Here is a 72,089-nt window from a genome sequence, read left to right on the forward strand (position 1 = left end):
CACTGAGGGGACTCCATACATCAACACATCTGCCTGTCTGAATGAAATGAGAGGCCAGAACAACTGTTGCAAATCAATCAGGGGGGCAACAGAAACTAGGCCAGTCAAAGATCAATGACAAGTCACAATTATTCACTGATATTCATGAGAGAGAGAGAGAGAGAGAGAGAGAGAGAGAGAGAGAGAGAGAGAGAGAGAGAGAGAGAGAGAGAGAGAGAGAGAGAGAGAGAGAGAGAGAGAGAGAGCGAGAGAGAGAGAGAGAGAGAGAGAGAGAGAGAGATTATTTGCCAACATGCCACCAATACAGCCAGTCAGCCACCCTCTCACAATGAAATGAAATGAAATGAAATGAGGGCATATTGTAATGATGGTGCTATGATGGTTCCTATGCCTCATATTGTTCTTATTATTTAGCTTGTTGCAGCATAAGTGAGTATCTCGTATTCCTTATATAATCTCACCTTGATAACGGAATTACGTGTATGTGGGGGCGGGTACATGTATGTGGGGAGAGATTTACCTTTCCGGTTCATTCATTGTGATTGTGACGCTTGCTGGTTTTGGTGTGGACCTACGTTCCTCTGCACCGAAGCTAGAGCGCACTGAAAAGCCTGTAATAATTACTGCCATTCTGATACATAAAGAAGTTAATGTGTTATTCCTCGTCCTGGACATTCCTTCCTCCTGCACGTAGACACTGAAGTTACCCCTTGTTGACGTCTCGCAACACTGGTGTCAGAATCGGGACCTCCGTGTCAGGAAGTGATTTATGACCGGAGAGCAGCATCGCCACGTCGGATGAATCAGTCCAGCAGGACGAAGGTAAAGGGATTCGTTGAAAAGAAGTCAAAGCAACAAACTGTACAACCAAATACTGACAGACTGCATGCTTGTGGCTAACAGTAGATGCGACGCTATCCAACTAACGTGTGCACTCACGTCAGCCTGTGGAATGTTACACTGTGCAACAACAACTTCAAAGTGAGACTGCATTGCACTGTAACAAAAAGTTTGACTAATTACAACCCAACATTGTTTGCTAAAAGCTGGAACAATAACAAGGGACATTGAATCAACAAAAAGCTTATTGTGAAATGGATAAATCGATTGCCAACTGCTGTTAAAAAAATAAAAAAATAAAAATAACATGGAAAACAACGATGAGGTTTTGGGAGCTGCAGCAACACCAGCGGATCCGGGGCCACCAGTGTGGCTGAAATCATTATTGGATCACCAGGCACAACAGTTTCAGCAGCTTCTATCACCCATTCTACAGCATGTGACGGCAGAGAAAAGGGGAACAACTACAGAAATGTCTGCCGGGGCAAGCAAAGTCCAAACAGAACCACCCAGCATAAGCCCATTCGCAGCAGAATTAGAGGTGATTCATCAGAGGTCACGCAATGCAGGGCCTCCTAATACCTCAAGCATACATGACCCAGCTGTGCGACACAGAGATGAGCGAATGCCTCAACGTTCTGCCACAGCACACATGGCCCCACATGAATCATATGGCATGCATGACAATGGGCATCGACGTGACCTGGGGCAACAACAACTACCCCATCAACGTGCCCTGGGGCAACAAGCACCCCATGGATCTCCGAGAGTCAAGCTGGCAACCTATGATGGCAAAGAGGACTGGGATGCATTTCTGTTCCCCTTTGAGCGGCATGCACGCAAATATGGATGGACTGGGGCAGAACGAGTTGACGGCCTTCATGACTGCCTTCGTGGAGTTGCTATTCGTTACGTCTGCTCCCTGCCAGAACACGTCCGTGAAGATTATACCCTCCTTAAAGAACACCTCACACAACGGTTTGGAGTAAAAGACCCCCCTACCACTGTCCGCAGGAAGCTGGGAGAACTGCGTCAGGAAAAAGAATCTTCTGCAGAGTTTGCTGAGGAGGTGGTACGCCTTGTGAGCCTGGCTTATCCTGGAACAGACCTGAACCTGCAGGACCAGCTGGCTACGGATGCCTTTTTAAAAGGATTGAAGAACCAGAAAGTAGCCTATGAGGTGATGAATCGTGACCCGCAATCACTGGCTGAGGCGCAGAAGCTGGCTGAAGCCCACGAGCATAACTTCAAGGCAACTCTGGGCCGTGATGCCGAGATGAGGATGGGAAGGGCCAGACGTATCTCTTGGGCAGATGAAGGTGACTTCTCCGAAGAGCTGTCCCTTACAACCAGACGTATTCATTGCCCCAAGTATGTCACTGAAGACCAATTCGAGAAGGTGCTGGAAAAAGTGGAGCAGCTGCACCTGAAATTGGAGCACCTGCAGCCTGTGGCCAAAAGTGGGGGAGTGGGGTCCATGGATCAGGAGAGGGGAAGGGGACTGAGGATGCGTTCACCCAGTCCAAGTAAATTCACCTGTTTCAGTTGTGGAGAAATAGGGCACCTCATGAGAGAGTGTTCAAGGTCACCTGGACCAGATCACGGCAAGTACAACCCCATGAAAAGTAAGCCAGAGTCTTTCACCCCGCAGATAGGACGCCTGACCAAAACAGGTCCCAGCTTGCAAATTGAAATGACAGTGAATGGCCTACCGGTGCAGGCAGTTGTGGATACTGGTGCAGAAGCCACAGTGATATCTGAAGAGGTTTACAACAAGCTCCCCATAGCAGCACAGAAACCTCTCAGTGAGACCTCTCTCAATAATGTTGGAGTTGGAAGCAGTATGTCTGCTCTGGGTGAATTGGAGGTGACCCTGGAGATAGGGAGCCAGAAACTAAACAGGAAGGTCTTTGTTGGCCAGATCCATGACTCTCTTCTCCTGGGCCTTGATGCAATGCAAGTTGCTGATGTGACAATTGTCGCTGGTCGGCAGGTGTTTATTGGCAAAGAGCCAGTGCCTTCCCAGGTTGTCGGAGGCGATGGGAAGAAGATCTCAGTGGCACACGTGCTCATGGAAAAGACTTATAGCCCCCACGCCGCTCAAGATGGATGGAAGACAACACACAACCTACGAGCTCAGATCCTGACTCCATGTGGATGGAAAGGCATGCACCATGATCAGCTGAAGCACCCAGTCAGACCACCTGAACAACCCCCCAATGCACCACAGCCATGTCAACTGGATTGGATCCTCACGCAGACAGACCGCCCTAAAAACACCCAAAGGCCACCTACAAGAAAGACTCTAAAGGGCTGAGAGATGCAGACCTCAGCTTGGTGTCAGGAAAGTTAAATGACTGACTGTAAAGTTTCAATTTTGATTTTGTAACTGATTATTCAATTGTGGTGTTTATTCAGATTTTGCAAGTTTGGATGTTCAGTGCTGATTTAATGCTGATGTTATTGTTGATTATTAAGTTGGAGCCGAAGGGACTCGGCATGCTTGAAAAAGGGGGGCAGTGTAATGATGGTGCTATGATGGTTCCTATGCCTCATATTGTTCTTATTATTTAGCTTGTTGCAGCATAAGTGAGTATCTCGTATTCCTTATATAATCTCACCTTGATAACGGAATTACGTGTATGTGGGGGCGGGTACATGTATGTGGGGAGAGATTTACCTTTCCGGTTCATTCATTGTGATTGTGACGCTTGCTGGTTTTGGTGTGGACCTACGTTCCTCTGCACCGAAGCTAGAGCGCACTGAAAAGCCTGTAATAATTACTGCCATTCTGATACATAAAGAAGTTAATGTGTTATTCCTCGTCCTGGACATTCCTTCCTCCTGCACGTAGACACTGAAGTTACCCCTTGTTGACGTCTCGCAACAATATTTACCCAGGGTATCTGGGCTAAGCTCAAGAACTTGTTTCCAGCCAGGCCCTGCTCATAGAACACATTTCATCGTAGTGGTTGATGCCTTGTTCAAGGGCATTTCAGCGGTGGTAATTTTTAACGTGTCGGACGGCTGGTTCGAACAGGGAACCTTCCGGTATCTAGACCGCGCCGCTATCCGTTCGGCCACCGCTGCCACAATGACTCACAACGAACCTCAGCAAACACAACACAACACAACACAACACAACACAACACAACACAACACACAAAACCAACTGTTTTGAAAATTAACATTTGTAATTGATGGCTGTGGCCGTTTATGTCAAAGCCCAAAACCTCTAGCTCGAACCAAAAGGAAATAGCAAATTCACTCATAGGATTCTTGAAGCGATCAAGAGCCACATACATACTGTGTTCCCTGTTATAACTCACATACCTTCAACAGCAGATACAACACAATATACAAACTGTAGATTCACATCAGATTCAGCATTCAATTCCAGAGGCAGAAACGGAACATGTTTCACTGAAACCCAGTCATTGGGTCCCAAAATGACAGTACTAGTACACCAGCTTGAATCATACACACAGCATACAACACAAGCAGCATCAGCAGCAAAGAAGCAAGAAAAACGAAGTTGCTACCTTGAGCCTCCGGCTCTCTCTCTCTAGGTCATGACATCTGGCTAGCTGGCCAGTACTCTCCTCCCAGTATCAATGGCAACCGACCAGCCTCATTCTCCTGGCTGCCATCTTCTCACTCAGCCTTGGATGTTTAGTAGGCTACTGCACACAGCATTTTGGTGTAGTGCAGTGGTCAGGGATTTAGGGCAAGCTGGGTCTGGGGTCATCACCCTGGCTTGTGTACCTGTGGAGCAGGTTGAGAGAGACACCATACGTTTGAGTATAAGTTAGTAAGTAAGGTAGAAACTAGAAAGTGAGCTGACCAAGAGCCACATACTGTACAATACACTGTACCCTGTCAACTCACTATAGCAACAGCAGATAAACATACACACAGCCTGTATCCGTAGGCTATAGCCTACTCACCCTACTGCATACACATGGTTCACATGGCACGCACACTTTCACCCACTTCTACATCTGCAAACTTCATACCTGTGATGTGACAAATAACCTCGACTCTGATTTTGCATTGAGTCCAGGGAGCCTCCCAAAGGGGCTTGAGGTGCAGTATATGACCAGCCTGGCTCCAGCCCTGAATCGCTAGCCACGCGAAATAAAAACATGTTGTGGCGATTCAGTTGAATAATTAAGTGAAACGAAATGAAAATTCAGGCTGAGTGTCAGGCCATATTTATATGACCAGTTTCTGTCTCTCAACAGGTGACATCATCAGCAACAGGCCTGCCCTGTACTCTATTCATTGAGAGCGTTGGCTGGGCCGGGGATGACGGAGGATCCCTTTAGGCACGGTCTACGAATTACTGCTGCCAACTGCACGGTGCATGCCTTGAGCACAAATTAGTGCTCAAGGCACATTAGGTTCTCATGCACCCATCCCTACAAATGCCGAATTAATGAATGAATTAATGTTTTTACAATCTTTACACTTGGTTTTAGTTTAGCTATTTTTAGGTACCATTTACGGTAAGTACTTTTTATTCTGTTGTAAATTTACAAATTTCATTTGTAATTTTTTTAAATTTAAATAAAGGTTATGAATGATAATGATGAATAAATAAATAAAAATAAGTTAAATTAATACTCTATACTCTATCATATTCGAACTTCTTATTCTGAAAACATCCAACATGTAAACAGACCTTTTTAGACAAGTGACAAAAAGCCCCACAGATTCTCACACTCCAAACAAAAGCGTTTTTCTTATTATGTAAATCCAGAGTGGGACAGACAGGGCAGTGAGTGCACTAATGTTGTTTCAGAGCAGACAGATGATGGCCTACATTCTGGCGCCGCTCCGTGGTTTGATGATGGAAAAACTCCTTTCTCATCGCACGCCATTGTTATTGGTTCAAAATGTCATCCACGTTTCCTTGACCAATGGATATCATTTGTTTTCTTTTCTCACGTATCTGTTTTACATACAGACTCCTCCCTGTATTACCCCCCCACACACACACACACCCCACCCCCTCTGTGTGTGATGCTGGACATACACACTACACAGACAGCATGCATGTCTTTTGAGGTGGATATATTAGTCTGTCATTAAGTTTGCACGATCCTCATTAAATTATGTATTATTCTACTTGACACGGACGCAGCGATGCACGACGAGGGTAAGGATCCTAACATGTAACATAATGTAAGTTAGCGCTCTTAATAATACTAATAATATACGCTACATTATTTCACGTTAGCCTATGTGGCGCTAGAGCTCGCGCCATTTATAGGACACAAATGTTAATCAAAAAAATATTGTCACGTTATTATCATTGGTAAGCTTTTGCGAAATGTACTTGATATTCTCCCTCCCTGTTCATGTGTGGTGTGGCTGCGCTGCACCCAGAACAGAACAGACCTATTGAATGAATGCAAACGCCTGGGGAGGAATTATGATGAACGACGATACACCAGCAGAGATAGAAATCTGAGTGGACATAATCCATCTGATGGTGGTGATGATGATGATGGCTTCGTCTCGAACGACGGCATTTATTCTCCTACAATCATGGGGTGAGTGAGTATATACCTGTTAACCACTTAAACCATCTATTCTTCAGTGAAACGGACCTGAGTTGCAACTGACTGTACTGTGCTGTTGGCGAATCGCTTCGCCAGAAATAGCAGATATACAAGCTCACAACGCATGGTGTTGCGATGCGCTGTGAGCTTGTAGATCTGCTATTGTTTTGGCTCGCGTTTTCCAATATGGATGCTGGGGTTCAAGTGATATTTATTAATACAGTCTGCTCTAGTCAGTAAACCATGTCCACATCTGTCTCACAACACGAGTACCAATACCTTTGCATGATTGTTTGTTGCACATAGTATTTCAAGCAATGCATACAATTCTCATTATTTCTCCTCTTGTCTGTAGTAAATAGTCTACATTTAATAGGACTTGGGTTGACATAATTATGCTGATGCCCACTGGACCATATTCCCCACATCCCTTCTGGAGATCATTGCCTACATTACATCTGCCAACGTGACTGATGGCACAGGCGACTCCTTCCCTGGCTGCATCCAGCACACAATACTTTTTATACTATAGTTAATGGTTGCAATGATGCTAATACAATCCGGTCTGAGAGAACATTGTATAGGCCCACTATCCCAGACAGAGCTGAACATTGTCCCATAATTATGTCAACACTGGGTCCCGTGGTTCTCAAAGTGGGGTCCGGGGACCCCCAGCGGTTCTTGAGGGTCTGTAACCCAGTGTATGAATGGAGTGTACAAATGGAACCAAAATACCAAATGGATTTGCTTCCATTTGTTTGCTCTCAGAGTTAGGATAATATAGTGTAGATCAGGGTCCCACAGAATAGATTCTGTCAACTGGGGGTCTGTGGCCTAAATGCATATCATTAAACTGGCCAGGGGGTCATTGGAATGAAAAAGCTTGAGAACCACTCTCTAGGAGTCGCACTCCCAATGAATGGACCATTTATGGGTCTGTAACTCTTGAGTGTACAAATTACAAATTGTTACAGTGTCAGAGAGTTTGATTTTCACTGAACGATTTTACAGTGCAGATTGGGGGTCCCAGAGATCGCAAATTTAAGTAGCCTGATGCATATCAAACTGGTGGTCCTTGAAATTAAAACGCTTGAGAATCACTGCGGTTTAGTCCCCAACCCTCTAGTGTTAATAAGGTCTTTATCCTCTTAAGACTTCCACAAGTGTGCCATGTTATTATCTTTGGGCGTGTTGCTATCAAGCCACAGCATGGTCTGTGTATCATCACCACTTCGTTCCAGGGAGTGTCAAACACACCTGTCTAGTATTTCTAGTTGTTCAGGTGGCAAACATGTTGAGGGGAATTAAGAGTCGTGTTGCGTACGCAGTAAATGCCGAAACCTGCTTTTAGGGTGGGCGTATTGTCATAGCATGGTTGCATAGCATCTCATCTGCATCATCATCAGGAGAGTTTTCATTCAGCTATTTTTGACAGATCAGAATTACTTTGTGGGCAGTCTCATTTTATGGATTCACAAGTCCAGGTGTGCCAGAGAAACAGCACATTATTATTGCAGTATAAATGTAACTATACAAAAAGTTATTAATTGTAAAAGTTTACTTTATCAGTACTTGTGTCCACATTTGTTCTCAGTACAGAGTCATATTTTATACTGTACATTATCTTTTAAACTTTTTATTTGGCATTAGTCAATACAAATAAGCATTGATTTTTCAGAGTGACAACACGTCAGAATTTGTGAATTTGACTATAAGTTAATTTAGAAGTTGGAAATAAAAGATTTGGAGATTCTGAGCAGTGGAATCTGACTGGCCTACTGTATAGCCTGGAGTTGCACCATTCACTGTGAATAGGAATTCTGCACACTACAGTGCATGTGATATGATCAATTACCATGTGTACCAGAGCTGAACTAATTAACAGATTAGACTTGGTTCTCTTCTATCTTACCATTAATTCCATATCTGGATCGAACCATTTAAGAATCTCCTTGCAAGCAATACTATTTTCTTTTGAAAATGTAGTTTCCTTTGAAAAAGTAGGATCCCAATATGCTTACTTAAGCATAAGAATGCATTCTGGGGGACACGGTGGCACAGTTGGTAGTGCTGTCGCCTCACAGCTAGAAGGTCCTGGGTTCGATACCCGCTCGGGGCGCTGTGGGTGCTGGCGGCGTGTTTCCTCCTTCACGTCATCAGTGCCCATACCCGAGGCGGGGTTGGCGAAAGGGCCTTTCTGTGTGGAGTTTGCATGTTCTCCCCGAGTCCCCTAGGGTAAGTACCCTCACAAAAAACATGCAGTAATCCTGGTCTCTAAACTGCCTCCCCCTGGCCAGCCGGGGCGCCTGATGGAGGGGAAAGGAACTGGTTGGAATAACGTGTTCCTTCCACGCGCTACGTCCAACCAGGGAAACTCCCCCCTGTCAGGTGTAAAGGAGCAACTTGGACACTCAGGCATGAAGGAAGCATGAGTTCAAGTCCGTTGCTCTCCCCATGTCCCCCATATATGGGGACTAGGTTGGCGGAGGGTGTGTAGAGCCCAGGATCACATTAGATAATTGACACAGGGGTGAAGAAAAATGGGTTACAAAATCATGGGATAAAAAATTATTTAAAAAAAGAATGCATTCTGTGGCGATACAAAACAGAAAGGTATATAGAAACGTAGGACACAATGCCCCTTTATGCTCCCCTAGGTACAGGCTATGTTCTCTTGACCCAGTACCAGGATAATTGAAGACCTCTTGAAAGAGGGAAGACTCTAATCAGAACTAGAATAGGATGAGAAGTTTCAGTTCCTGAGGCTATAAATAAAATGTGGTTTCTGTGCAGAAATCCTCAACTATTTGAGGGTTTGAGGAAGTAGTAGGTATGCATTCAGACAATACAATCCGTTTCAGACATTTGAACCAGTTGTCTAGACTCACCCCTGGGGCATTGGTTGAAACTTGGCCCCATTTAGAATACTGGGTTGAGTCAGTGGGTTCTTCTATAAGTGGCACTGGTTGTATAACTGACTATATGCAGTAAACCTAATAAACTAAATAAGTCTTTTGTGGAAATCAGGCTTTCCTCTGAAAGCGCTCTCCCTATTACTCATTAAACATCATTTGAGTGCATGTGCAGGGTCACCCAGAACTGGCCTAGTCCCACTTTTCTTTCCACAACTGGTGTGATAATGTATTGACTTGACTTCCGGTTGCCCTGCCATCGGCCCACATTATTGATTGGTCCGATGTGTTGAACAACGCCTTTTATGGAAGACTGAGAGTCACAACTCAATCGGACCATTAATTTACCACCTTTGCCGTCCTTTCGATCTCTGTGTCCATTTCTCTCCCTCTCTCATATCCAGATATAGTACCTCACTCTGTTATCCCACAATTTATTGTGTGTGTGTGTGTGTGTGTGTGTGTGTGTGTGTGTGTGTGTGTGTGTGTGTGTGTGTGTGTGTGTGTGTGTGTGTGTGTGTGTGTGTGTGTGTGTGTGTGTGTGTGTGTGTGTGTGTGTGTGTGTGTGTGTGTGTGTGTGTGTGTGTGTGTGTACTGTATCTCACTGTACTCTCTCGTTTTCCCCCTCCACAGTGCTACAGTATGTCCTGTGTCGCGACGTCAGTCTTCCCACTGGGCCCGTGTACCGCGTGGCAGGGTTCCCCCTCTCTCTGCCATGTGCAGTGACGGGGTATCAAGGCTCGCGTACCCAGGACTTTGAGTGGTTCCTGTACAGGGACGACGCCGGAGGCAGGCAGATGGGAGTGGTGTCCACCAGGGACCAGGGCTTTCCCTACGCTCCGTTCCAACAGCGGGTGCTGTCGGGGGAGGTGAGGGTGGAGAGGGACTCCGGGGACACGGCCAGGCTGGTGGTGCAGCGGCTGCGGCCTGACGACCAGGGCAAGTACGAGTGCTACACCCCCAGCACGGACAGCACCTACCAGGGGAATTACAGCGCGTCGGTTGTTGTCAAAGGTGAGAGAGGCGTCTCTTTGGTCGTGGCAGAATCAGATGTATCACTTGAGTTTTGTTTTGAGGGGATGTAGCCCGTTGCCGGCATTTTCCAGTTCAGTGATGAAGTTTCAATATATTACAACTGTTGCAACTAACGAATTTCTCAATTATTAGATTACAACTTACAAGATGCCTGTTTTTCCTAAAATTAATATATAATTTCTATCAACGAATCGACACAAAATCATTCTAATAGTCTATTGTTTTTATAATCAACTAAATCAATTAGTCTAATGAACCCTATTTTATACTTTGTTCGAACAACGGTGTCACAACAATGACTTTGTTGAACATGGTACTGCTGTCCGCTAGATGCGTGACATGTTTCAGGCTGGCGAATGTCAATTAAATACTGGCACTCGTCTCGTCACCTGTACTGTCATTATCGATCCCAGTTTCTGTTTGGCTCTCACATGCTCTTCATATGCAAAACTGTCCTGCTTTGCCTCGAATGCCCGCTTCTGCATCACAACAAACACTTTTAAAAAGCAATCATGTTGAATTATTCACGTTGACCATTTTTCCTTTTTCAATTGCTTTAGCATCACAGTCTAACTCTATGCTGTTCCTGCAGCTAAAGAATGAATATCACCGTAACAGCCAACTAATCCCCCCCCCCCCCCCCCCCCCCCCACACACACACACACAAACATTTGTGGCTAAAGCATCCTTTAGATGGGCTCACTTTCAACTGCCCCAGTTTCATAATTCTCTCGGGTGTTTCTAAACATAGAAAGAACAGTGTGTCGCAGTTTGGCAATAGAATTTCAATTTGCCATATTTTGTGTCCATCTGGCTCTTTCTGCAGACGTACTTACTCTCTAACATTATTGCCTGTCTGCTTCCCTTCTGCTCTCCCACAGTGATCCCAGACACGCTTCAGATCAGCTACACCCGTTCGCTGACGGGCCAGCCCATGCCAGAGGGGGCGGGGCTGACGCTGAAGTGCTCGGCCAGCGTCCAATCCGCGCAGCACACGCACGTGTCGGTCACGTTCGGGAGGCGTGGCGTCGAAGGTTTTGGCGGCGGGGCAGGTGGAGAGGTCAGCATGGTCAGAGAAATCATCAGCGTGGACCGGCTACTGGGGATCGTCCCCGGACCCGGCGGGACTTACAAGAAACGCTATGACGAAGGAGAGATCACGTTGGAGAAACGGGCGGGAGTGCGTGGACAGGACCAGTACGTGATGAGGATGCGGGCGGTGGAACCGCAGGATTCTGGGTCGTATTTCTGTGAGGCCTCTCAGTGGATTCTGGATCCTGATGGCACATGGCAGAAGATTGCACAAAGAACGCTGGACATTGGCAACCTGACTGTTCAGCCACTAGGTCAGTGTAACTATACAGTAACTAATATGGCAATAGGGCTATCATGGCAATTAACCGAAAAGATATACTGTGTATATATACTGATATTTAGAACCCAAAAACGACTTAATCTTGCTCATGTTGATAGAATAATCAAGAATCAGTTATTTTTGTGTGATCATTTTATTTATTATATATCAGTTAATCAACTTTCTTTTTTAATGGTTAATGTGGTTAAACGCTAACGTGACATGGATGCGTTCCAGGTCTCAATGGATTAAACAAATAATCGATTAGTGTGATTAACCACTTACGCCCTGTATTATACTCCGTTGCACAATGGTGGCATACAAAGATAACGTACAAAGAATAGTGAAGATAGCGGATCTGCAAGCTCATCAACACGTCACTTTCCTCACTGGAATTATAATAGTTCATTGATCATAATCGAGGCAAAGGTTTGAAATAATCATATTTTTTGAAGAAATACGGTAACCTGACCGACGTCCGTCCAGTGACTACTGAGGTCAGTGTAACTAACCAGAAAATGCACAAATGTCTCTGTGCATATAATAGGCTACATAATTGCGTTAGCTCTAGTTTCAGAAACACCCCTGATCTTAACCTGACGTCGAACAAAAAAAAAAGTCTTCTGATAGAATATATATTCAAAGATTTGTGCCGCATTTTCTACAAGTGGCGCGCTACGAGCTTGTAGATCTGCTATTTTTCAATAGCTAAAGCATAACATAATGCTTAGTTAAAACACCAAAAGGGGTTCCCGCCCAGAATGGGTTAACAAAATGTAATTACAATAAACAGAGGCGAAATTGTCTGAACTCCCTGAACACACACAGGTTAGGCCAAGGATCCAAAGGCTTGGGTCTTCTTGAGAGACGACTGTGGTTTGCTCTCTGCTTGTCAAGTTTATAGCACTGGATTATTAGGTTGTCAAGGAAATGATAACAATGGGTTTGGTCTTGTAGTTGTGGGTTCATTGGTCTCTTTCCAAAATCTAGACAAGCCCTGACTGGTATGGGCGGTTTATTGCTTGGGTAAGTGATCGACTGGCCGGAAGCCTTGTTTGCTTGCTGATTAACCAACTGGATGGTTGGATGGATGGTTGGCAGACTGGATTGCTGGCTTAACCAATTTATCTGGCTGGTGGTGTGAGAATAAACAGATGCACTAAAATGACTGGAAGGTTTACACTTGGGGCTCCATTTTCGTCATCGCTAAACCCCTTATCCCTAAACTTCTTTGCCTTTTTTACTATTTCGAATTTTTTTTGAATAGTTCAACTAGCCAATCTACATTGACACGTTGTGAGCTTGTAGACTGGCCATTTTAACTATTCAAAAATGTTTTGCAAAATAGTAAAAACAGGCAAAGACGTTTAGGGATAAGGGGTTTAGCGGTAACGAAAATGGAGCCCATAGTCTTCAAGACTGCCCGACTGACCAGCTTTACTGTCTTGCGGAATATATCCAGATGTGGCTTTGATACTTGAATGTATAGCTGGCCTAAAGCTGGGTAGCTAGCACCTTGGCTGACTGCCTCGTGCCTAGCTCGGTTTGACTCAGCCTTTTCTTTGCATCAGGGGTTCAGCCTTGGGTTACTTGCAAGAGCAGGGTCTTTTCTTTGCTCCAAAAGATTCTATGATTGAGTAGAATCTTCCATCAGCAGGATTGACCTTGGAACACCACTGACAACATTAACCCATTTTGGGCGGGAACCCCTTTTGGTGTTTTAAAGCATCATGTTATACTTTAGCTATTGAAAAATAGCAGACCTACAAGCCGCGCTATGAGCTTGTAGATCTGCTATTTTTGAAAAATCGTGAAAATGTGCCTCAAATCTTTGAATATATATTATTACAGAGTGAACATTGTAACACAAATCTTTGCGTATGGGGATGTCCCTGGAACTACATATTTTCAGATGGGGGGGGGGGCGGAGGCATATTACATATCATTTTTGGGGTCCTTGACATGAAATATTGAGCACCACTGATACAGAAACACATGGTTTTTCAGAAAACTGTCAGGATTTTGAAGACATTTTTTAAATTTCAACGTCAGGCCTAAATGGGTTATAACCACTGAAACCCTGACAATGATTGCCATTGGCAAGGAATGAGTTAAACACTTTTCCACATGCCTCAGTCTCTTACCTTTTTTTTGCCAACACTCTTTCACACTTAACAATTGTTGTCATGACACTATAGCCTATTGCAGAATACTGATGATTCCCCAAGCAACTATGTATGCGTCAAGATTAACCAGACATGACTTAGGCTAGTTGAGCTGGAAGTGAACATGGCACGTCTACTTCAGCTTCAGCACTGCATTTCCTCAATGCCTTTCATTGTTATCTTCTCAGGCAGACGCATCAGTGTTTTATGCAGTAGTTGTCTCTGTGCACTGCCTATTGTGTTGTTATTATGGCCTGGCACTGTGCCAGTTGTTTATGAATAATTCATCCATTGTTGAGCAGTTCTTTATTTGAGATAAGTGCTAGTGTAGTTAAATGCTGTCTTGTTGCTGTATGATTACAAGTGATTGCAGGCGAGGGAACAAATGTCTGGCTTTGTATGCGGTCTGAATGAGAGTGTCCCCATGATAAATTGGTGGAAATTCCAATGTTCATTTCTTCTACGTACTTGTACCGAGTGTATCCAACACAATCATGTATCATTTTCAATTTGTTTACGGCAAAACGATCCTTTTACCTTATCAGTAGAGATGTAAATGGACATTAACCAGTGATCTGGTTTATCATTGTATTGACATCCAATACAGTGATAGATTGAAAGATGGAAATTTTGAATTATTATTTATTGTTATTTTTAAATCACATTTATTGTCTTCACGTTCAGCAGCTACGTCGTGTGTGTGTGTGTGTGTGTGTGTGTGTGTGTGTGTGTGCGTGCGTGCGTGTGTGTGTGTGTGTGTGCGCGTGTGTGTGTGTGTGTGTGTGTGTGTGTGTGTGTGTGTGTGTGTGTGTGTGTGTGTGTGTGTGTGTGTGTGCGCGTGCGTGACCTTTGCTCTAGTATTCTAACATCTCCCCTTCTGCCTTCATGTTTCCAGTGGAGACCCTGAGTGTGAGCTCCACTCCCAGAGGGGAGGTGACCCTCCAGGCTGGCTCGCCACTCACGCTGACCTGTGAGGTGTCGGGGCTGCCTGCCGGAGGAAGCTCTGGCCTGCTGGTCCAGTGGATGAAGAGGGGTTCTGTGAGCACCGACGACGGAGTGGGTTCCAGAGGAGGCGTGGAGGTAAGCGTGCTCGGTCTGTCTGTGTTGGGTATAAATATAGCTGCTAGTAGTAGTAGGGCTGGGCAATTATCCCATTTTGACCTGAGATCAGATTCTAAAAAATGTCTTCTACATCCTGACGGTTTTCTGAAAAAGCTATGTTTCTATGTCAGTCGTTCTTCGATTTTTCAAAAATAGCAGACCTACAAGCTCGTATGAGCTTGTAGATCTGTTATTTTTTTTAATAGCTAAAGCATAACATAATGCTAACACCAAAAGGGGCTCCCGCCCAGAATGGGTTATATATTGAAATGTACTGTATATCGGATGAATGTCTACACACTGCTGACATAATAGACCAGGGTGGTCAGGATAGGGAGGGGAGAACAATCTTTGTCGCTGTGCTAGCGAGTCGCGACTCCTACAGCTCGGGTGGTGCCTGTCAGCGGGGGTGTTGAACAGGACCGAGGCAGTAGGACCGAGGCACTTCGTCCTCCCGGTGGGGGCTCCTCACTGGTAGGTGAGGCAGTAGGTATCCCCGGTCCCAGCCTATACTCATCTGCGACGAGAAAAGCCTGGTCACAACCTAATAGGCAGAGAGTGCATAACCGGAAGTGTCGGTCCGGAACATCCGTCAGATGTATTTCCCCCGGATATGATATTTTCTGACCAATTACAATACTTCATACTTTCATTCACGGAGAATGTAAACGGATTTGTAAAAGGTCGACGTCATTTCCTTGAGCGGTACTTCCGCCAAAATCCAGCAATGCACTCTACAGCGTGGGTCTTGCCCAGCGTGGGCAGTAGGGTACAACAGCAGTGACTAAAACACAGGCATGTGTGGGGAGGATTAAGTGGCATAATGACTACATTGGCTAGATAATAATAATCTTTATTGTCCCGGAGGATATTTGTCTTCTACTCAAATGTTTTAAACACCCACTCACAAAAACATAGCTGGTAGACCAAAGTATGGGTGTACTCGTATGCATGCGTGACCATGTTCTTCTTCAAAAACGTTAGCAAATTAATAAATAACTGAGGTTCCATTCAAAAAAAAAAAGGAAAAAAAAGGGTGAAGGATAGAGTTCCTAGACAGGTAGGTCAAAAAATACGAACAAGTGAGTAAAGTCTTTGTATAATGCAACAAATGCTTATTGATAGCATCAAATATGCTTCTTTTCATTTTGATTAGGCTTACAGAGACAATAAGAACAGCTGTGTGCAGAAAACGGCAGGTCAGCTATTTCTGGTACACAACCAGTTATAAAGCAGGCACTAGCAATGCATTTCAAGTGTGAACCCTTCGTCAGGCAGGCAGTAAGGTCAACGTCTGATCCTGCAACATCAGCCTAATAATGTGTATGGTGTCCAAAAGGTGGAGGTGGCGCGGATGAGCCCAGATGGTGTCGTCAGCTGGGGAGACGACCTCAGCCGCGGCGGTGGGGGCTCCATGGAGAAGGTGGAGGAGGGCAGGTACTCCCTGAGGCTGTTCTCCGCCCGCCCGTCTGACTCAGGGGTGTATCGTTGTGCAGTGAGTGTGTACGCTGGCAGGAGCAACCCCAGTCCCTCCAGTCCCGCCACCATCACCCAGAGGTCTGAGGGAGTCACTGTCAACCTCAAGACCAAAGGTAAGAGACTGTGACTATGTTGCAGGGTTTAGCAATTAACCCAAACGTTTATCGAAAATGATAATCTAGAATGAATAACCGACTTATAGATGAAGAAACGAGCAGCACCTTTTAGCCTAGCTCAATGCTGCAGACGGTCTTAAGGTGGCCTTACACTAGCCGATAATCGGGCATTTTTGACGCTCGGGGGTTGCCCGACCGCTCAAAGCGCGATCGCGATCGGCCCGATCCACATCAAGAATGTTTGATATTTGCTCTGCCCCGCTCCGATTATCCTGTAGTGTGTGGTGCTATCAGATTTCAGATTGAAAAAAATCGGCTAGTGTAAGGCCACCTTTAGTCTCAGTTCTAGCATCAATTCACTGTGATGGATAGTTGGGCTTTTGCATTTTGAATAAGTGTTTACAAAAACGGCTCGCCTCAACATTTCAGTCTCACTAGGCCAACTTGCTTCCTTTTAGTTGCTATCGTATGAGCTAGTTATAATTTAAATATGATGATTAAATCACATATGTAAATGGATGGTTAGACTTCCTCAAACACTGACTAAGCATAGTGTGTGCAATGTAGGAGGCGAGTAATGAATAAACAGAACTGTGTGTGTGACTTGCGGAAGTTGTTGAGATAAGGTGTACACGCAGTGCTTTGACCGTGGGTATGCCATTGGTGTGAGTCATTTGTTTGCTTTAATTTATGATGCTGATTATCTTAGAGGACAACATGAAGGATGAAGGCTTGGCCTTTTAGGGGAGAGACAAAAAAAAAGCAAGCCATCATTTGGTTCTTTGATTTATGGCATACAAACTTCATCAACATTTTGGTTTCGTCGACCTTAAATCAGCTGCCAACTCAACGGTGTTCAATGTTAACTGAGGTGACAACCCAAAATGTATTTATTGTTGATAGGACACCTGCCCTTAGGCTCCCATGAATGTCTATGAATGGACGTGCGTGTGCACAAACGCTCGCATTCATTTAACCCATTTTAGGCGGGAACCCCTTTTGGTGTTTTAAGCACTATGTTGTACTTTACAGAGTGCCGCGCTACAAGCTTGTAGGTCTGCTATTTTTGAAAAATCGTTGAAAATGTGGCCCAAATGTTTGAATATATTCTTTCAGAGCGAACATTTTTAACTCAAATCTTTGCTTCTGGGGGGTCCCTGGAACAACATATTTTCAGATGTGGGTCGGCGGCCAATTACATATCATTTTGGGGCTCTTTGACATGTAATAGTTTGAGAACCACTGATATATTGGAAACATTACGTAGGTCAAAATGGGTTAAGGGGCCCTGTTTTTTAGGGGTTGAAAATATTGTCACCTCATGCTAAAAGACAACCGGAATGTAGCGGAAATATAACGCCCGTCCATTTGTTGTGTCGTCCATTCGCCGTGCCATAACTAAACACACACCAACCTCTCCACCCTCCACAGAAGTGCTGGTCAGTGCCGTGGCGGAGCTCGCCCGAGGTCCGCTGCTGAAGAGAGGCAGCACCATCGCCCTGATCTGCAACGTCACCGTGACGACCACAGGCCCCGCCCAGCTGCAGCTCCAGTGGCTGCGGCGGCCGATCCCCGAGCCGGTCGTCATCAAGGGAGGGCAGCCGCCGATAAACCTCCCGGTGGAGGACACGCCCAGGCCGGTAGCCTCTCTCACCTACGAGGGCGTGGCTCAGATCTACGCCAACGGGAGCGAGGTCAGCGTCGAGCGGCTGTCGGCCAACAGCTACAGACTGAGGGTCCATTTTGCGAGCCCGGAGGACCAGGGTCTGTACGTGTGCCAGGCCCAGGTGTGGGGGCAGGACCCCCACGGGAGCTGGTACAACACGGGGGCTAAGGCGGAGTCGTCTGACGTGACGGTGTACCTGTACGCCCGAGGTAAGCAGCTTACTGTTTCGCCATGCCAAAGTAAAATTGAGCCGAAGTGGCATGAAACTTCGTCTTGAAACATCACCTTTGGTGGTCGTTCTTGTCCCTTCCCAGCACATGCCTTTTTAACTTTAGATTTGCCTGCTTTATGATGTCTACCGTTTGCTTAAAAAGAAAAATACAGGCAAGACCCATGCAGGCATTTATTCACCTCAGTAAACAGCAGTAATTGAGCCACATCAACAACATCAAGTCATGGGTGATAGAATTTAATTAGTAAATCAATCTTTTCAATCTATTCTCGGCTAGACTTTTGAAATCAATCCATGCTGGGGTGTTTTTTTTTAGATTAGTCTGTTTTTCAGCTCTAAGCCTTGCTCTGTTTTTCCCATACAAACATTTAATGATGCCTTTCTTTTCTTTTATTTGTTCCTTCTTTTCCAGTTCTTGACCTCCTCCTCATCCCGCTCATTATTGGAGTGTGCTCAGCTCTGTTTGTGGGCATTTTCATTATCGCCACTGTAACCTGTTGCTTCATGAAAAGACTGCATAGGCAGCGGGGTCAGAAGTAGATGTGAAATCTTGGTTTATGAAGCGACAGCCAGCGGTGGTTGTACATGGATGCAACATGGATGAAATGATCCAGGTGATGAATGAGTTGGACTCGTTTAGCTAGTAACGAGCCAGGGTTGGATCCATCTCAAAGACGCTGGACAAGTGAGAGATTATTGGTCGTGTGGAACGGACAAGAAAACTGCCTGCTCAGAAGTCATACACAGTATCTTGGGGATGTTCCAAGACAAGATGAGCCAAACTTTTTGTCCCTTAAATATTTTCTATTTACCAACCTACCTAGATGTTTGCGTGGATTAATGGTATTATTTTAGACTAAAAGAAAGTTTCATTGCCACAAAATATTGAAGGGGACAATTCAGGTAGTACTTTACACAAAACAAAGAACACAAATATTGCTGATATTGTTTAAGTCTGTTGGTTCCAATGTTCACAATCGAATGGCATGCTATTTTATTACAGTAACGGTGATGTCTAAACACTGCCTGCATGTTTTAATCTCTGCTGTCAGAAAGTCACTCAATGCAGATGTGAGCGGCACAGCAGCCAGGAAAGCTTAGAGAATGCCTAATTTATACAGCGTCATACAAAATCCTGCAAGCTCCCAACGCGTCGTTGGGAGCTCGCAGATACCGTTGTATGACAAATTATATGAGAGGACTTTCCACTGCCTGCAGTGAAAGCGCTTCTCTCTATGACTTAATAAGGAATGCACTTGCCCAGGAATATGACAATGCTAGGACTAGTTGCATAGCATTCCAACTGAAAGCATTCCTTTATCAGTTCATCTCAGCTCATTTGCTGAAGTGAATCTTCTGTATATACTAAACCACTTGTGTACAGTGGACAAGGATAACTGGTAGAGTTACGTTATTCGTCATGCACTGAGCTGAACTATGTAAATACTCCCAAGATAGTTCTGCTGTTTTTATTTGACTCCATGTAACTAAATAAGAGAGACACTACTTGAAATGCCGCATTCGTCTTTAGCAGGACGCAAGGACTGTCTAAAGAGGACGAGACGCGAAGACCGTACGGGCGACGCCATGTTGCTTATGGTGCTCCATGGAAGGAAAGAAACATGCGCAATGGGCTATATGCAGCCAACACTTCCGCGTTCAGCTTCCTTGGTCTCAACTGCACATGTTTCTTTCCTTCCATGGAGCACTATAAGCAACATGGCGTCGCCCGTACAGTCTTCGCGTCTCGTCCTCTTTAGACAGTCCTTGGCAGGACGGCGAGGACGAGCTAGTTTAACATTCTGCAGTAGTTTGTTTGCGGCACTCAGAGACAAAAATTGAACTGGGGCAAAAGCCAATCTACTCTTTTACTCCCCCTCGGCTGATAAGTCATGTTGCTGTCCTTGGCTAGAATCCATTTGTTTTATGTCCTTCCCGGGTCTCACGCGTGGGAGATCAAACACCTGCCGCTTCAACAAGACTGAATCCTCCCCGCTTTGACCCGGTGTATATATTGCACTTATGAACTTCATGCAGTGCTACTTGTCAACCAGTAAGTGTCCTACCCCAGGGGTTCTCAACGTTTTTGGCCGGGGACCCCCGGAAATGCTTTGGCAATGTCTCGGGACCCCCGCCCCGCCCCCTCCCGACCCCCAATATAAATTGACTGCTACAATAACCTTAAACCATTTTGGGCGGGAACCCCTTTTGGTGTTTTAAGCATTGTTATAGTTTAGCTATTGAAAAATAGCAGATCTACAAGCTCATAGCGCGCCACCGAGTGGCGCGCTACGAGCTTGTAGGGCTGCTATTTTTGAAAAATCGTGAAAATAAAATTAACCCCCCTAAAATAATTTGGCGACCCCCCGAGGGGTCGCGACCCACGGGTTGAGAACCCCTGTCCTACCCAACACCAGGGTTTACATTTTGCCAAAATGGAGGAGTAGGGAGACCAACTCCAACCTCTGCAGATTTACTAGTTATAATTACCACGGCCATACAGATTTTATAAAATCACATTTAAGCTAGTATGCTGGATGCATTTCCATTTTCGATCGCTGATTCCTTTTTGTTTGTTGCTCTTGGTTGAGGCAAACAAACAGTACTTCTGTTCTACTGCTATCAGTAAATACATAGGAAAACAGTGTGGTTTTCAAACATACAGGCACACCTTCCTAGCAAACAGCTTGTAGCTATTTTAATTATTTCTGAACATTTGTGAAATCATTTTTGAAATAACTTTAGCCTATAATGTAAGGCCCAAAATAGGAGCACCGTGTTGAAAGTGGTTAAAATGTATTTTTTTAGCATATGGACTTTGCCTCTGTATTTGGTATGCGGTGCGTGACACACTATTGCTCTGTCCCCAAGATAAAAAAGGAAAAGGCCTCCGGCGTATAGTCACATGAGCGAGCAGGGTTCACTGAGGTCCTCCTTTATATCAGCGTTCAAACATTTATCATGTGGTTTTCAGCCAGACGTGTGTAGTGCCAAGAATTATGACTAGTTATTGCTGCTGGCCTCCTGAAATCTGTCTGCCAGACAGATATGTTAAATCAGAGTAGTAAATATGGATGGGTTCCATCCTCCTCTCTTTGTTTTATAGTCTAGACAGTCAAGCAAGCGGTTCCGAATAATGACTGCTGATGAATTACTGTCAGGTTCCCTCATTTGATGGGAGGGAAAGTGTATTGTGAAAATGGATGCTCATCTCACGTCTTCATATGAAGCCCATGGATGCTCATCTCACGTCTTCATATGAAGCCCATTAGCTGCCACTGAATGCAATAAAAGAGCCTGAATCGTTTTTCTCAGAATTCTGAGTTTCTTTTTTTTTTGTGAAAACAAAAGCTTTTCCCTTTTTGTTTTTAATAGCAGATCTACATGCTTATGAGCTTGATCTACAAGCTTGTGAACATATATATATATAAGAAAATAGGATATTTAATTCAGTGGCAGAAATGGCCGTTCATATGTTGAGGTCCTCTCCCTGTTATTGTCATGAGCCATGCATTACTTCTCCATCGTAACAGTCTTGTTAAGATGGTTTACAAGTAACTCTTGGTTTACAACTGTCTGTAACCACCCCACCTCCTCCCCCAACCTGCATTCTCTCCAAGCCCTGATTATAAACGTTGTCAATGAACATTTAGGAAATCAGATCACATCTCTTCCTTTGTTTTGTTGCTGAGCCACTTCACCCCAACAGTCGAGCCGTTCGTTTTTGTCCTGTGTGATCACACCGACATGCACGCGTATGCACGCACGCACGCATTCACCAACGCAAGCACGCGCGCACTCAGTAGCAGCAGCAATACAATGCTGAATGACTCTTCACAGAGAAAGAGTATGGCCGTTCAGTGCTCTGTAATCCTTGTGTCGTTGATGGCTGCTGCACCCCCTCCCCTCCCCCCTCTCTCTCTCGCTGTGTCAGTGTGGCTTATACGCACATCTGATTTTGTCTCTGTCGAGTGGAAACCTTGTATGCCCAAAAGTGTTAATACAGTTCAGGAAATGAGAAAAGAATAATACCCGTGTTCGAATGGAGGCAATCCATTATGTAGTCACTATCACACACTCTCGTGGATACTTGTAATTGGTCCAGTATTCATAAAACCCACAGACACATGTAACCACTCTTCAGAAATAGCCGATCTACAAGCGCCTTTTTGTGAGATACTGTTGTATCACAACGTAGGATATTCATTTCCAAAATAAAGCTAGTTAAAACATGGACATACAAGGTTTCTGTCCAACAGTAACATTGTATTATTTACCCATGTGACAGTAGTGGCCACTTCTCGAAATTGTATTTTTTTTGTTGCACTGTATTGTTTTTACTAAGACATAAATATGTTGTGCATAGCACAATATTGTCTATATTATATTTGAAGCTTTAGGCTAATGTTCAGAATGGCTGACCAAATCCGATGTTTGGCCTATCCAGATCGGAATAAGATGGTACAGCAAAAACACACCCAAACTGATTTTTATTGCAAATCACATTTAAACCACACTACTAGGTGGTTTGAAATGTAGAATGGAGATAGATGTTCTGTTTTGGGTGAGCAGCACCCTCCTATAGAATCACTAAGTCTAGTTAGTGTGGGTCCCACCAAATGGACCCTTGCAAGTTTGTAACTCTGAGAGGGTACTTTTTTTTAAATATATTTGGGACCCCAATCAACACTGTAAGATTCACATTGTTAATTTAATTTAATTTGTGGACAGTCGGTCCTAAACATCGTATTTGAGAATGAAAATTTGTATTTGCCTGCCAGTCTGAACAAAAGCCTTATTATTAACCACTTCAGTGAAGGCGTGGCCATATTTTATATGGCTTGTTTACCTATGCTTTAATATTGTACCACTTCTTGTGTATCTGCGGTTTTATTTTGCAACCATTGAAATACAGAAAATAATGTTTGTTTGTTATGGTGCTTTGGCAAAAGCTGCCATTCAATAAATCAATAAACCACTCCAGATCTACATAATGTTACTGTGGTGCGTGTGGTGTTTGTTGCAAATGGACACACTGCAGAGTCCTTTGAAAAGCTGCAATGGTCCATCCATTAGAGAGAATGAGGGTATTGCAGTGGGCCTACAGTATATCCTGACATTTTGTGGGCAGTGACAGAGAGTGCCTATAAAAGTTGTCCGGTGGCATTTGAAAAGCTTCCATCTTTCATTTATACTACCTTTCCTGTAGATGCAGCAGTTTCTTAACCCATTCAGGCCTGACCTCAAAATTGTAAAGAATTCTTCTAAATCCTCCAGTTTTCTGAAATAAATATTTTCACGATTTTTCAAAAATAGCAGACCTACAAGCTTGTAGCGCGCCACTCGGTGGCGCGCTATGAGCTTGTAGATCTGCTATTTTTTAATAGCTAAATTATAACATAATGTTTAAAACACCAAAAGGGGTTCCCGCCCAAAATGGGTTAAGTTATATCCTGCCGAGCCGAGATATATGCTATTTATATTGTTCTATGATGCCACCTAAAATACAATCTTGATGAACATTGTTTTTATACTTGGAAATTAAACTATAACGGTGATTATCAACCTGTGGGTCGGGGCCAACTGGTGGGCCATGAGGATATTACAAGTGGGTACCCACAATCCCACATAACTGGGAAATGCTAAGATTATATTGATAATGTAACATAAATATAAAAAATGGTCAGTATCAGGTCAGTATCATGGTAGTATCGTGTCAATATCATGTTGATTGAAATGTGAAATATTGAATCAGAATGTGGCCCTTCTATTCCACTGGGCCAAACGAGTTTAATAGCAGATGAAGTAGAAGTTGACCCAGCGTTACGTCATTAATGTAAATACTGTTCCAACAATAACCCCCTTCTTCCTGTCTGACTTCACAGGGAAAGATAAACAGGCTCGTTGGCATACTGGAAAGATACCGTTTACCTAACAGAGGGTCAAGGACCCGTTTCTAGAGAGTACATTTCCTGGGATTTGTTTATTTTTCTTTCTCTTATTTCTAACAATGTTTTTGTTCTGGAAAGACCTGAGTGCCATGACACCCCATGCAAGATTTGTGTTGTTAAAATATTCATTTGTTTTTTCTAAACTAACTATACATGCTCACAATGCGGCGCACACGGCCATTTTGAAATGGGCAGATATGGGGTTAAAGTGACTAAACTGATTTTGGTGATATTAACACATTTTGCTGGGGTCCCCTTGGAACCCCCTTTGAGAAATGAGAACCACTGATGAGAAATAACATTGAAGCATTTTGCTAAATATTTCAAAAGCATCTATATAGTGTGCTGTGCTCTTGTATGATGGAGTCAGGGCAAAAAATAATTGAGGAGACATTGTGGAGGCACTGGGGGGACAGTGGGGACACTGTGGAGGCACTGGGGATCCATTGGGGAGGCACTGTGGGGACACTGGGGAGGCTCTGTGGAGGCACTGGTGGGACACTGGGGAGGCTCTGTGGAGGCACTGGTGGGACACTGGGGAGACACTGGGGAGGTACTGGGGAGGCACTGGGCGGGCACTGGGGGGACACTGGGCAGACAGAGTTGGGACAGAGTAAAAAAAAATATGTCGGCCTGTAGGAAGAACTGGGCCTGGATGGAGTAGTGCTTTCATTTACGAGAGAGGGAAAAAAAACATACACATTTGAAACTTGGTGATACAAGGTTTCTGCCCGACGATATATAGCATTGGTAACAACTGACATGACAGATACATTCCCGTATTGAAAGGTATAAATTAAGCATACTGTATATATATATATATATATATATATATATATATATATATATATATATATATATACGTAGTGTTAGTTCAAGCAGGACACGGAGGTCTCGCATGACTCTGCTGTAATCGGCTGTCAGTCAGCTGATTGTAATCAATCAGCCTAGCTTCCTATTCCCTATTCACAGCTCTTCTGGTCATTGCGTCGCACTTCCATATCCAATCAGAGCTCACGTTCTTAACAGAGAAGCTCCTTTTATTAAAAGATTTGTCTTGGGGCTTTTTTATGCCTTTATTCAATGGACAATAGACTGACAGGAAATGGGGAGAGAGATGGGGAGCGACACGCAGCAAAGGTCGGGATTCAGGTTGCCCTGCCCGCCATGCTGGCAGCCCGGGCCACCCTGACCGCCACAGAGAGGCTATTTTAAATACGGCTTTGCATTCTTGCTTCCTGCTTAGAATCCGCTTCGTATTGCTATTGTATCCCTATGGGGGGTTTGCTTAACATTCCCTGATTTTCCTTAGCATCCTACTTGGTCAAAATTCAGGGAACATCTCAGAGAGTGGAGACTGTATTCCTTTTTTTGCAATAAATGGTTAATTTACTTTGACATGAGTGTTTCTGACTAAACAACTTGTATAGAGAGTATGCGCATGCTTAAAGTGAATGGCAAATCGAGTGGCAAATGGAGTGGCAAAGCAACAGGCAAAGTGAGTTTAACATCGTTTAATGTTGTTTAATGCAATCAGATATGACCTTTCTGTGTGGATGTATGGGCTGTCAAGGCCAGAAAGTAGTTTTTTGCCACTCAGTAGGCGTTCCTGCATAACTTCCTGGTTTGATGTCACGCGCATACCCTCTATTGGTGTTCCAGGAGTAAACCATTCAAGATCCCATCTTCTCTATTGGTGTTCCAGGAGTAAACCATACCCTCTATTGGTGTTCCAGGAGTAAACCATACCCTCTATTGGTGTTCCAGGAGTAAACCATACCCTCTATTGGTGTTCCAGGAGTAAACCATTCAAGATCCCATCTTCCCACTTATGGAGGTTCTTTCTCCCCCACTAGAATGCTTGATGGCATAGGACAGAGGAGATGTGTACCATACCATAGGACAGAGGAGATGTGTACCATACCATAGGACAGAGGAGATGTGTACCATACCATAGGACAGAGGAGATGTGTACCATACCATAGGACAGAGGAGATGTGTAGCATACCATAGGACAGAGGAGATGTGTGCCATACCATAGGACAGAGGAGATGTGTACCATACCATAGGACAGAGGAGATGTGTACCATACCATAGGACAGAGGAGATGTGTACCATACCATAGGACAGAGGAGATGTGTACCATACCATAGGACAGAGGAGATGTGTACCATACCATAGGACAGAGGAGATGTGTACCATACCATAGGACAGAGGAGATGTGATGGCATAGGACAGAGGAGATGTGTACCATACCATAGGACAGAGGAGATGTGTACCATACCATAGGACAGAGGAGATGTGTACCATACCATAGGACAGAGGAGATGTGTACCATACCATAGGACAGAGGAGATGTGTACCATACCATAGGACAGAGGAGATGTATGCCAAGATCTGCACTATAGATAAGCTCGAGTGGCACTTCATGATGTGCAAACGGCATGCTATTTTCATTTCACGAGCAGTTTAATACTGTACAATGTAATAATGGTTTATGTGGTTTTTACAGGGCATCGTCTTGGGGTTCATCCAGCAGGACATTAGTTTCAGCAGGGCATCATATTGTAGCTGTCAGGCAGGAACCTGGTATCTCCATATTTTATATTATATTATGTCTTTCCCCTTGTAAATAAATGCCCTATACTTCGTCATACTAACTACGGTGTCACACAAACGTAGCAAATTATTTAGGTGATCTGCAAGCTCACAACGCTTCGCGATTCAACGCGTTGTAGATTTGAAAAACATTTAAAGTGAAAGTGTTTTAGGAATATTGAAACAGAAACGTATTAACAATTAGCTTGCGACTAAATAACTCACTTTGTCATTTCTACTTTCTATCTTTTAAAAGCATGTACTTTTGAATACTAGCAAGTACCCCAGTACTTTAACTCAAGTTAATCTGACTAGAGCAAATGTTACGTGTAGTTTAGCTTAATTGTTGCATATATATATATATATATATATATATATATATATATATATATACATACACACACACACACACACACACACACACACACGTACCATTTTGGTGGGTTATTACATAATGCACTGTATAATTACATTTACATTATATAAAAGTGCAACTCCCACATTTTGTAATATCCCAATAATACTGTATTTGTAATATTTTAACACCACAAATTTGGCACTAAATCTTTTCTGATGGGGGTCCACGGCCAATAGTCTATCCAATATGTAATAATGTATTACATAATACAGTGTGATTATATAATTCGGTGTTACATAATGTGTTGTTCCGTGCCTTTATTCTTCAACACATGTTATTTAACTTTCTCCCAATTTAGCCATTGACACTTCCCCCCCCCCCTGTGGCTCCCAGTATACAACCACTGTGTTGGCCTGGGAAGGAAATGTGAAAGGATTTTAGTGACTTCTGAAAATACAGACATGATGACTTTCCTTTCCTTTGGGCCCTAAAGGAAAGGAAAGTCATCATGTCTTTATACTACTACTTCCTTCTTCCCCACCTTTCCACTCAACATCAGACACACGCACACGTACACACACACACACACACACACACACACACACACACACACACACACACACACACACACACACACACATTTTAACAATTTATTTATGTCCATACAGAGGAAATTGCAAACAAGGACATAAATAGTTCAGGTGCAGCAAAGTTACATCCACAAAATCAAGGAATATGTCACGATACAACAAGAATGTCATGTCACCCAGCATTCCATGGGCACAAGTAGTGTAGGCATGCATCCTACACTGGCCACCAACAACCAGTCTCAGGCTGGACCACCAGAGGAAACAATTTCCCAGTCCACTCCTGCATTGCCGCCCGGTGTCATATCGTTCCCGGTAGCGTGGCTAAACCCATGGGCCCAAAATCCACCCACTGTTGTTCTGACAGCGGATGGACACACCACTAGAAGGCCAGGTCCAACGCCTCTCTTCCCTGCTCATGGGAAGGTCCACCAAGCAGCACTTGGTATACTCCATCGGTGAGCAGTGCCTTGTTGTATGCAAGCTTGCGATGGTGTTGAAGCACACAGTCCACAGAGGTTGCAAATGCATCTTAAATCTGCACCCACTACATTAACGATGGTAGTTACAACGGAGCAGTTTAACGTCATGCTCAGGACACACACACACACACACACAGCCATGTCTTCCATATCCCGCTGTACTACTCTTGCACACAGTTGTGGGTGTGCAGACAGATCTTTTTCAATGTGATAGTCAGTGGGTCGTAGCTGAGGTGGGGAATCGGAATGTTCAAGGTTGGCCCTTAACGTGCCATGTCCGTTGTCCAAGTGTCCCTGAGCAAGAGACGGCTCTCCCCTTATACTGCTCCCCATGCAGGGCCTGAGTTAATGGTGCCCACTGCTCCTAATAGTTACCACGGGCAAATGCAGAGGATGAGTTAATGGTGCCCACTGCTCCTAATAGTTACCACGGGTAAATGCAGAGGATGAGTTAATGGTGCCCACTGCTCCTAATAGTTACCATGGGTAAATGCAGAGGATGAGTTAATGGTGCCCACTGCTCCTAATAGTTACCACGGGTAAATGAGTTAATGGTGCCCACTGCTCCTAATAGTTACCACGGGTAAATGAGTTAATGGTGCCCACTGCTCCTAATAGTTACCATGGGTAAATGCAGAGGATGAGTTAATGGTGCCCACTGCTCCTAATAGTTACCACGGGTAAATGCAGAGGATGAGTTAATGGTGCCCACTGCTCCTAATAGTTACCACGGGTAAATGAGTTAATGGTGCCCACTGCTCCTAATAGTTACCATGGGTAAATGCAGAGGATGAGTTAATGGTGCCCACTGCTCCTAATAGTTACCACGGGTAAATGCAGAGGATGAGTTAATGGTGCCCACTGCTCCTAATAGTTACCACGGGTAAATGCAGAGGATGAGTTAATGGTGCCCACTGCTCCTAATAGTTACCACGGGTAAATGAGTTAATGGTGCCCACTGCTCCTAATAGTTACCATGGGTAAATGCAGAGGATGAGTTAATGGTGCCCACTGCTCCTAATAGTTACCACGGGTAAATGCAGAGGATGAGTTAATGGTGCCCACTGCTCCTAATAGTTACCACGGGTAAATGCAGAGGATGAGTTAATGGTGCCCACTGCTCCTAATAGTTACCACGGGTAAATTAGTTAATGGTGCCCACTGCTCCTAATAGTTACCATGGGTAAATGCAGAGGATGAGTTAATGGTGCCCACTGCTCCTAATAGTTACCATGGGTAAATGCAGAGGATGAGTTAATGGTGCCCACTGCTCCTAATAGTTACCATGGGTAAATGCAGAGGATGAGTTAATGGTGCCCACTGCTCCTAATAGTTACCATGGGTAAATGCAGAGGATGAGTTAATGGTGCCCACTGCTCCTAATAGTTACCACGGGTAAATGCAGAGGATGAGTTAATGGTGCCCACTGCTCCTAATAGTTACCACGGGTAAATGCAGAGGATGAGTTAATGGTGCCCACTGCTCCTAATAGTTACCACGGGTAAATGCAGAGGATGAAAATTGCACAGTGATGAAACAGAACCTGCCGAGTTTGAAAAATGGCCGTGATTCAAGCAAAGGCCCCGCAAGTATAGAGGGTAACCGGATACTGGTTAGCGGGTACTATAGGGTTTCCCGAACCGATCACGTGATCGGAAATCTGGGCCGATCACATCATTTTCAAAATGATCGGAATCGGATCGGGAGCAAAATAAATGAGATCGGGACATCCCTAGTATCAATATCATATCCATATCATGATATTAGACTGGATATTGTCTGTGATTTTGCATGTTGTACTGTTGTGATAAGGCATAAGTGTTCTACAAAAATATAAATATCGGATCGGGAAAAATCAGAAAATCAAATCGGTATCGGCAGATACTCAAACACATGATCGGAACATCCCTATTGCTGGTACCATTAATTTCTGTCACCAGTGATACGTACAACGGAACATGCTTCCAGACAGGATATTATTAAGGGCCGTCTACACCAAGAACAACAACAATACTCCCCCCACTAGCGCCAGGAAGGTTCACTCCCCTTAATGTTGAACCCCTAATTGCTTCCGATGAGCAGGTTGGTACCTTGCATGGTTTCCTCTGCCGTCGTGTATGAATGTGTGTGAATGGGGGAATGTAATGCATCTACAGTGTGTACAGCACCTTGGATAAAGGCGCTATATAAATGCACCAGTTACTCATGAGACTGGAACTAAAACCTATACGGTTTACTTCTCCTTTAAAAGCAAAAACACATTCTAGTCTGTCATCCCATCTTCGCCTCTAGTTTTAATTTAGAAAATTTACATGAAATATGGATCAAAACATGATATGCCAGATAAAGTACAGATAAAACAACAAATAACATACAAGAAAACAATTTGACCCACTGAAGACACATAAACAATATCAATATTAGCTAATGTTTACACCAATATACAACATATTCATATTCATATTCAACCATAGTTTTTTACTACCCAACTTATTATTTATTCCCATTTTGTCTGGGGTGCGCACGCTTATCCGACACACCATAGGTCTGACACGCGAAAATCACCCGTTGGTGGACTTGCGTTGGTCCGACGTGCGTTGGTCCGACGTGCGTTGCGTCGTGCTTGCGTTTAGGGTTAGGTTTGGGGTAGGTCGTCGGTCTAATGACTGTCGGACCTTTGGTGTGTCGGTTTGTCTGCCTTTTCAACCAGCTGTCCTTCCTTCCACTGTGTGTGCGTGTGCGTGTGTGTGTGTGTGTGCGTGCGTGCGTGTCCTCCATTTCTCCTCCTCATCCCACCATTCCTTCATCCCTCCATCACAGGAGAAGGGCAGCTGTCACACTGTGTGAGCTGCCGAGCTGCAGTTCCAAGACCGTGGTGTCACCAGCTCCCAGAAACTGTCCTGTTGGCAAAGAGCACAGACAGATAGATAGATAGATAGATAGATAGATACCAGCAGTATACGTTACAGATGCATGGCATTAGAAGTCCAGTCAAATACAATCATAGGAAGAGTAACATCACAACAGAAACACCATCAGTTTTTAATGGAAAAAGTATACAAAAACGTATACTCCCTATACAATAAAAAGTATATAAACGTTACGTAACCCTATACACAGCACTGGTTTGGTGACTTCATCATTACTGCGTAATAAGCTCTCTTTTTTGTGCGACTGCTGTTTTATACGCATACAATCAGTAGTTACGCGGTTACATCCTCAGCGTTGATTTAACTCGGATGAAAATAGAACCATATAAATGAACGCTGAGCCTTAAACTGTGTTAAACGGTGAATGAAACCCCAGGCTCGGGGGCGGGTGGTGTCACACACAGATCTGGGTGGAGTTCGCGTGTAAGTACATCCGTGCACATCTGTCACGTCAATCCAAGGACTCCACATGTGGAGTTTTATAAATGCTTTAGACCGGGGAAAGGGGAAGGGCCAGTCTGTAATCCATGCTTTTTACACAATTCCAGCATTCAACATGTGTGTCTGCGCTGGACTGGTGTGTGTGTGCGTACGTACGTGTGTGCGTGCGTGTGTGCGTGCGCAAATGAATGTCCTACTTCATCATGCAAGAGGGTCCCACAAAAGTACAGAAAATAACAGAGCTACAAGCTCACATTGCAACTACTATACTACTATATTACTTTTTTTTATTATAATAAAAAAAAAAAGACTTTTGGACATACAGTACAACAGGGTTCCCCAATTAATTTTCCTCAAGGGCCATATTTTGACTAGGGAACCAGCCTGGGGGCCGAGTCCGCACGCGCACAAATTGGGTTTTTTATTTTTTCATGAATTAATTAAAAATTGTTCTCAACCAGTGGTCCGGGGACCACCAGTGGTCCTTGAGGGGGTGCCCAGTTTGACATGCATAGGCTACTGACCCCATTTAATGCCATTTATATCTGGGACACCCCCCCAAAACAAAACAAAAAACGTTCTTTTTTTTTTTTTATTCTTCCAGGGGCCACAAGGGGGCACTCCGCCGGCCGCAAAGGGGGCGCTCCGCGGGCCGCAAATGGCCCGCGGGCCGCCTATTGGGGAACCCTGCAGTACAAGGTTTCCATCTGACAGCGATGTGACATTTGCACACATATTGCATGTACTGTACAGCATGATGTGCTGTGTGAGTTTGTGCACACGCATGCACTCTCATTTAGGACTGCGGATAAGAGACAGACTGCCAAAGCTGGGATAATGAAACCAGGCAGAGACCAGCGTGGGCTCCAACGGTCAGATTAATCAGGTCACCAGCATCTGTGTGACATCCAAACGGTGGAGCCAAAGCCACCGCGCGCTGCTTTAGAGACACTCTCAAATAGGTTGCTGCATAAGTTGGAGAAATAATACAGTTGAAATGGGGTCACAGTGTCATCTGAGGCCGTGTCTAGGGTTGTCACCATCATGACAATTTACTTGAGTAATTGTCATATAAATATTATATTATCATTGAAATCTTAGGGCTCCATCGTACGCCATTCTTTATCCGCAAGTAATAAACATTCTCCGTGAATTACGCATATAGGAGCTTCCACAGTGCGTAAACGTTATCTTGCGGCCACACAACCCACTATTCATTTTGCCGACACCTGTATTTGCGGGTGGAGGTGTGTCTGCAGGCGTGTCGATGCGCTTTCCCTGTATTTGCTATCTTATGCCCACAGGTTTAGGACAACGGAAAGTGCCTTTTCAAACCACCCGTAATGCCAATCCGTTTGATAAAAGAATGCGCTCCTCAGATGGTGCGACCTGAGTTGGAGCTGCCTCGGCTTGATGTATGCATGTTGCAAAACATTCACAGCTCAGGTCTCTTCACAAATCTGTGATTGTAATTTCACTCTAATCGGCAGAGTGTCAATTCCTTGTGCTCATTGTGTTTAGCATAACTTAGCTGTGTTGGTCGTGGAGTGGATGGCAGAATAGTCAGATACTGGACACAAAAAAGCAACCCTCTGTATCTAAAATAAATGTATTCCAGGCAGCACTGTTGCTCTTCCATATGGCAAGATCCAGGGCATAATGGATTATGGATAATAGATCTCTTAAAGGGAATGGAACCTGGCACACTGATTGGTTTAAGTTGCGTAACGCCCAAACCACACCTGTGCATAATGTAATGGAGGTGTTTTAAGGATTTAGGTGGTGGCACAAGATAGCATTTTTTACGGGAGAACGCCTCTTACACAATACTAAATCCCAAAATGAAGGAGATGGGGCTCCTGGCGCGAGATGGAGCCCTTAGTGTTTTGCCAATTATTTAGGGTGGGCCCCCAAATAATGCAATATCCTCACAGCCCACCAGTAGGCCCATGCCCACAGGTTGAGAATCACTGTTTAACAGCCCACCAGTAGGCCCATGCCCACAGGTTGAGAATCACTGTTTAACAAAATAATAAAATAGAGAGAGAGAGAGAGAGAAAAAAACTCACCCCCGTCCGAGGACAATGTATCTGTGCGTACCACTCCTGACAGTACAGACAAACTTGGACCCCCTGTCCCACGAACAGAGCCATCCACAGGAGAATGTTACACAAAGGACTCTGGCGCTTGTCATTCAGGGCAAAGTTCAACAGCACTAAGGAAGTAAAGAAGCAGGAGAGAGAGAGAGAGAGAGAGAGAGAGAGAGAGAGAGAGAGAGAGAGAGAGAGAGAAAACAAAACATTGAAATATTGCTGCCATTTGTTTCAAAGGTTTATCCCAAGCTAACCTTTCCTAGGCTACATAAGTGTTTCTGACAGCAAATGCAGTAATGCACACAATGATTTTGTAAGCTAGTTTTCCTATACAATTCAATTTATTCCTGTAAAAATTCACTTTTAATTGTATACTGTACATTATTTTGTTTTTAATAGCGTATGTTTTCAAATGCCAATACAGCCCTTAACAGAGTGTTTTACTTGCTTTTTCTTCTTTTTTACAGATCTGTTCTTATAGGCCTTTCCATAAAGCCAAAATGTACCATTTCTTCTCTTATATCTTATAGCCTATTGTGCTTAAAAAGTGTTTAATTTTATTTCCTCAGTTTAATGTAAAGCATTTTGCAACCTTGCTTTCACAGGTGCTTTATAAAGAGATTTATCAGATGCGTATTTTTCTTTGGAAGAGAGATTGTGAAACGTTCCAGTGCGGGTGTGTTTTGGTATTCTCGAAGACAAAGAAGTAAATTCTTCTTCTTCCTTTTTGAATCAGTATGACTGACACCCAGGGGAAAGAGAGAGTATTGTAATTAGTCTATGATTACAAACAATTCAGTTCTCCTCTCGTATACTGTCACTTGGTGTTGAATAATAGGTTCTAATTTAGAAAGCACAGTTCAGAATAAAAAACAAAAATGAGCTCAAAATAAATGAAAACCCTCCAACGACAAACGCTAACACTACACTAGTCTAGTATAATACACAAACATCCGACAGTGGATGTGTTTAATTTTAGCAGGAGGGGGTGGAATGGAGTCTATGGAGACGTAATTTTCTTTTGGCTTTTCCCGACTATTAAATGAGCTACATTTTATTATGAGGACTGAGAAGGTGGAATAGAGATATCCCCCCCGATATCCCCCCCCCCCCGAGTCAGCTGAAATGGGCATTACTCTCTCCTGTATAGACACACACGCTCGCGTGCGCACACACACACACACACACACACACACACACACAGACACATAGCTCTTACATGCATTTCATCTGGGAAATGCATGCAAGAGAGCAGCCTACTGCCCTCACCTCCAAACACAGAGAAGAGACAGAACAAGACAGGGTAGAAGAAGCCAAAGCCCATTGTGAAGGCATACTCATGGACCACAGCAGAGACCATGAACACACTCAGCATGGCAGCTGTGCGGAACTTCCTCTTGGACAGCTGCAGGGATCAGCACAGAGAGAGAGAGAGAGAGAGAGAGAGAGAGAGAGAGAGATGAGAGAGGTCACTGCCAGTTCCAAGGGTCGCGTTGGATCAGAGGGGAATTTGTTTTACTGGAATTACGAGATGGGTTTTTACTACTATGCATTTAAACGTGTTTAAAGAGTCATAGGGCTGATTGTAGGTGTGAATGCCTCAGAGCTTGTGGTGCTTTGGATTGTGAGGGTCAAACTGAAACACTGATACACTTTTTTAAATTGTATTTACCCGATCAGGCGTAACCTGACTGTGCTTACCCGGAGGAAGTCTTTGTAGCCGTAGTAATAGAGCCAGTCATGGATCACTATGTTCCAGGTGCGGTAGTAGCTAGAAAATGATGTAGCGTTCCACCAGTCCTGTATCACCAAAAGACAGTGTAATCAATACAACTACAAGTATCAGAACAACAGAATAATTAAATATAGGGTAGGCCAACTGACCTATCCTAGATCAGCAGTTCCCAACCTTTTCTTTGCCTGGGCCCACTTGAAAATCTTGAAAGAGTTCACAGCGTGTGAGCCCAGATGGGTGGGCTCACAACATGCTCACTAGTTGTGAGCTTCTAGATCAGCTATTTTTTGGTATTAATTAATTAAAAGAGAAATATTGAATACAGACAAGGATATTTTCGGGTGCAGGTCTTCGTTCCTACAAGCAATAACCCATCTTTTCTCTATGATTTTTGTTCTAGTGTTTTTAAGTTTTGTAAAACCTTGATTGTATTTATTTTTCTAAAATGCTTTTGTTTTTAAAGTTAGTTTTTAGTCAACTATAATAACTAACCATGTCACACACACACACACACACACACACCTTGTAGAACATGCGGTCTGCAAAGCCAAGCAGCTCTGCAAAGAGGTTGAGCCAGCAGTGGAGGAAGGCAAAGAAACACAGGAGGAGCAGCATTATACCTGAGACACAGAGCAGAGGCAGACGATATGATGCTGTGGCAACACATGTGATCTCAATAAGTAGAAATTCCACATTTTAAAGAGGGGGAAGAGAGGATAGATAGAGAGAGAGAGAGAGAGAGAGAGATTCAGTTTCCAATTTAGGCATTTTAGCAGATGCTCTTATCCGGAGTGACTTACAAGAACAAGATCAGGGGAAAGATCAGAGTTGCATGAACAACCGTAGTCAATAAAAGACTGATCATTAAATGGTACAGTAAATTGGTGATTTAAGCAGAGTGCAAAGAAAGCAATTAAGTGCTACTAAAACAGTAGAAGGGAGAAAACAGTGAAAGGGAGAGGGGGCGAGGGAGTGGGTGGAGGGAGCAGTGGTGGAAATGAACTAAGTGCACTACTTATTTTTTGGGGGGTCATTTTATCATCTACTCAGGGTTTTGTGAACACCCCAGACAGTTTTTTAAGTAGCTTAATTCAGTATTTAGATTCCTATACAAACCCATTTTAACCATGATAGATTCATCGAAAACACCTGTCCTTGGTTCTGGTGAGGGGACCGTGTTTTTTCAATTACTTTTTTCCATTTTGGGCGGGAAATGAAAATATTTCAAATACAAACAAGAAATGAAGTACAATTTATGAAAAACGTAATGGAGGCACGGCCTCCTCACGTGGGCAAGGCAGTATGAGTCGCCATAACAAAGGACGGATGTTTTCATTGCCTTTTTCAAGGGTTTTATAGGTTGTTATACTATCAATACAATCTTATTGTTTTACCAATTATTTGGGGACCCACTTGCACTATCGTCCCAGCCCACCTGCAGGACAGCCAGGCAGGTATGGTGATCAAACCCATGGTTGGGTGTTTTATTTTAATAAAGGTGAACAGATAACACAAACTCGAAACTGACACCAAACAATGAACCGACAGAGACTGACTGGGGAACAAGACTGATATACACAGGAGGGCTGATTATACATGAGAAACACATGGGGAAGAACATAGAACATAGAACCAAAACAACTAGAACAAGAACATAGAAATGCAACAGCTAGATAAACAGAACATAGAATCAAAACAAGTAGAACATAACATAGAAAAACAACATCTAGATGAGCAAAGTCTGAGACCGTGACAGATAACCACTGTGCCACATACTGCACACAGGTGATGTCTTCACGTGTTGTTGACTGAGGTGAGTGTCTACCTGGTAATATGGAGTGGAACACGCCCAGAACCAGTGTGCGTGTGCTAACAGGCAGGTTGGCGTTGGCGTTCAACACAGGCACACAGAGACGCACCAGGATGAAGTAGCCGTAGAACAGACAGGCCAGGAGCTGCACAGAGGCAACAGTCAAACACAAACCAAACATGCAGCCACGCTTCATGAAAACAGCAGTGGTTCTGAAACGTTTTCATGTCAAGGAGGACCCCAAAGTATTTAGACGCGTGGACCTCCATCTGAAGATATTTTGTGCCAAGGATACATACTGTAGACCAGGGGTTCTCAACCCGTGGGTCGCGACCCCTCGGGGGGTCGCCAAATTATTTTAGGGGGTCCCCAAATTATAAAAAAAAAAAAAAAAAGATTTTGTTTTTTAAAAAAAAATCACGATTTTTCAAAAATAGCAGACCTACAAGCTCGTAGTGCGCCACTCGGTGGCGCGCTATGAGCTTGTAGATCTGCTATTTTTAAATAGCTAAATTATAACAATGCTTAAAACACCAAAAGGGGTTCCCGCCCAAAATGGTTTAAGGTTATTGTAGCAGTCAATTTATATTGGGGGTCGGGAGGGGGCGGGGCGGGGGTCCCGAGACATTGCCAAAGCATTTCCGGGGGTCCCCGGCCAAAAACGTTGAGAACCCCTGCTGTAGACTTGTGTCTTTAAAATATTTCCAAAACATTCCAAATGTTTTACATTTTTGTCAAGATTTTCGAAAATAGCTTTTAAAATAGCTGCTCTACATGCAGTGTTCGGCTATTTTCATCAGCTATTTTCAAATATCCAATGTATAAGGCTATACATTGGATATTTGAAAATAGCGGTTTAAACTAAAGTGGTTAAACTGATTTTGATGCTATATTAACTAATTTCGCTAATTTCCCAGTCCCCACTTTGAGAACCACAGAAATAACCAACCAACAGAAACTATACAATCAAATAAATCTGTATACAAGATAATTTCAGATTTCAAAGATGGAGGGAAATACTAAATTAACTGTTAACTACATTAACACATTTCGCGGGGGCGAGTTGGGGGCGAGTCTGGTATTCCTACGTTCCTACATGCGGGAGAATGCTAACATTAGGACAGTGAGGTTGAGGTTACCATTCTTGGAGAATTGTCAGGGTTGTAGATGATGATAATATGTATATCGATATAGGCCAATGGTTTTCAAAGTGGAGACCCCCGGCCTCCGTCAGGGGTAACAGGTACGGTCGCCCCAATTCCATCTCAACCCCGCTTTTATTTTGTTTTACTGAGAATAAGGTTAGAAATAAGTTTAGGGTTAGGGCATAGTTTTACTGGGGTTAAGTTTAGGAATAGGGTTAGGTTTTAGGCATAGTTTTACTGAGGTTAAGGTTAGGAATAAGGTTAGGTTTAACTGTTTAAGCATAATTTACTTAGGTTACTTTAGGAATACCAGGCTGCGCAGTTCCGCCGGCTGTATGCCCGAGGCGAGTTGGTAAAGGGGCGAGTTGTCTGGTATTCTTGTCAGGCACCGACGCGTATTGGAAATTCATGAGATTATTTTGCCAGTTTAACCACTTTCAACTTGGCCTGTCATTATTGTCAAAGATTTTTGTTATTTTCAAATAAAAACAATAAACAATAGTTTATGTGGTTACTGTATGTTTTTCGTAATAATAATCTAAATCTACAAATCTACTACTAAATGAAGTTGTCAAATAAGTGGAGTGTAGTGGAGTAAAGTACAATATTTGTCTTTGAGATGTAGTGGAGTAGAAGTAACAGTTTTGAAAATTGGAAGTACTTTGTTTCCACCACTGCTCACAACGCGTTGTGTGAGCTTGTCGGTCGACAATTTTCAGCGAAAGTATTCCCCACTATAACAGAAAATACACTAGTAGAGAGCCCTGAGGGACTCCGGTCAACCGTATGGGGTTAAAGTGGTTAAACAACGTGAGTTGAAAGGGTTACTGGAGCACACATGGAATACTTTGGGCCAACGAAGCAGCCGTTATCTCATCTGGGTCGTTAACCTCAAGCGCTCAATCACAACCTGCGCTCCACATTTCTACCAGGAGAGGGTGATCATGTGTGGTTGCAAATGAGTGCAGCTCAAAAAGCTAAACAATGTCCTCTTACCATACTAACTGTAACGGCAACATAATTCCATCTTATGTGGGGGTTCCTGTGGAGAAAGAGCAGGCTTTTCTTACTTGAGGAATTGTATTGGATTCCTGGATTCGTTTCTGAGCTAAGTTAACTATGAAAAAGTAGAAACGGCATCCTTCAGCCGAAATGCACCTCTTATGTCTGCCCAATGTTGCATTTCATTTCAAAGTTGGCAATCTGTCAGCGTGGTCTTGTAGGAATTGTTATTTGTTTGTTTATTTTGACTTTTTTCTCTATTTTTTCAAGACACTATTCATTGAGGAGACCCATTTATGTCACAAAAACAGTATGTCTGATCATGGATGTATAATTTATGGAGTATAATTGAACAGAGGGCGTACATTCTAATATAGCGTATATTCTAAAAACAGCTGCAGTGTGAGCATTTCGATTTTTGAATTAAATGAACTTTTTTTTAAACACATTTTCCAAAAATAGTGCTCTTTAATGTTGTTAATCTATTGTTAAATTGTTATATTATAGGTCTATATTATTATTATATCAAACAGTCTACATTCCCCAAAAGGAAATGCATGTATAATGAATTAGAATGTTAGAATGTTGAATTCTGCCCTGCACCATGGCACTTTAGACAGCAGATTTGTCTCCCCCATCCTCCCCAGTAAATTGAACACTTTTTATGTTTATGTTGTGTGTACAATACATTATGTTCCATACCTGGGGTATGATTCCCTATAGATGAGAGTGGGACAGAAGAGGAAGTAGAGATAACTGGATAATGTAGGTAACCGAGGGGTCTCTCCTGAGAAGCAGAACCAACACAGCCTCCTGATGTTAGTTATTATCATCATAGCGCTACGTTGCATTGGACAGTGGACACTCATTAATTTTCGTCACAGCACTGTGTGTGGAGAATCCCATTATAATCTAATATCATTAGTTTAGCTGCTGAATACGAGACCTTAATGAGACGACCTTGCAGACCTCCATTAAAAGGATTTTCCTGGATGGCGTTTTGCGCCTTATGGCCGTGTTTCCCAATCAATGGGCTGGGAACTATTTTTGGGCTGTGGACCCTTAATGGATTAATATAATATGTAAATATGCCATATTTCCCAATTAAAAAAGAAAGAAATATCAGGGGAAAATAAGTAAAAGACGTGAAGTTAGCCAATCTATGAGCTCACAGCTTGAGCTTGTATTCACTTTTTGTATTTTAGTAGGTCTCAAGTGATATTTTTGTAATTTTCCCTGGGAGTTTATCTTTTGAGGTGTGAGGCCCCAGGCTGTCACACTACAAACCTATTTCGAGAGGACTAAAAATGAACACCATATGGCAGGAGTTCCCAAATGTTTTCACTTGAGACAAACGCTACATAGCCTCGGGAAGCCATGTGTTTAAATGCTACAGTACCTTCTTTCAGCTCACTCTTCATGACCACTGGAACCGTTTCTCTGATGTAGGAATAGCTCTTCATCAGAAATCGAATCTGAGGAGCCACAATCTGAGGTCAGTCATACTGACCACGATACTGACATGATACTGACCATGATACTGACCATGATACTGGCATGATACTGACATGATACTAACCATGATACTGACGCACGCACGCACGCACGCACGCACGCACGCACGCACGCACGCACGCACGCACACACACACACACACACACACACGCACACACACACACACCTGTTCCAGTATGACGATGAAGCCGGAGGCAGGAGGCAACCGGTTGCGTAGGACCACATAGATGGGGAACAGGCCCAGGACACAGCCCTGCAGGGCACCAATGAGCAGCACCGTGACCAGGCTCAGCCCCATCCTGGAGGAGGAGCGGTGATACAGAGACCCCCAGAGGGTCAGGGCATAGTAGGGAACGACCAGGGTGTAGCAGAACATCACCGCCCAGGCCCACGTCACCGTTCCCAGCTTGCCAAAGGCAAAGAACAACAGATCAAAGTCCAGCACCAGCCTGAGAGTGGATAAGAACAACCCAACGAAAGATCACATTTTGCCAATGTCGGGGCAGTAACCTCGTAACTCAACTTTTTATGTTTTCTTTGTAAATCAGCGCCCTACTTCGTTATACTACGGTGCCACACAAAAGTAGCAAAAATAGCTAATCTACAAGCTCACAACGTGTCACAATTTCTTCTTTTTAAGTAAAGTGTTTATGTCTGGCTGTGGATTTATGAATCCACAATTATTAGGAAGAGCTTGTGACTAACTAATATCTCTAAGGAGCACCAAAAGCAGATTGAAAAGTCACAGTTTTAGACTTCCTGACAGTGACAGTTTAACAAGGTAGAGTGGAGGGAGAGGTGAGTGATGTTCTCTGCTCCTCTGTTCTCCTCTAATCAATCAAGGGATGTAATCATGCACTATTTCGTTGCTGTCGGGCAGAAACCTTGTATCTCCATAGTTCACCTTTGTTTCTTTGTCAATGAATGCCCTACTACTTCAGCGTACAACAATGTTGCACAAAATTGCTAAAATAGCCGACGTACAAGCTCACAATGCGTCACACTGCGATGCGTTGTGACTATGAGCTTGTACATCTATCTGCTTTGGAAGTGAAACTGAGAATGTTCATTCAATCTGGTGGTTTTATGAATACTGAACTAAAGTATTTACAAAAGCTTGTCCGTAAATAATAACTAAATTGATACATGAGGGTCCTTTTTACATTTCCTGAATAGTAGCGGTTTTGCACATACAAGGTTTCCCCCGGAGAGCGACAATACATTATACTGATTCTTCACTGTAGAAAAAGCAATACCTGCTCCTTGCGTGGGCTTGTAGAACTGCTATTTCTGCTATGAAATTGTATGAATACTGCTATATGGGTGGGGTTTTTGACTTGCTCATTGGTGTGCCCTAGGCACGTACACTTTGAAAAACACTGAACTAATTAAGATCATAACATCATAATGCTTCACATGTTCACCCAACCAGCTTTCCTTCTATATTCTGATATTCAGGGGCAGGCTCTGCCATGTTTCTATTATAATAAAATATTCTGGGTGATTTTCTTCCAGGGAAAATACATCTTTGGTAAAGTGCTTGTATTGAATATTTTATGCTGATTGCATTTTCCCCTGGCAGCTGTCCCTGTGGGAATCAAGCCCAGCCCTGCATATGTGAAAACACTCACCAAATCTTTACAGTGTTGCCCCAAAGCAACAGCAGATATTCTCAAATGGATTGATTGCTCTATTTATCTATGGCCAGACGCCCAGACAAGCGATGAGGGAGTGTGTGTGTGTGTGTGTGTGTGTGTGTGTGTGTGTGTGTGTGTGTGTGTGTGTGTGAGAGAGAGAGAGAGAGAGAGAGAGAGAGAGAGAGAGAGATATGCAATAAAGATTACATTTGACGTTTTAAGATAAGAAGTGGGAGACTTTTGTTTATGCCAGAGGGTGGCATTTCTGTCAGTCTTGGTACAGGGCCATGAGGTTTGCATCATGTCAATGTCATCAAATCACACACACACACACACACACACACACACACACACACACACACACACACACACACACACAAACAAACACACATACGCATGCGATTGCGCACACACACACACACACACACACACACACACACACACACACACACACACACACACACACACAGAGAGACACAAACCTGCCCTGGTCAAGATAGTCGACAGTCAGCGTGCTGAGGCAGAAGATGAGGAGCACAGCTATGAACATGTGGAGGATGGCTTTGAAGTGGTTGATCTCAAACAGCTCACTGATGGACAAAGATAAACCATACTGTATTATGATGGAGAGAGGACAAAACATACTGTATTTTAATGGAGAGAGGACAAAAACACATGTTACTGTTTCATGCAACAAGATAGGACATAACATGTTTACTGTGTCATGATGTGGCTTCTTGCAGGTATAATTCGGGGGCATGCCTCAGAAATAATTATACCATGCAAGATGTTTTGGTCAGAAGTGCATTAACCCATTTTGGACTGAGGTCGAAATAAAAAAAAACGTTCGCTCTGAAAGAATATATATATTAAAAGATTTGTGCCGCATTTTTACGATTTTTCAAAAATAGCAGACCTACAAGCTTGTAGCACGCCACTTGGTGGCGCACTATGAGCTTGTAGATCTGCTATTTTTCAATAGCTAAAGTATAACATAATGCTTAGTTAAAACACCAAAAGGGGTTCCCGTACAGAATGGGTTTAGCCACAGAAGTCTTCCACTTCTATACTGCATATAGTACGCTTTGCTGGAGGGATTATCTACATTGTACTGTGAAGTGTTAATGTACATAATATTGAACTCATACTTACTCTAAAAGTGATCTCCTGTCCATGAAAACTTTACCATCCTCCATTCTATGGGGTCTGAAATGTGGCGCACACGCACGCACGCACGCACGCACACACACACACACACACACACACACACACACATACACGTTGGAGAGTTATAGGTAAAGTTAGATGAAGGCTTCGGCAGGTCTCAAAGATCCCAAAGACCAGACAGATCAATAATGAGGACCGCAGGACCTTTAATGGTCCGAATGAACTGTTTTGGCAGTCATAATCCCCACGCTGGTGTGCAATGAGAGATTAGTATATAGATTACTATTGGCATTCTTAATCCACTTCTGACATTCCCATACAGGCTTTACTGTACTGTTATCACTCGTTGCACACTATATCATTAGAGACATTTCTGATACTACCATTAAAGCAATGTTCATTGAGACAGACAGAAAGAGCTTGATCATTTCCATGGGTTTTATTTGATACTGTATCCTAAAATATCTCTCTTTTTCTTGACTTAATATTATTATTATTTAAATATACAGTGCTGCTACTGTACATGTTCTGAAGGACAAAAATAGGTTTTCCCCGTATGTACTTGTGCACAAGATGAAGTACGCTTATACAACCTTGAACCTTGAGCAAGGAAAGTGTACTGTACAAACACTACAGTAATAATATTTAACAGCTCTCCGTGGCGCTTTGACGTATGTACAGTATGTACAGTATGAGGCACAGTAAGCTGCCTTCAAATATTGATTTGCTGAATACAGTATAACCTTTTAGAATATCCATTCTTTCTCACCCCCTTGATTCTCATGCACACGCCCGCCCGACCGCACGCACGCACACACGCACGCACGCACGCACGCACGCACGCACGCACGCAGGCTATGAAAATGTAATGGTTAATTAATGCTCTGTCAGTCAGCGTATCAGGGTTCACAGACATAGTTTAGAATCCTCAGTGTACACATGAAAAACCTTGAGCACTGACGCCATTGTTTGGCAAACAGTGTATAGATAGAATTCACATGGATGAAATCCCCAGTGGGTGGGCCTAAAAACAGCTCACCGAACAAACAAACCAACAGCTGGTGCGAAACAAGGTAAAACATTTTGAGTGCTGTACTTAAGTACATTTATTGAGTATCTGTACTTTACTTGAGTATTTGTATTGTGAGACACATTTCAAAGACAAATACGGACTGCACTTTTGACTCAACTAGATTTCTAGGAAGGGAAAAGGTATGAATTAACCACTTAAGCCCTATTCCAAATATAGTGGAAAATAGCAGATCTACAAGCTCACGATGCAACGTGACGCAATGCATTGTAAGCTTGTGAATCAGATATTTTCAATATAGTTGATATTTTTTGGAACATTTCTGATACATTTTTGAATTTGGGGGGAAAAAAAATCAAAATTGTAGGCTAATCCAGCAATGCATTTATAATGAAAAGAAAATGTACTTTGTAATTTGTAGTATTTGTCCACCGCTGTAAAAAACCAACAGCTGAATGAAAGAAACGCTTAAATCCGTAGTGCCCTTAAAGGAGAATTCCATACTAAAAGGCTTTCTTACCTTTCTTTGTAGTCGTTACGTCCCCACCAAAGAGGTCCAGGTGTTATTTTGTGCAAAAGCTCCTTATTGGCTATTTCCCCTACCATAAGCCCTCAATGAATTGCATTGAATTTAATGGGAATTGAATGGGGCTATGGGGTGTTGTGCTAATTCGCTTATTTCCATCTCTCAAAATTATATTTTTTTTGTATATATCCTCTCTTCATAATGTAAATAATATCCCAAGCGGCACACTTTACTACTTATTTAGATGGAAATACGCGAATTAGCACAACACCCCATAGCCCCATTCAATTCCAATTCAATTCAATTAAATTCATTGAGGGCTTATGATAGGGGAAATAGCCAATAAGGAGTTTTTGCACAAAAAAATACCTGGACCTCTTTGGTGGGGACGTAACGACTACAAAGAAAGGTAAGAAAGGTAAAAAAGCCTTCTAACATGGAATTCTCCTTTAAGAGAATTTGGTATGCCTGTAAGTGCACAGTAAAACACTCTGGCTTCTGACTTTAAAATTCAACCGAGGGAGGACAAATCCCAGGGGCTATGGGCTGTGTACTCAACCTCCATACAGATGCATACCAGGACTGGCCTCAAAAGTATAGGGTATCATAATGGAGCATTAGAGATGTCTACTCTAATAAGTGTGTGCATTTCTTAAAGGACCACTTCACCACTTTTCAACCTATCTTCACTAATAATCATGAAAAAACGGCGCAATTTTTTTCTACTCAGTCTGTGTCTCATATGAGGGCTGTGGGCAGTTCAGAAACCGTCTTCCAGTGACATCATCGATGGGGAATACAAGCTAATAGAAACTGCAGTCTTTCTAGTCCTGAAAAGTTGCAATGCGAAAATGGAAGCCATCGTTCTCACGATAATGAAATCTTGTTTAAAAAAAATCTGCCTAATGATGATGTCACTGGAAGACGGTTTTCTAAACTGCCCACAGCCCTCCTATGAGACACAGACTGAGTAGAAAAAAATCGTGCCATTTTATCATGATTATTACTATTTATTAGTGAGGACCTATTTTATGAAGATAGGTTGAAAAGTGGTGAAGTGGTCCTTTAAGCAAACAATAAAAAGAAGAAAAACATGCTTGTGCTTCTGTGTCCCATGCAGTGTCATGGCTGTGCTGCTCCTACCTGTCCAGGAGATGTCACTCTCCCCTCATTATCCGCCCCTTCGTCTACCTATGCTATGTCAGGGGTGGGCAGCATTTTTTTCCAAGGGGGCCATGACTTTTATGAAGTAACTAAGTAAGCGCCACACATTGGACAATTGAAATGAAATGTGAAACACATAGTGTTGAATTATGTTAAAACTGCATGTTAAACACGACAGATTGCTTTACAGTAGCAAGTACTTGTCAACTGCGTTTATATTTTTACAATTGTACAGTATCACTCACATTATCAAACAAACACGTTGCATTGTTATAAACATGGACCCAAGACAGACTATTTCACTGTTACGTTATACACAATGTCATTGAGTACATATGGATGGAATGCAGTATTATAGAGTACTCAAATGGTACATGTGATTTATGTCATGTGTCTGTTAAAGCTCTATTCTGTAACTGTCGGAGTGTCGGCCTTGAGTGTTTGCGACTGTAGGTCGCATTTACTATGAAAACCTGCATCTCCCCTCCATCCATCCGTTTAGTCACCCACGCCATATGGTCACGCCTCGTGACATCACGCCTCCATATATGGTCTGACCTCATCAAACCCTGTACACTGTACAGGGTACCCTGTACCCTGTACAGTGTACATATATGGCCATATATGGCCAGTACAGAATTCATTCCATATGTTGATCTGATCCCCCGTGCCCAAGCGCCAGCACTCGCCCAGCAGTCTGCCGTCACCCAGGCGGATGCGTGCACGCGACCAATGCCTTTAGGGCAAGGTCGCTTCTCACCCTCAGGGCTTCTTACTGGTATTATGTTGTATTGATTCTTGTTTTTTGGGAGGCTACAGATGGAAAGCTTTCGCTAAATCCGGCATATTTACACCTGCTCATGTGTATGTATTACTCCTGTCTTGTGTTCATCAATGTGGTACTGTCCCGATCAAAATAAATAAATAAAGTACGGTAAAGTTCAGGTGCTACAATGTTCACCGAAATTAAGTTTTGATGTTCACGGCATTACCAGTCTTGTCAAGTCAGACAGACACAGCAAAGCCAAATGAATGTCTCATTTAGGGTTGCGTACTTTGTCCACCACTGGAGTAGGCTGGTTTACAGCCTGATGCGCTGCGTTCTGTGATTTGTTTTATCACTTCACTACTCAGTCTGGAAAGTCTCCTGTTTGGCTGTTTGACTTGTTATTTCATAACGTCACCTGTTACGTAGCCACGTTGTTGCGATAGGTCATCAGCCAGAGCCACTATGTCCATGCTTTTCTCACTGTTGAAAAGAATTGCGCCAGTTCGAGACTCGAGAGTGAAACCTACGGTAAAAAGCAAACACTAATTTGATTCAGTATATATATGTCAGATTCAGTGGTACAAAACACAGACGGCTGTGTGGGGTGAGTTTAGTGAATGATACGACGTCAAACTGGTGTTTTTTTCCCCAACCCGCACCACAGACCAATCAGAAAAGCCCTGTGTGGGCACGGTGGCACAGTTGGTAGTGCTGTCGCCTCACAGCTAGAAGGTCCTGGGTTCGATTCCCGCTCGGGACGCTGTGGGTGCTGGCGGCGTGTTTCCTCCTCCACGTCATCAGTGCCCATACCCGAGGTGGGGTTGGCGAAAGGGCCTTTCTGTGTGGAGTTTGCATGTTCTCCCCGTGTCCCCTAGGGTAGGTACCCTCACAAAAAACATGCAGTAATCCTGGTCTCTAAACCGCCTCCCCCTGGCCAGCCGGGGCTCCTGATGGAGGGGAAAGGAACTGGTTGGAATAACGTGTTCCTTCCACGCGCTACGTCCAACCAGGGAAACTCCCCCCTGTCAGGTGTAAAGGAGCAACTTGGACACTCAGGCATGAAGGAAGCATGAGTTCAAGTCCGTTGCTCTCCCCATGTCCCCCATATATAGGGACTAGGTTGGCGGAGGGTGTGTAGAGCCCAGGATCACATTAGATAATAAGACACAGGGGTGAAAAATGGGTTACAAAATCGTGGGATAAAAAAAAAGAAAAAAAAAGAAAAGCCCTGTGTCGCTTTCACCCTTTCACATGTCCCGCCTAGGCGCCTATACCTTGGAGATAGGACCCTTTCCAGACTGAGTAGCGAAGTGACCAAACAAATCATGGAACCCAGCGAATCAAGCTGGAAACCAGGCTACCACTGGTGACCATCATCTGCAAGCTTCAAATCAGGGAAAAGCAGAGCGCATTTGAAGGGTGCACCTGAAGGAGCCTACGAAACGCAACAGGCCATGGCACGCCGCTCTGACGTAATGCACCTTTCCAAGTGCACGGGCCATGAATTGGGACACAGCTTGTGTCCTATTCCTGTATTATGCCTGTTTTGAAAGTAAAGTGGCAACCAGCATGCACCTGCCTTGATTTAATGCACCCCCACTTCCTACTTCTCCTCAGTGGTGGACAGTAACTAAGTACTAAGTACACTCAAGTTCTTAGTTCTTACTCAAGTACATTTTACTTGACTTATTTCCATTTCTTGTTATGTTAGATTTGTACTTATTAATTGATTAATGATTCATTATCAAAAATCTTCTAAAATTCTTTTGAAAATTGGGCATTCTGCATAATGAGTAGGCTACTTTTACGCATTTTGAGAGAAGACGTTTTCTTGCAACGGAAGTAACCGTGGTATTGCTATACTTTCAAGTCCAAAATCGGACTTCCATCATTGTCTCCGCACCTGCTTGTTGTCTTCTGTTCTTCTGTGTGGTTCTTCTGGGTGTCTCCGCACCTGCTTGTTGTCTTCTGTTCTTCTGTGTGGTTCTTCTGGTTGAAGAGCTGGACTGACTCATTCAGGGCTTTGTCTAGAAGGTCATTGAGCTGACCATGGACTTGATCTAGGACGGTCGCCTTCACTTTCTATGAGAGAAGAGACAGACAGGCCATAAACAGTTGGTGCAAATGTCCTCAGCCCTTTTCATTTCAGTGAGCTGGTTGACGTGTCTGCAACAGAGGAGGAATGAGATATAAATCACAGGTCAACAATAACATTATTACAGGAAACCAATAGTGGGTACAAATGAGAGCCATAGAGTTCATGTACAATATCCCTGTGATCCCAGGAAAATTGAATGGATAGTGTTGAAGGGATATAGACATGAATCAAGCTAATTTATACTGTGTGAGACAAGCCATGGCTGATAGCTCTGTAATAATGGCCAGCGCTGTGAGCCATGAGCCATGGCTTGTCTCACACAGTATAAATTAGACAGAACTACAGTATGACTAAGAGAGCTGAGAAGATTCATAAAGATATTGTGCTGCTGTATCACTTCATCTTGTGTGAGAGGATGTGGTTTCCAACAAAACACGTTTTACTTTTGAATGATGCCAGGTTGGAAGTGGTTACCTTTCTTCTTTTCTTTTTTAACCTCAAGAAGAAAGGGGGATCAAGTCCCGCACACCGTCTTCACTTACAAAACTTACGACGTTTCTCTCTCTGACCTTCATCAGGGCATTTTACCTCAAGACAAATTAATAACAGATTTGTATTTTTTTTATTTATTTTTTTAACTTTTTGTGGCTTTCACCTTTATTTTATATTTTTTATGGGGGGATAGAAAGTCAGGAAATGGGGAGAGAGATGGGGGGTGACATGCAGCAAATGCTGTCGGGATCGGGAGTCGAGCCCACGGCACACTGCCAGACTGGATCACCAGCCAAGGTGCCTGGACCGCTGAGCCACAGCCCAGGCCCAGATTGGTATTTCTAATTGTGGCCTGGCAAAAGGCAAGGCCATTTAAGAGAGATGGGAAATAATTATCCTGATTATCAGACTGAAGCATGAAGCTTCAAGAGAGGCAATCCACTCAGTGAGTGCATGGGCGGGGTCTATGGTCTACTCTGGAGCCATAGGCTAGGGAAATATTGGCTAAAATAAATTATTTTCACATATTTTCACAACATAGAAAGATTTTTCAAAGATAGCCATCATAACGCATTTCTGAGCTTGTAGATCAGCTATTTTCACTAACTTTGTATTCCACTATCATACCACAGACCCCACTTTGAGTATAAAATACAGCATTCATTTAAGAAAAATAAATAAAAACATAAAAAGATAATGTATTGAGAGATACAAGGTTTCTGCTCGACAGCGACAATATGATATCAAGACATTTGGCATAGGGTGAGTTATGAGAAACATTTTTTTTTATCCCACGATTTTCTCACCCAGACCCCTTTTCCACCACTTGGTTCCCAATGGGAACCGGTTAAGTTCTTTGTGCTTCTTAGTCCATGAGCCAGAGCTCCAAAATTGGAACGTTATTTTATGAATTGAGTGGGCAAAATCATACCTATATTAAATTGTTATCAAAGTCATTTGATTTGACCCCCCCAATCCAACCCTTTGATACTGAGTGCCAAGCAAGGAGGCATTTGGTCCCATTTTTACAGTCTTTGTTATGACCCAGCTGGGGATCAAACCCCAACCTCCCAGTTTCAAGGCGGACACTCTAACCACAAGGCCACTGTCTGGTATCACCATGAAACTTCCCCAGTTGATTACTTACATGAAGACAATGATTTATTGTATTACAAATTAAATTTGTTTAAATATGCAAATGAGGCATTATATAGGAAAATATGCAAAAAATAGAAAATATAAATTATATATTATATATATATTGATCCTATTAACAATCAATTAAACAATTTAATATAGGTATAGTTTTGCCCACTCAATTCATTCATAATTAACGTTCCAATTTTGGAGCTCTGGCTCATGGACTAAGAACCACAAAGAACTGATAAGTCCCTTATCAATTATCTTATGTAATCCTGGGCGCTACACTTCGTCAACCTGGGGGGGGGGCAGCGGACTGACCTCATGCTTCCTTCTATGCATGAGGAGTCCAAGCTGCCACCTGACAGGGGGGAGTTTCCCCGGCCGGACGTAGCGCGTGGAAGGAACACGTTATTCCGACCAGTTCCTTTCCTCTCCCATCAGGCGCCCCGGCTGGCCAGGGGGAGGTAGTTCAGAGACCAGGATTACTGCATGTTTTTTGTGAGGGTACTTACCCTAGGGGACACAGGGAGAACATGCAAACTCTTCACAGAAAGGCCCTTTCGCCAACCCCGCCTCGGGTATGGGCACTGATGACGCGGAGGAGAGAACACGCCCCCCAGCGGGAATCGAACGATCTGAATAGCAAATGGATACAACTGGCTTACCTCTATGTGCGTCTGCCACTGTCTCAAATCTTCTACCTGCATGTCATTAAGACTCTCACCTGGAGAAAGAAAACGTGAAAGGAATATATCAGATAATTATTTCACAGATTCATTCATTTCAAAGTGTATTCAGCAGGGACAAAAAATACTGTTGAATGTCAGAAAGACGAAAGCGATGACGTGTTATGCCCAATTCATACTTGGTTGCATAGCTGTGTCACGCACCGAAAATACCAGATCTACAGGCTCACATCTTGAGAGCTTGTAGATCTGCTATTTCAGTGGTCCCCAAACTTTCTGGATCGCGGCTCATCCATCATTAATGGTGCTTCGGTGAAGGAGTTGTGCAGCTATATATTAATAATATTCATGTCCAGCGACTGACCCTACCATGACTGGACATCTCACTAGAATGAAGGCCTTTGATGTTCTTTCTGCGCCACACTGCATTAGGCGGCTCTGCCGTTGCCATGGTTTCACCTGCTGGTGGATACGCGCCACCTTAGTGCTGTACTGCTGAGATCCAGCGGGAAGAACCTGTAACAATATTGTGAATCTTGAAAGCGTCCACGGGGCCTCACGGCCCACCCACTTTGACCACTTAACACGGCAGAGGAAAGGCAGCCATGTGCAGTGCCGTCTCCAGGCACTAATCAGCAGGGGGGCATACTTTTTTCCAAAGGGGGCACTTCATTTTTCAAACCCCCCCGCCCCTATGTATAACAAATAGTCGCCTAGTAAAAAAGTGATGCTTAGCACCAACAACAAACAAAGAAATACAAATATGTTGAGCATTATAATGTCTTCTGCATGCATTACCTTGTATTTCTATTAACTATTCAATTAATTTGAACATGTATATATTTACAATAATCATGAAGAACTTATAGATTTAACATTTGTAAAACATATTCAAATATTGGTAGGGTAGGGTACTACTGGCCAATCTGGACTGGAGGGGCACACCATCCAATCTGGGGGGGCAATGCCCCCCTGTAGAGACGGCACTGGCCATGTGAAGTGGTCAGATGGGCAGACATGTGCTTTTTCAGATATTTATTTTAATGATTACGATTGTGGCTCAGATCAATGGAACCAACGTAGAAAGTTTCTATTTAACGCTATCACAATGGAAACACATCTTTCAATGATAATATACACACACCATGTCATTTTTGTACGTATTTCATTTTTTAAATATTATTGTTATATCATCATTCAAATCGTAGTGTCCACTTGCAATAATACCCTCCTGAGTCCCGGCCCACCGGTATTATTATGACAGGCTCAGAACAGGGTTAGGACGCTAGGGTTCAGAACAGGGTTAGGATGCTAGGGCTCAGAACAGGGTTAGGACGCTAGGGTTCATGTGGTTAAAGGTATTACTGCTGTCAGTTTAAAGCCTCTTCGTGTTATGCAGGACACATTCTAACTTACTGATGTTGACTTTCCTATAGAATCTATTAATATATGCTGCCTACTGTGATACAACTGATTAGCCTAAGATTACTGCAAATGTACTGGTTACTGCACGTGAAGGTCAACAACACACATACAGTATGAGAAGATAATCCTCTTTTGATGTTCAAGAGGTCCAATTATTTATACAGAAAAGTACACACAGCTTATGTAACGGTAATTCTCAACCTTTTTAATTTCAAGGACCACCATGCAGTTTGATATGCATTAGGCCAGGGATTCTCAACGTTTTTGGCCGGGGACCCCCAGAGATGCTTTGGCAGTGTCTCGGGACCCCCGCTCCGCCCCCCTCCCGGCCCCCCAATATAAATTGACTGCTACAATAAACTTAATAATAGAGACAATACACCATAAATAAATACTGAAACCAGATATAATTATTAGGGAAGGTGTATGCATGTACTATGTGTACTATATGTAAACTCTTCATTTCCATTTTCCAGCCATTCAGTTGCATTAAAAAATAATAATAATAATTTGGGGATCCCCCATAATAATTTGGCGACCCCCCGAGGGGTCGCGACCCACGGGTTGAGAACCCATGCATTAGGCCACCGACATCCAGTTGATACCAATGTGGAGAAACAGTGGTATATAAGTTATAGGTTTTGAACTGTGGTTACCCGCAGTGCTTTTCCAGGACATGAGTTCCATTGGGAGTCATTGCAGGTTATACTACACAATGTAAACAGAATGATGATAAGCCTTGCCTGCCTCCAATGTTGATACGCTATAGATAACTATAGGCAAGAGAGAGAGGGCTCAGGTGGGAGTGTAGAAACCCCATGCTGATACAGTTTGAGGTATATTGCAGTCCAGTGCACACACAGGGTCAGACTGCAAGATAAGCACATTCTTACTCCATGCTGTTTTTATAGTAACAGTAATAACAACCATGCGGGGAGGCCGACAAGACTTATGATCTGTTTACAATATGTAGTAACCTGCAAGGACTCGGACTGGGACTCATGTCCTGGATAACATAGGCAGATAGACAGTAAGATAGGCGCTAGTAGGCAGTGCCAGAAATGTTTGTTCACATTATGTTCTATTGTTGCTGTCGGGCAGAGACCTTGGATCTCCATATTTAAACATGTAATGTTTTTCCGTAAAGTATTGAAAATAGCAGATCTACACACTCACAATGTTGCATTGGCTACATTCATTATTTTATAAAAATAAATTAACAATGAGCTATATAAATATTGATGAAATTCACTGCTGGTCTTTATGGCGTTTTTTTTTTTAGTTTTTTCTTTTACACTGATTGGCTGTAGGGGTTGTCTGTCAACGCTGTAGTCATGTAACCAGACAAAAATGCTTCGGCTATTTTTTAATAGTCAAAGCATAAAACAGTTTAAACATTATGGAATATTACGGAAACCCTTTCAAGGACGCCTGGGTGTCCCCAGACCCCACTTTGAGAACCACTGTCAGACAGGCCACATGAATTCCCAGATTCATATTATTGGAGCCCTTCTTGATTATAGGCTGACGTTCTTATTGACTTGATGTGGCTAATACAGTTTAGATATATGAATCCATAATTACAACAAGATATCTGTCTTGGCCTCTCATCCTTGGCACCAAAAACAGTCATCTCAGTGTTGTATTTGTTTAGATAAAATGTTGGCACATCCAGTCACTGATTAGTTCAATACACTAATTCAGCAAAGCTGAAGAGAGACCATAGTCACTCATCGAGAGATTAATATACTGTACATGTAAGTGTCATGCCCATAATTATGGTGAGTGATTGATTTGTTTTTGAGTGGTGCTAGCCACTCCTATGCGGAGCTATCTGTGTGTGTGTATGTACTGTATGTATGTGTACGTACGTACGTCCCTGCAACACCTAAAGTGACCAGTAGAGCACACATGCGTGCGCACACGCACGCACGCACGCACGCACGCCCGCCCGCACGCACGCACGCACGCACGCAGTACAGTACAGTACAGTACAGTACAGTACAGTACAGTACAGTACAGTACAGTACAGTACAGTACAGTACAGTACAGTACAGTACAGTACAGTACAGTACAGCACCACTCACTTGAATGCATTTGCAACACAGGAATACAAGAGTCAAATTACATGTAACACTGGTTTTATAGTCTCCCAAGATAGTCTGATGGCTCACACAATTTTCAAATGCTTCCACTTAACTGTCATCGGAAGTGGTGAAAACATTATTATAAATTAATGTTTTCAAATTAAATGGCACTTATCTAGCTTGAGTGAATGTATGGAAATAACAAAAAGGTGACAGCTTCCAGGATGTGACTTTTAGGAGGCAGACGTTCGTCTCTGTAGCATTGGAAGCATTTTGCCTGGCTGACTTGAGAGTCAACATTACATTCATTGGTAGTCAAAACAGGAATTGGGAAGGTTCCAGAGATTGTTGTTGTGTTTGCCACCATTGCTATCAGCAACGTAAGTCTGACACCCTGCACTTCACCCCCAGGGTGAAGACCTTGGGGTGGTGGGAAGGGGTTGTAGGGAGCATATTTTAACCTAAGCCAAGGTACAGGGGGGTGCATACGTTGCTTAACTAACCCATGGCTCCCGACATGCGTGGCAGGTTAAAAGTAACCTGTGGCAGGTTAAAACTAAGGCGCGATTCATACTCCTGTTCTAGAGCCGAATAAAAATCGGTTCGACTACAATGTGACGTCATTTGAGGTTGGGGGAGTATATGAGAAGATTGTTCTTCTCATATACTTATTTATATTTACTTGGTTCTGCCGACATACTCATTACTATTTACTATTTATTATGTATTATTCCATATACATTACTGTACATTTTTCTGTATTTATTCTATCATTGCTGCATTACTGTGTTGCACTTCTGGCTAGACGCCACACTTCATCTCATTGTCAAAGTATTTGCATAAGTACAGTATGTGCAGTGACAATAAATTGAATCTAATCTAATCTAATCTAATCTAATGGATATACCCCTGGGGGACCCCAATCAACTAGTATACTTAACCCATTTTGGGGCGGGAATCCCTTTTGGTGTTAGTATTATGTTATGCTTTAGCTATTGAAAAATAGCAGATCTACAAGCTCATAGCGCGCCACCGAGTGGCACGCTACGAGCTTGTAGGTCTGCTATTTTTGAAAAATCGAAGAACCACTGACATAGAAACATAGCTTTTTCAGAAAACTGTCAGGATGTAGAAGACATTTTTAGAATCTGATCTCAGGTCAAAATGGGTTAACACACACCAAATCACATATCAAATCCAAAATACAGGATGGCTCTGAGCTATTCAGAGTTCAAAGATGTGCCGTTTGATACTATAGCGGATGAGATGACATAATGGATGCACATTAGCAGTGATCCAGAACGTATTACCTGCTGATAAAACCATCATTTAGTATCTGGAATGGCAGACAGAGGCCTAATTTATACACCGTAGTACGAGGGGGTGTAACATAAGCTTTATGTCAATGTATTGAATGAAATGAAATGTCACATTCTCACACAGAGAACCTGTACAAGCACAATGCACGTTACATGTTCATTGTGCTTGTTCCAAAACAGTACATTTTATGTCCTGCTACAAAACTTTGCAATTATTTCATATACTGTATTATATTGACACACCAAAATGTTTATATTGGCCTACAGTACAGTCACATTACCCACTGTAGTACATTTTCTGGTTACTTAACAACAATCTTGAATGTTAAGGAGATATGTATCAATGTCAATATTGTAGTAATTACAAGCAGAACAAATAATATAAAGTCTGTATCAGGCAGACAGTAATGTTGCTGTGTATATCCCAAAAGATACAAAGTAATTAGATATAAGTTTGAGTGTTGTACTCACAGTCTTCTGGGCTCTGGTGTCACACAGTAGTCAGTCAGTGGTCCACAGTGTGTCATTCAGCGTGTTTTCATACGTGTGGGTCTTTGTTTTGTGTATGAGACAGGCTGATCTTTGCCCCCTCTGCATGGCTCCTGGCTGCAGGGTTACATTCACAGTTCACACAGCATCATGGGGTTTACCTTCACATGATCTAGTAGTAGTAGTAGTAGTAGTATCACACCAGTGATCACACATGACGTATTTTTTTTTATCAATCACCCAATATGCACGTTGTAGTTCACAAGAGTGCGTTCAATGTTGTATTTGGCCCCATTCAAATGGAATGCCTATTTTCAAACAATGGAAATTGTGGATCTATTGTACAACTTGACGATTATAGATTCTCAATTTTTGACACGGGGCGACTAAGTAAAGGTTTTTCTTAAATTAGATGGTTGTGTGTGTGTGTGTGTGTGTGTGTGTGTGTGTGTGTGTGTGTGTGTGTGTGTGTGTGTCTGTGTGTGTGTGTGTGTGTGTGTGTGTGTGTGTGTGTGTGTGTGTGTGTGCGTGCTTGCGTGCGTGCGTTCGTTCGTTCGTGCATGTGACGTGTGTGTGTGTGTGTGAGAGAGAGAGAGTGTGTTTTAATAGTCTTTCTGCCAGTGTTAAATTATTCTAACAGCAATTAAAAAAACACCTGTCTCACCATGAGCACCTGTAGTTACTGTAGAACAGCATAATTAAAACCCACGAAATGTGAAGGTCACAATTTACATAAAGCCTTACTTACTTTGCAGTCAAGTGATTACTTTCCAGTAGCTCCCATCCCTGCACAAGTGATTACTTTCCAGTAGCTCCCATCCCTGCACAAGTGATTACTTTCCAGTAGCACCCATCCCTGCACAAGTGATTACTTTCCAGTAGCACCCATCCCTGCACAAGTGATTACTTTCCAGTAGCACCCATCCCTGCACAAGTGATTACTTTCCAGTAGCACCCATCCCTGCACCCATCCCTGCACAAGTGATTACTTTCCAGTAGCTCCCATCCCTGCACAAGTGATTACTTTCCAGTAGCACCCATCCCTGCACCCATCCCTGCACAAGTGATTACTTTCCAGTAGCACCCATCCCTGCACAAGTGATTACTTTCCAGTAGCACCCATCCCTGCACCCATCCCTGCACAAGTGATTACTTTCCAGTAGCACCCATCCCTGCACCCATCCCTGCACAAGTGATTACTTTCCAGTAGCTCCCATCCCTGCACAAGTGATTACTTTCCAGTAGCACCCATCCCTGCACAAGTGATTACTTTCCAGTAGCACCCATCCCTGCACAAGTGATTACTTTCCAGTAGCACCCATCCCTGCACAAGTGATTACTTTCCAGTAGCACCCATCCCTGCACCCATCCCTGCACAAGTGATTACTTTCCAGTAGCACCCATCCCTGCACAAGTGATTACTTTCCAGTAGCACCCATCCCTGCACCCATCCCTGCACAAGTGATTACTTTCCAGTAGCACCCATCCCTGCACAAGTGATTACTTTCCAGTAGCACCCATCCCTGCACAAGTGATTACTTTCCAGTAGCACCCATCCCTGCACCCATCCCTGCACAAGTGATTACTTTCCAGTAGCACCCATCCCTGCACAAGTGATTACTTTCCAGTAGCACCCATCCCTGCACAAGTGATTACTTTCCAGTAGCACCCATCCCTGCACAAGTGATTACTTTCCAGTAGCACCCATCCCTGCACAAGTGATTACTTTCCAGTAGCACCCATCCCTGCACCCATCCCTGCACAAGTGATTACTTTCCAGTAGCACCCATCCCTGCACAAGTGATTACTTTCCAGTAGCACCCATCCCTGCACAAGTGATTACTTTCCAGTAGCACCCATCCCTGCACCCATCCCTGCACAAGTGATTACTTTCCAGTAGCACCCATCCCTGCACAAGTGATTACTTTCCAGTAGCACCCATCCCTGCACCCATCCCTGCACAAGTGATTACTTTCCAGTAGCACCCATCCCTGCACCCATCCCTGCACAAGTGATTACTTTCCAGTAGCACCCATCCCTGCACAAGTGATTACTTTCCAGTAGCACCCATCCCTGCACAAGTGATTACTTTCCAGTAGCACCCATCCCTGCACCCATCCCTGCACAAGTGATTACTTTCCAGTAGCACCCATCCCTGCACAAGTGATTACTTTCCAGTAGCACCCATCCCTGCACCCATCCCTGCACAAGTGATTACTTTCCAGTAGCACCCATCCCTGCACAAGTGATTACTTTCCAGTAGCACCCATCCCTGCACAAGTGATTACTTTCCAGTAGCACCCATCCCTGCACCCATCCCTGCACAAGTGATTACTTTCCAGTAGCACCCATCCCTGCACAAGTGATTACTTTCCAGTAGCACCCATCCCTGCACCCATCCCTGCACAAGTGATTACTTTCCAGTAGCACCCATCCCTGCACAAGTGATTACTTTCCAGTAGCACCCATCCCTGCACAAGTGATTACTTTCCAGTAGCACCCATCCCTGCACCCATCCCTGCACAAGTGATTACTTTCCAGTAGCACCCATCCCTGCACAAGTGATTACTTTCCAGTAGCTCCCATCCCTGCACAAGTGATTACTTTCCAGTAGCACCCATCCCTGCACAAGTGATTACTTTCCAGTAGCACCCATCCCTGCACAAGTGATTACTTTCCAGTAGCACCCATCCCTGCACCCATCCCTGCACAAGGCAGTTTGTTTTGCTTCCCTGTAGCAAGTTTTGAATTCTTTGGAATATTCATTTTTTTTATTTGCTGAAATGTATTTGTAACTGAACTATGACTAAGTTAATTCCCACATGGTACAAAATGATGTAGATGTTTTCATAGATTCATATTTATTTGATTGACTGACTGACTGACTGACTGACTGACCGGTGACTATGGAACAGTTGATTGGAGGCAGAAGTCACATTGGGCTGAAAGCTACCATGAACAGCCAGGCACCGAGGAAAACGTCCACTCCTCCTTAGTGAATACCTTTCCTCCACTTATCGATCTGTTTTGGTTGAATGTCATTCACTCACTGACCCCGATTCTCTCCTGACTTTCATTCCCTGGTCAGAAAATTACCATCACATCTATGTTACACACCCACCGTATTAGCACATCTATGTTACACACTGCACCCACCGTATTAGCACATCTATGTTACACACTGCACCCACCGTATTAGCACACCGTATTAGCACACTCCAGTTAACTGGCTGGTCATTCAGGCACCTCATGCCAGGTCTGACCTACTGCAGGAAGTCCTGCTTTAAGTATTTGCACAGCAGACTCATGTAAATCTCTTGCAACCTAAACACTGAATACCCTTATACCTATAGGCCGATTTAAATAACCTCACTAACCTTCCATTGTCCGTCTAAAAGTGTTTTAACTTTTGTAATCTTGGCGTCATTGTAAAGCAGGGTCACAGTCTTAAAGGTTGAATGAATTCCCTTATCTGGTCACAACACCTTGACGCCGACAAATCAACATAATAAAGCACTTAAACCATATAGACTTCGACTTCGTCATGACTGAAGTCTCATACGTCCTTCAGTCAGACACCATGCAGTCTTATTTACAGCATGATGAAAAACTGGTAGACATGGATAATGTAGTGTAATAAAGTTCCAATCCGGTAGACGCTAAAATGACCCCAGAAGTGTTTTAAAGTGAAATACTCCTTTTGGTGTTAGCATTATGTTATGCTTTAGCTATTGAAAAATAACAGATCTACAAGCTCATAGCGCGGCACCGAGTGCCGCGCTATGAACTTGTAGATCTGCTATTTTTGAAAAATCGAAGAACGACTGACATAGAAACATAGCTTTTTCAGAAAACTGTCAGGATTTAGAAGACATTAAATGGGCAGTATTATGCGTGTCTTAAGTACCAGGTCTTATTACTTAACTTAAGACCTGGAGGCGTGATCAATGCCATTTGGCTATTCTGAGTGGCCAAACAGCATTGACCACACCTCCAGGTCTTAAGTTAAGTAATAAGACCTGGTACTTAAGACACGCATAATACTGCCCTATTAGAATCTGATCTCAGGTCAAAATGGGTTAAGGTAAGGAAATGTAAGATTCCACCATGGAAATGATACATAGACAGGATCATCTTTATTGAAAGAGTTTCATGAGATACGGTAGTTTCCCCACAGCTACAGAGGCATGTACTGCATGCACTATATCACACGCTACAAAAAAAGAAAACCCAACATACAGTACATACAAACAAACAAACAAACAATAAACAAACAAATAAAGGAATTTTGCCAGCGGACCATTTTTTTTTTTTTTCTTCTTTTTTTTTAAGTCTACTGCTAGTCATTCTAGCATTCTGGTAAACAATCTACTTGTGCATAATTTGGCTACAGTATCACATAATGGTTTTCTGGCCAGTATATTTTAAGACTGGTTACAAATCAGACAGATAGACCAATAACACGCATGTTCCTTTTATCACCCTTCAAAGACAGGTAACTTCACACAGGATCGTCGTACTGTACATCCATAGTGCATGTCAGCAGAAAACTCTAATATTGTATTATTTTGTACGCCCTGGGCAGTCTGTGTTTAAGAACTGGTCAATGATAAATGCCGGTCACATGATCTAACACCGGGTTTCTATAGGTTATGTCAACACAGTCACTTTCATTGATGTGTAGTAGCTCTTGAGTTCATTCACCTCTTTTACTACAGTGGTGCTCAAACGTAGGCCTATTCTTTTCGAGGAACCCTAACTCTGACAATGTACAAATGGAACCAAATGGACCCGCAAGGGTCCGTTTGGTTCCATTCGTACATTGTCAGAGTTACAAACCTGTAAGGTTGTCCATTTGGTTCCTAACCATCAATTATGTTGCTGGTGACCCCCTGGAACCCCTTCAGGGACCCCTGGGGTACCACTTTGAGAACCACTGTTTTACTGTAAGGAACAAAGAATATCATCAATTACAGTATTAGACACTCAGACAAAAATAAATTTAAGATCGCTGTTTAAAAATAAAATACAAATAATAATTGGTAAAAGTGCTTAATGCATTTCTGATCGGCCCCAATGCAAATAAAGGGAGAGGGTGTTTAAAGGGATCATGAACTTGACAGAGACTGACTGAAAACAGCCTCAATGCTCCTATTCCCCTTCCACGCACGCACGCACGCACGCACGCACGCACACACGCGCACACACACACACGCACACACGCGCACACACACACGCACGCACACTTCTTGTCCAGATCCTTGAATCCCCCCTGTACGATCTTTAAAACATACATTTTCATTGCGATACCGATAAATAAGTGTGGGCTGCGAATGCTTTTGAGTTTTGAGATTGCCAAATTGCCCTGATACAGTAAGGGCTGGTAATATTTGTACTACTGGCTGTGGGTTTTTTGGAGGACAGAAGTCAAATACCTCTTTTGCTGATGAGGTGGTACCTCTGAGAGAAAACTGTGATGTCATACTTAGTGTCTGATGTGGCCATCCATTTCTATCACTGTTGGGTATGTGTTTTATACCGTCTTCTGGTCAGACTGAATTTACTTTTTGGAAATGTTAACTGTCTGATGTGTTTGATATTTATGTTTGATAATAGCACAATTTAATAATCAAAAATATTGTTGTTAACCACATTAACCTTAACCTTAACCTTAACCCATTCTGGGCGGGAACCCCTTTTGGTGTTTTAACTAAGCATTATGTTATTCTTTAGCTATTGAAAAATAGCAGATCTACAAGCTCATAGCGCGCCACCGAGTGGCGCGCGGCGTTACAAGCTTGTAGGTCTGCTATTTTTGAAAAATCGTAAAAATGCGGCACAAATCTTTGTATATATATTATTTCAGTTTTTTTATTTCGACGTCAGGCCTAAAGGAAAGCCCGGTCTGTGTTCCAAAACCGCAGTGTGATCCGGTCTAGGCGTGGTCTATAGATCGGATGATAAGAAATACAATAAAATAAAACGTATTCCGGTGATTCAGTTTTTTTTTTTTTGGTGTTGATTTGTTTTGGTCCCCTCTGTTTGTTTTAGTGTCACCAGTCACTACAAGTTGGAAATACAAGATGGGTACCAAACAAACCATTCTAGGAAGTACTTATCGGATTCATATGCCACATCAAGGCTTTTATTGGGCAGGCCCTAAAATGATGATGCCCTTGATTGCAGGGAACTATTTGGGGTAATTCAGAGTCCGGTTTGGTGCTTCCGGCCTGATGACTACAAACCAGCTAACAAATCAGTGACTACAACGTGACGTAAGTTAACATCCGCTTCCGACCGGATCAGAAACCCGAAAATGTATGCGCAATATTTCATAATACAAAAATACCAGATCTACAAGATCACAAGCTTGTGAAAATGTCACCACCCCCCCCTCTCTCTGTTTTCGCCCCCACAAATCAAACCCTGTGTATGTGTATGTGTGTGTGTGTGTGTGTGTGTGTGTGTATGTGTGTGCGCGTACGTACGTGCATGAGGGACAACATCATCAACATTACATACAGTATATTGTAGTGTAGGCCAGTGGTTCCCAAAGTGGGGTCCGGGGACCCCCAGGGGTACTTGAGGGAGTTCCAGGGGGGACCCAGTTAAATGATAATTTGCAACCAAATGGACCCTTATGGGTCTGTAACTCAGAGAGTGTACAAATGGAACCAAATGGACCCTTATGGGTCTGTAACTCAGAGAGTGTACAAATGGAACCAAATGGACCCTAACGGGTCCATTTGGTTCCATTTGTACAGTCTCAGAGTTAAATTAACAGTGGTTTTACGATATGAATTGGGGTCCCAGAGATAGAAATGCCATTAAATCAGGGGTCCGTGGCATAATGCGTGTGAAACTGGGGGGTCCATGAAATGAATGTGTTTCGGAATCACTGCTAGAGCCGTAGAAATCCTCCCTTATCGGGGTCACTGGCATATGTTTTCAAATGGGGGGTCCGTGGCCTAATAAATGTTCATTTGGGGGTCCTTGACACAAAAACGTTTGGGAACCAGTGGTGTAGGCTATTCAAGTGCATGATCCATTTTATTTGTACCCCCTACAAACTGCATACTGGGCTTTGGTTTGAATTTGAGGCGTTTAGGGGAGAAACGTACAGCAGCAATGGTTGTCTCCCAGACTAAATGATTTTGGAATGACAGCTGTGCAGAGCGCACGCTCACGTATGTTCATTAAACGTACTCGCAAACAATGTACACCATTAAAATACTGTACTGTAGACCTGTACTTCCAACTGTGAAAAACTTTCGGCAGTATAACAAAATAATGTCAACAAAAATACTTTGACCAATTCAAAATAAACGTGAAACTTACATTCAAAATCAAATGCCATACTATAATAACAATGTTACATTTTCCAATACAGCAAAGAATAAATAGCATTCATGATCTCTCAAATTAAATCTGACAGTATAAAAATAGTTCGTACACCATTTCGACACAGTTTTGTTAGGTTTTTTTTGTTATATATTATCACTCAATTTGTACACTTCCATGCGCTTGGATGACATGATGGAAATGGAATCGATCTGCAGACAACCCTTCACAGACAGACAAACTGAAACGGCAACATTTTACAGCTCAACAATCTCTTGACATTGCGAAAACACTCAAATAGCAATCTCATTTATTTATTTGCCCCCATCCCCCTCGGGGGCTCGGCTTGTTTTGCGTCGACCTTACTGCTTCCCACTGGCAGTACTGTAAATGGTTTCAGTGCCTTGCTATTGAATTATTGTAAAATATCGGCACACATTTAACCCTTTGAGGAAGTTACAGCATGAGTGATGTGCTGGAGTGTAAACGTCTGCTTTGGAGGTATTGTACAGTCACCACTGCTCATCTCACAATAATGTTTTGTTTAGCATTATTAGCATTATTATTGTTTTGATGTCAATAACGCCAATTCTTTTCTCACAACAATCTCCTAATTCTTAAAGGACCACTTCACCACTTTTCAACTTCTCTTCCTATAATTGGTCCTAACTAATGTTCATGATAAAATACCACCATTTTTTCCTACTCAGTCTGTGTCTCATAGGAAGGCTGTGGGCAGTTCAGAAACCCGTCCACCAGTGACATCATCGATGGTGAATCCAAGCTAATAGAAACGGCAGGCTTTCTTTTCCTGAAAAGTTGCAATGCAAAAGTTCTCACGATAATACAAATCTAAATATATTTTAAAACAAATCTTGTTTAAAATAAATCTGCCTAATGATGATGTCACTGGTGGACGGGTGTCCGAACTGCCCAAAGCCCTCCTATGAGACACAGACTGAGTAGGAAAAAATGGTGGTGTTTTATCATGAACATTAGTTAGGACCAATTATATGAAGAGATGTTGAAAAGTGGTGAAGTGGTCCTTTAACAGAAAAGAAGACATGGACGGATTGGACGGTATATGATGGGATTTCAAATTTCAAAATTAAAGACAGGTTTGGTTTAGATAAGAATGGTTTGAAGACATGAAGAGCATACAGTATGTCTTGGAATCTTAAATATTGAATGGAATGGCCAGCACAATACATAATCTTGAAGGGCTACGTGTATTTATATACATTGTTCTAGAATTCAGTGATTTGGAGTAAAAAAAGGTCTGATCAAGAAAGAGTCTAACATTAAGGCTTGGCTTGACTGTTAATTGCAAGATGGCCGCCGGTGAACTGCGCTGTAGACTCTTGCCTTGCGCCATCTAGCTTATCTTATCTTATACATAAATATCTTATACATATATCTATGGAGTGGTCAGCTTGTGGAAACGACACAGTCATGCCATGGAGTATAACATCAATTAACGACTTTCAACCCGGCGTCCCGAAAATAGCCGATCTACAAAGTCACAACACAACGCATCGAAAGCTTGTAGATCTTCTACTTTTGCCATGCTATAAAACAGGGCTTGGTGAAAGTATTACAGACTACTGCTGCTTATTCATGTCCCTTCTGTTAAAGTGATATTATATTTTTGATCATTGGGGCCATTGGGATAATGCTGCTATTGCCTTTAGGTTGGATTGGGCTGATTGGGTTTTGCTAGATGGACGGTCAAATTGGGTGGACTGCACCATAATTGGAACACAGACAATAAGCCTATTAGTTCTGCTAAACCAATATACGTCTCTTTAAAATAATATGGTTACTTTAGCAGCTCTGTTACTATACTGTTCATGTGCTTGTGCTGAACAGAGCTATCTTTAATACAACAAAGGGACAAAAACAAAGGTACAAAAACCTAAACAATTTCACTTAAGTGAACAGAAGTTTATTGTCTTTTTTTAATTATGGTTTTATGTGAAGAGCAAAACTTAAAAAAAAATGATGTCTGTGAAATGTAATATCATTGCAGATGACCCATTACCAATCATCAACTTCATGTCCCAATACTTCATACTGTCATATAATTTATCTCCTCACTCATTAAGACAAACAGCACACCCTAGTGCTTACTTGTAGAACTGCGACTCCTCTCCCACCACACCCACAGACCGCTTGCAGACAGTTGAGCGTCCAATTATTCCAACAAAAAGGGAGGGGCAGGTGGGACAAAGCTGCCAGGGCTAGGGGCCCGCTGTGGTTTCTATGGACACCCACATACACCATACATCACCCACAAAGTACTGAACAAAGGGCTGGGGGGGGGGGGGGGGGGGGGGTCGAGGAGGAGCAGGCAGGAGAGGGCAGGATACAAAGAAGAAGATACAGGAACTAAAGGTGTAGAGAGAGGCCTACTAGACTAGAGCTCAGGGCCGGAGGAGGAGAGAGAGGGAGAAGGATCGTGATCAGCTGCATGCGGATTTACAGAAGATGTCAGGAAGGAAAACAGCCACCTGGAATAAGGACAGAGAGGGAGAAAAAGAGAGAGAGAGAAATGGTGAGAAAAGGTTCCGGTATAAAGACACAGTGGGAGAGACAGTAGACGGGCAGTGAGAGGCAGACAGAAATAGAAATATTAACAAGCGGAGTGAGAACGAGACAACAGGATGCCTCAGAAGTCGAGACAACAGACAATGAGTCACTGTACTATACTTGTTGAAAGCAATTAATACATCTGGAAACGTCCTCACCTCTGGCGTGTTCACAGTGAGGTCTAATTTATACTATGTCGCACAGCAGTGTCGGAAACAGCTGTCTACATTAGCGGCCCGGCATTGAGGCGTGTCGTGAGCTTGTAAATTGGCTATTCCCGTCGTGCGACAAAAAACCCAAAACGGGTGCATTTCAGGACTTGAGATTTCAAATGTGAGCTTCACCTTGCACTTACAACTCTGCGGGAAACGTTCCCCTCATGTCTCCTTAAACCGACTAAATAATTCAGTCAGTACAAGTAGCAATTATGCAGTACGGTCTCTCTCTCTCTTTCTGGTCCACATAATGAATGTGGGGACACACTGGAGCAGAGTTGTGTACACATGATTCTAGAATCATCATCAATAATACACCATAATTCCTTAATTCTAACACCTGGGTTCTGAAGGTAGGCTGACCTCAATAACCTCGACCAGACCAGAAAATCCTGGTTGATAGAAAATAAAAAGTGAACTGCAAGTCATGCAATATTCCGTGCAAGGGCAGGTTTTGTTTTTCTTGAATTCTCCCCGTCGCTGAAGATATACGCAGAGCTCCATGCATATTTTATAAATGTAGCTCAACATACTGTACTATGAGTGCAGTGTCCGATACCAAGGCTTCTCTCCAGTCATTGTGAATTATCATAATGTATGAACATTGGGGTGAACATTCAGTGAAAATAGCAGATCTACAACTGCACAAGCTTAAAGATCAACAATTTCACCAAAGACATTTGGTGTAGAAGGAAACAGGAGCAGTACAGACCAAGTACAGAGCCTTGGCAAACCCCAGTCAATTATAATTGACTGGGTAATTACTAGGGGTTTAAGTGTTGTCCTTGCTTACTGTAAATCGCTTTGGATTAAGCGCATCTGCTAAATGCCTAAATTGTACGTTGTAAATTGTTAATACAAACTGTGTGCGTGCGTGCGTGCGTGCGTGCGTGCGTGCGTGCGTGCGTGCGTGCGTGCGTGCGTGAGTGTCCCTCAGGTCGAACAAACATGGTCACAATGTAAGCTATAATAAATAGGGTACATCTGGGTTAATCATCTCTCTCCACCCATGCATTATAGTGAGGGTTTCTTTATATTAGATTCTAAACAAACCCTCACAATACTGCATGGGTGGAGAAAGAAGGAAATACGCAGTTCAGGACCATGGACAGTGGCCATGATTAGTCACACCAAAACACTGCATCCCCATCACGATACAATCCATCCGAGTAAAATAAATAATAAATAATAAACTCCTTTGCATTTTGACTAAGTCTGCTAACGCTAGAGGGTACAGTGCACTCCCTGAACTCAGCCAAACTGCACCTATGCCCTGAAGGTCTTTATTTTCCAATAACTACTGCCTCAATGCATTATCGCGCTCAAGCGGAGTCATAAGCCATATGACTGGGTGGAGGTTCTTCCTTGGTGTTTTCAATTTAAGGGCACCTAATCTGCATTATATGGATTGGACACCCATTTGATAGTGTTTGTATCTCTGGGACGCAGCCAACACTGTAAAGTCCATTTCACTGTGAATGTAAAAAGTTAACCAAATGGACCCTTGCAAGTCCATTTGGTTCCATTTGTACACTGTCAGACTGGACGTGTTCTTTCATGAAAAACGGCAGAAAAATCGATTCTAACTAAGGTTCAAACGAGGGCACCTCGTTGGCGGTAAATTAATGAACAGTATTAATTCTCAGACAGACTCCGCTGTGCCTTTCTTTCCATTCATCCCAAGCCTCTGTACAAGCATTCAATTTTAGTCTTAAAACATTTAAGCTGCTTAAACATTTAACCATTTTTGTCAGAGTAAATACCACATGATTCTTAAACAGAGGACGTCTTGTTGAAACATTAAACCCTTCACTCCGTGAAGCGTTCTCTGAACCCCCATGGTGGTATTTCTGTGAGGTCAGAGACTCAGACTCCACCTGGATAACACCTTGCGGACTCACAATGTTGGATTATTAATGCACTGATATTTCCTTTTATAGTGGATGTATGAATACTCCCAAGAGTTACAGACCTTTAGGCATTTGTTTGAAGCCCTTCCGGCCCGATTTTGAGAACCAGCGTACTGATCTGTTCCGACACATCTCTCTGACTCTCTCTCTCTCTCTCTCTGCCTCTCGTTCTCTCTGCCTCTCTCTCTCTCTGCCTCTCTCTCTCTCCGACACTCTCTCCCGCTCCCTCTCACACACATTTTCTATCTGTCTCTCCTTCCCTCGATCAAATGCGGCAGAAATAAAAACGACTTTGGCAACCAAACAGCTGAGCATTAATGTGCGGCTGGTTCCTACCTGATGACGGTCATTAGCTGAACGAGGCCTCTGGCTGCGGGCAGTGGAACTTCACGGAGTCCTGATTGTTGTACACATCACTTCTGGACACAGAGGTCACACTGAGACACACACTACGCAATACATCACAAGCACAGGCCACAGCAGCAGCAGCACCACCACCACCACATCACCATCACCATCATTGCCAGCAGCAGTCAACAGGGTCAGCCGCAGTAGCAGGGACAGCACCAAGGGGGCAGTCACGGTTCAGTCAGACATAGCGGTGTGGGGAGGGAAAGCAGTGGAAGCAGCTGTGGTTAGTTATCGTTCAGGCATATTTACAGTGGATGTGATAACACCATGCTACAGTTACTATCTGGATCATATGGCTCCCGTCGGACACCATCAGTGTCACGTATTAAGTTCATTGTTCACATCGTTGCAGAAAGCACAGACCTCCAGTCTTTTTTCATTTCCTTTTCTTTGACAGCTGACATTGTCAAGATGTTTTATGAATAAATTAATGAATAAATAAAATAAATACATAATAATTTGTTGTTGTGGTGGGGGGATATTCGTCAATATACATTTGCACATTATGCATTTAACCGATCCAAACTATCAGGAGCAGGGGGGCCCAGGGTGCAGTTATGCATCCAATCTATCAGGAGCAGGGGGGCCCAGGGTGCAGTTATACATCCAAACTATCAGGATCAGGGGGGCCCAGGGTGCAGTTATACATCCAAACTATCAGGGAGCAGGGGGGCCCATGGTGCAGTTATACATCCAAACTATCAGGAGCAGGGGGGCCCAGGGCGCAGTTATGCATCCAAACTATCAGGAGCAGGGGGGCCCAGGGTGCAGTTATACATCCAATCTATCAGGAGCAGGGGGGCCCAGGGTGCAGTTATACATCCAAACTATCAGGAGCAGGGGGGCCCAGCGTGCAGTTATACATCCAAACTATCAGGAGCAGGGGGGCCCAGCGTGCAGTTATACATCCAAACTATCAGGAGCAGGGGGGCCCAGGGTGCAGTTATGCATCCAATCTATCAGGAGCAGGGGGGCCCAGGGTGCAGTTATACATCCAAACTATCAGGAGCAGGGGGGCCCAGGGTGCAGTTATACATCCAAACTATCAGGAGCAGGGGGGCCCAGGGTGCAGTTATACATCCAAACTATCAGGAGCAGGGGGGCCCAGGGTGCAGTTATAAATCCAAACTATCAGGAGCAGGGGGGCCCAGGGTGCAGTTATACATCCAAACTATCAGGAGCAGGGGGGCCCAGGGTGCAGTTATACATCCAATCTATCAGGAGCAGGGGGGCCCAGGGTGCAGTTATACATCCAATCTATCAGGAGCAGGGGGGCCCAGGGTGCAGTTATGCATCCAATCTATCAGGAGCAGGGGGGCCCAGGGTGCAGTTATACATCCAAACTATCAGGAGCAGGGGGGCCCAGGGTGCAGTTATACATCCAAACTATCAGGAGCAGGGGGGCCCAGGGTGCAGTTATACATCCAAACTATCAGGAGCAGGGGGGCCCAGGGTGCAGTTATACATCCAAACTATCAGGAGCAGGGGGGCCCAGGGTGCAGTTATACATCCAAACTATCAGGAGCAGGGGGGCCCAGGGTGCAGTTATACATCCAAACTATCAGGAGCAGGGGGGCCCAGGGTGCAGTTATACATCCAAACTATCAGGAGCAGGGGGGCCCAGGGTGCAGTTATACATCCAAACTATCAGGAGCAGGGGGGCCCAGGACGCAGTTATGCATCCAGCTATTAGGAAAAGGGTCCCCGGGGCGCAGTTATACATCCAGTATAACTAACTATAGAGATGTCCCGATAATGTATCGGTATCGGAAAAGTATCGGATCGGCCCTTATTTGGTCATATCGGGTCATATCGGTATCGGTGAATATGCCAGTCTAAGCACAGATCCAACACAGGGGTAAAGGGTTGACACTATGGCAGGGAAAAAAGTTTGCTTTCAAGTTGCCCAAAACTGCTTGTGCACATTTGAGTGAGGAGTCTGCTATAAACACAACACGAGATATATAGCTAGATAGCTATAAACACTATTCCTGGTTGGTGGACTTCAAAATAAGATATTTTTTCTTTTTGTATTATTATAAATATTATTCTCTGGTATCGGTATCCGGTATCGGTATCGGCTAACACAAAAATGGTGGTATCGGGATCGGAAAAGGAAAAGGAAAAAAGTGTATCGGGACATCTCCTAATATTTTGGATTCCAAACTATTAGGAACAGGGGCCCACAGCGCAGTTATATATCCCAACTATTAGAAGCAGGGGCCCACGGCGCAGTTATACATCCCAACTATTAGAAGCAGGGGCCCACGGCGCAGTTATACATCCCAACTATTAGAAGCAGGGGCCCACGGCGCAGTTATACATCCAAACTATTAGGAGCAGGGGCCCACGGCGCAGTTATATATCCCAACTATTAGAAGCAGGGGCCCACGGCGCAGTTATATATCCCAACTATTAGAAGCAGGGGCCCACAGCACAGTTATACATCCCAACTATTAGAAGCAGGGGCCCACGGC

The 72,089-nt window shown here is 43.4% G+C and overlaps 2 protein-coding genes across 5 annotated transcripts; one reads left to right on the forward strand and one right to left on the reverse strand.

Annotated features, from left to right (window-relative positions):
- The first annotated feature begins 5,867 nt into the window (after positions 1-5,867).
- On the forward strand, positions 5,868-23,461 carry igsf8 (immunoglobulin superfamily, member 8). 4 transcript variants are annotated; one of them, XM_079510361.1, is made up of 8 exons: positions 5,868-6,001; positions 6,237-6,398; positions 9,953-10,333; positions 11,236-11,700; positions 14,769-14,953; positions 16,314-16,566; positions 18,001-18,444; positions 18,880-23,461. In XM_079510361.1, exons 2-8 carry the CDS (start codon positions 6,335-6,337, stop codon positions 19,005-19,007), a joined length of 1,920 nt encoding a protein of 639 aa, XP_079366487.1. In that variant the 5' UTR covers positions 5,868-6,001; positions 6,237-6,334; the 3' UTR covers positions 19,008-23,461. The 4 variants fall into 4 exon arrangements, with proteins under 4 accessions (XP_079366487.1, XP_079366490.1, XP_079366488.1 ...); XM_079510364.1 differs by having other exon boundaries at positions 5,874-6,027; positions 6,232-6,398; XM_079510362.1 differs by having other exon boundaries at positions 5,874-6,027.
- A 7,303-nt stretch (positions 23,462-30,764) lies between these two features.
- On the reverse strand, positions 30,765-52,277 carry soat2 (sterol O-acyltransferase 2; the record flags this gene model as incomplete). The annotated part of the gene is made up of 15 exons (XM_079509749.1): positions 30,765-31,343; positions 33,884-34,029; positions 35,177-35,312; positions 35,609-35,707; positions 36,165-36,262; positions 37,468-37,597; positions 39,594-39,639; positions 40,302-40,386; positions 40,999-41,074; positions 41,281-41,563; positions 43,234-43,341; positions 43,904-43,957; positions 49,311-49,489; positions 51,806-51,864; positions 52,196-52,277. The coding sequence occupies 15 exons, from the start codon at positions 52,275-52,277 to the stop codon at positions 31,278-31,280; spliced, it is 1,647 nt and encodes a 548-aa protein (XP_079365875.1). The 3' UTR covers positions 30,765-31,277.
- Positions 52,278-72,089: the final 19,812 nt, after the last annotated feature.

Source organism: Electrona antarctica (assembly GCF_951216825.1).
Source record: "Electrona antarctica genome assembly, chromosome: 9".
In the NCBI taxonomy this organism is placed as follows: Eukaryota; Metazoa; Chordata; class Actinopteri; order Myctophiformes; family Myctophidae; genus Electrona; species Electrona antarctica.

What these genes read in the sequence shown, in the direction of transcription:
- igsf8 (XM_079510361.1), top strand. Translation starts at nt 6,335, where the DNA reads ATGGTGGTGATGATGATGATGGCTTCGTCTCGAACGACGGCATTTATT. An exon ending in GTTCCAGAGGAGGCGTGGAG is followed by an intron (nt 14,954 to 16,313) that starts GTAAGCGTGCTC and finishes GGTGTCCAAAAG; the next exon opens with GTGGAGGTGGCGCGGATGAG. An exon ending in TGTCAACCTCAAGACCAAAG is followed by an intron (nt 16,567 to 18,000) that starts GTAAGAGACTGT and finishes CACCCTCCACAG; the next exon opens with AAGTGCTGGTCAGTGCCGTG.